This window comes from Pyrgilauda ruficollis, unplaced genomic scaffold (assembly GCF_017590135.1).
Source record: "Pyrgilauda ruficollis isolate IOZ18807 unplaced genomic scaffold, ASM1759013v1 scaffold12, whole genome shotgun sequence".
NCBI lineage: Eukaryota > Metazoa > Chordata > Aves > Passeriformes > Passeridae > Pyrgilauda > Pyrgilauda ruficollis.
The window spans coordinates 13012358-13084163 of NW_024510321.1; the positions used below are offsets into that span (position 1 = coordinate 13012358).

At 45.1% G+C, this 71806-nt stretch overlaps 1 protein-coding gene across 6 annotated transcripts; it reads right to left on the reverse strand.

Moving 5' to 3' along the window:
* Positions 1–12568: 12568 nt before the first annotated feature.
* JCAD (junctional cadherin 5 associated) lies at positions 12569–40559 on the reverse strand. Of its 6 annotated transcripts, none has more exons than XM_041489060.1 (5): positions 36266–36395; positions 35778–35963; positions 27604–27965; positions 17605–21257; positions 12569–13620 (listed from the first exon to the last, which is right to left on the reverse strand). In XM_041489060.1, the coding sequence occupies exons 3-5, from the start codon at positions 27903–27905 to the stop codon at positions 13586–13588; spliced, it is 3990 nt and encodes a 1329-aa protein (XP_041344994.1). In that variant the 5' UTR covers positions 27906–27965; positions 35778–35963; positions 36266–36395; the 3' UTR covers positions 12569–13585. The 6 variants fall into 6 exon arrangements, with proteins under 6 accessions (XP_041344994.1, XP_041345003.1, XP_041344958.1 ...); XM_041489024.1 differs by lacking the exon at positions 12569–13620 and adding an exon at positions 40511–40559 and having other exon boundaries at positions 17495–21257; positions 36266–36388; XM_041489069.1 differs by lacking the exons at positions 35778–35963; positions 36266–36395 and having other exon boundaries at positions 27635–27768.
* Between the last annotated feature and the right edge of the window lie 31247 nt (positions 40560–71806).

The window sequence follows — 71806 nt, forward strand, 5'->3', positions numbered from 1 at the left end:
CCTCCATAGACTTTTTAGCCCTCAAGCTATTTTCCATACAAGTGTGAAATGTCAAATTTGCTGGGTCTGAAACCACAGGACTGGGATGGGGCAAGTCAGTTGTAGTATCAAAGTTAAATGGGATTATGAGTTACATGTTTGTGACTGGAATATAGGATGGTTGGCACAAAAAGAGCTGTGGAGCTCTGGCTGCTAGGGTTTGGCAAGTGGGAAGAAACTGTGCTTAAAGCAATTTTGAAAACAGTGTTTTATTGCTCTGCTTCCATGAAAACTGTCATTGGAATAAACCCCATGCCTTTTGAAATATTCATTAAAAATAAAAGATTCTCCCTTGCCAGAAGAGTCCAGTAGCCTGAAGTATCTAAGTCCAACCTCATAATTTGGGTTTGTACCAGACAGAGAAGATTGTGGCTGCCATGCATTGACTTTTATTCCTTTTTATTAAGATTTCAGGGAATGTTTCTGTCTCTCTTTCTAAAAGAATCCTACTTTGTATTTAAAAAACTGATATTCAGTAGGACTAGGAGAAAGTGTGTCTGTATAGGCTATTAGTTGGTGTAGACTGAAGACTGATTACTGGCATTCCAGTTTAAAAAGAGGAAAGAATTAAAAACACAGGGTTTTGGCCAAAGTGCAAGATGTAAATGAGATCAAGCCAGGTATGACACCAAGGGCAGGGAGGGATGGCTGTGGGAGGGATGGCAAGTAGGATGCTCTTAAGGGGTTTACTGAAGAGTCAAATGTTGGTGATGTTGTTTTGGCTGGAATGAGAGTAAAGGTGTTTTGTTCAGAACCAAGAGCACATGTCAGTGAAGCAGACACAGAAGTTTTCAAAGGTCAGTGGTAGCTGGTGAATGTGGTGACACTGCTGAGTAATTTTGTTCATGTTGTGATCACGTCCTAATCCTGGGAAATCCTCTTAGAGTGAAGTTGCATTCTCCCTGCCTTTGGGGAATCTGCTGAAGCAGAACTCACGTGTCTCAGGGATGCTGAGAGGATAATCTGGTTGATGGCAGTAGATGGACTGGCCACCTAGAAGCAGAACAGCAGGTGCTGTGAGGGTGCCTCTGCAGATCTGACCGGAGCTGCTGCAGTCAGGTACATCATGCCAGGCAGGCCTATCCTAAGGAGAGTTAAAATGGAATGGAAGTGGTTCAGCACAGGCATAATTGGTACCTGGTGTAATTCTTGGGGTGGTTTTGTGCAAGGCCAGGAGACAGACTTCAGTGACACTTGCGGGTCTCTTACAACTCAGGGTATTCTATGATTCTATGACACATGCCTCACAGGTAAACCCAAGGAAGTGTGAGCTCTGTTGAAAGGTTTTCTGAATTTTTTGTCCCTATCCAGGTCTGCCAAACTATGCTTCTAACAGTATGTCACAGCTAGACCAACAAGCTGAAACACCTTATATACCTGGCCTGCCTATCCTCACCTCCCACCAGCTTTTTCTGCCCGTTGTTCAGGCTCCAGTTCAACAGGACTTGGACCCAACAAGTCCCACCTATCCCACCTGCCTGCCACCCTCCCCACCCTATCTCTGAATGCTCCCGGTAAACTTTCCTGCCTCAGCCTGTTTTCATGTCAGCTGTCCCGCAGCCCGTGTCCCCCCGGTGACGGTGTCCGGCCGGGCACGGCCTCTCCCCGCCGCTCCCTGAGGGCCGCGGGCAGCGTCCCCGGCGCCATTTCCGGGCCCGCAGGTGGCGCTGCTGCGCCGGGCCCGCGGCCGGGCTGAGGCGGACGAGCGCTTTTGCCTCAGACGAGAGCACCAATATGAACAAAACAAAAGCGAAATAAGTTTTCATGACGAACAATCTTTGTCGGAAAAGAAACACACACGTAGCCAGGCGCGGTGGCAGCCTTCCCCCTCACAGGAGCGGCGTGTGGCCTCCCGGACGGCACCGCCGGGTGTGGGAAGCACGGGCTTTTCCCCGCGGGTTGTGGCTCAGGGTCGGGACACGCCTGAGGAGGGGTCGGGGCAGCGGCGCATGACACAGGTGGCACGAAGTTAACACAGACACACATCATAGCCATCATGACTTTTGTCTCTGCTAACGTGAGGAGGATGAAAGGTCCCTGAGGAGGACGTGGAGTAAGAGATCTGCTGCTGCCTTCCCAGCAATTTCTGCTGAGGGGCGCCGTGGCACCCGGCTGTCAGAGGGACCGTGCTCAGGGCGAAGGGGACACACAAGCCAACAGCCAGGCTCGGGTGGGTTTGGGTGAGAGACCCGAGCTCAGCTGCAGCCATTCCAAACAAGGAGCTCTCTGAAAGCAGCCTCATTTTTTACTCCCCTGTCTGCACATAATTGAGGTGCTTTTATCCCCACCCCAGCTCTATCTCTTTGCATCACCACCCCACAGCTATTATGAACTTCTTCAGTTATTTATATCAGTTATTTATTCAGTTCAAATTTACTGGCACTGCCTAAAAAAATCCTCAGGGCAGAGTTTTAGGAAATTGGTCAGAAATCTCAGAAACTGAGTCATTTGGGATGGGTTGAACTTTGTTTCTTTTTCTCCAGCTGCCTGCTGTGTGTTTGTCAGATAGGGATTGAACTGAGGAAGGGTCTTGGAGTTCAAACGCCTTCCCTGCTGCAGCGAGGTGGAGCATGGCACAGGATGCAGCTTATCACAGATAGCAGCTGTGCGTATCAGGGGTCTCTGCTTCCCTCTCCCATGCTGTTTGCTCGGCTCCCTGCCTCTCCCGTGCATGCTGTGTGAGAGGCTGGGATAGGGGATGGATTTCAGACCCATTAACAGCTTTCCAGACAGCTAAAGTCAGTGTCATGGGGCACATCCTGCTGATTCAGCAGCAGAGGGCAGTTCCTATCTCAGGGGAAAGGAGAATAAAAAAGAAATAAATCTGCTTTGCCTCAGGAGCCACGAGTTGCTCCTTTCAACTGCGTCTGGGTGAAATGTGGACTTAGATTACAAAACTATACTGCTTCTCTTGCATAGCTAAAGCAGTGTAATTTCTAAGCCATTAACAAAACTGTACAGATAAAAACGCAGTCCCAAGCATTTACCAACCACTGAAATTCATCTGGAATAGACGCTCCATAGAGCTGTGTCCACACCAGGATTTGGTGGTTTGAAAGGTTGAGGGTGAGGGGAATATTCAAGTAGTCAGATCAAAACCATGAATAACTGCTTAAGGGGGTTTGCAAAGATCATTTCTGAAGGTTTGAAATCAATCCACCATTGTTTTGTTATTCCCATTCCTCCCAAATACTCTTTCTAAATCTTAGAAAAATATTATCCCAGGATTATTAATACAATAACGACATAGCCAATAATATTTTGATAATAAAACTGCAGTAATAGGCACAATGTTCTCAATGATCCTCTTATTGCACGGGTTGACAAAATTCCTGAATTTTGTTTTTAACCTCTCTAGGAGAATAAAGGATGATTTTTTACATAAGAAATGTTTCTGTTTAAAATCTGTTCCAGGAACCTGGTGGCCTCTGTTTGACTGTGCTGGATCACCTCCCTGTTGTGCCTGTGACCCTTGGGGGCAGGGAAAAGGGCTCTGTATTTTTGGCACAGTGCTGATATCCTTCAGGGAACCGTTGGCTGAAGTGTCAGAATTGTATGAGCTCTGCATAGGTTAAGGAGGATGTTGCAGGAACACGGAGGTGTGTCTGCACTGAAAGGGAAAAGGAGAGTAACGCAGAAGGCAAAAGGTTTGTGCATACTTTTCAACCCCAGGCACTCAGGAGGAGGCCAAGAAGGGAAGGAAATAAGAAAAGCAGCATATCATGAACTGAAGAAAGCAGTGACATTTTACAGCAGCCGAAGATCCCCTCCACAGTGTTTGTACTCCTTTCATGTGGTGTTATCAGAGCTCTTTGGAAGAGTTTATTATCGTGTTCCCTCAGACAGCAAGCAGACAGCCATCCTGTGACCCACATCCTGAGTTTTACAGCCCTCCTTGTCCTGTGCCATCTGGGGTATTTATAGTGTGACCCACCACTGGGAGAGCAGAGGACTTCCTTTATACTCTAAACATTATGCTACAATAATAACGAGAAAATGGGACAAATGACAAGCTTTCCTGCCCAAAAAATGTCATAACCCCCTGCCACTTCAAATGTCGTGAGCTGGCCAGGTCACCACGCTCATGGCTCTGTGGGTTTCAGGGTACTGGTGTTGTGACTATGCTGAAAGGCTGAAGGCTGTACCTGGGCAGTACGTGGAAGGAATGTCTAAATACGCTGCAGAATAAATCACGTAGGGAAGGGTTAAGAGGAGAAGCTGAAGACCCCTGGTTAGGGCAACATCTGCCCACCCCTTCCTAAGGATTGGCTGTCGATGGCAAAGTGAGCTACAGCTGGCCTGTAAATACACTGCTACAGAGCATAGTGTAGCACCCCAAAGAGATTTTAGAGTTTTTCCCTTTTTTTTTCCCCCCCAGGAATTTGCCTTGATCTTAATTATTGTTACAATAAGTGATCTGCTTTTAAGGGATAAAAGGAAGGAGTTGGCTTCCTTCCTTTCTGCATCATCTCCTGAGGTATCACACTTCTGCAGGCTGGTGCTCGCACCTCACTGCATGAATGGTGCAAAGGGATTCCCCAGGGGGCTGTTTTTCTTTCCCCCAAGAAAAGGACGATTTTGAGAGATAAAATAGCTTTAACTGAACGTGGTAACATACCATTGTTGCCCAGAAAGGTCAAACAAAGGGGCTGTGAGAGGTCAGTGGGAGAGATAAAGAAGATGAGGTGTGTGTAGAGTAAGATAAGAGCTGAGAGTCTTATGTGATTATCAAGGGTCAGGCATGTGTAGGCTAGAGTGGCAAAGGGCGAGTGAGCTTGTGGCTCTCCAATTAGTGCGGGAGAGGGAGTGAAGGGAAGCTGTGCATCTGGGAGGGTTTTTGATTGACTTAGCAAGGAAACTTCTGAGTCAGAGCTGAGCAGACTCTGCTCACCCTTAGCCATGACTACACTTTCCCACTGATGTGCTCTGCAGGCCAGGGTGGGCCTGAGCACGGACAGATTTGTTTGGCAGGAGCACAGACTGTGTTGGCTAGCCCCAGTCCCTATCTGGTAGCAGTGAGCAGAACGTGCCCCCCAAAACATGCCATGAGAGTGCTGGCCAGGTGGCATCCGAGAGCAAAAGTGAGAGGTCTCCCTGCTGGAGGGGGTGGCGTCAGCCTTGATACAGCAGAGAGGGTGGGTAGTAGCACGTGCAGAAAGGTCTCTGCTCTTATGCTTTCATCTTTCCTATGGGGCTGGGTGTGGGTTCCCCAACATATGGCCAGCCCCTTTCTTTGAAATGTTGGGTCTTAATGGAACAGGAGAGTTTGGACCCTGAGGACTTCTGCCTTTTGTAGCTAATAGCAAATGGGCCCATTCTGTTAGGTACGTCTGCAAAAAGTAATGAAAAGGCTTGGGTTGATTCAGGGATCAAAACTAAGGTTAAGAGTAGAAACAAAAACTCCCATACATCAGCAATGGAAAAGAACTGCAAGCATTCTCCTACCAGCAGAAAAAATGTAGGAGAATTGGTTTCTAGACTCAAATTGGGTGAAAAGTGCGATTATGCTGGACTAGAGATTTTTATGCTTCAAGCATGTGGGGAAGGAAAGGGTATAGTGAGATCATGTTGGCTGGATGATGAAGAGGAGAGCAAAACTGCCACAATGATTTCTATCTTCAGCCGCCCCAGATCTGTTGGGTCTTTTGTTCCACAGGTTTGTTGGTGACACGTGAGAGTTACTGGGATGAATCCACTGCTTCTACGCAGCAGTACATGTGAGTGTGACAGTAAGGTCTAACCTGCTTGTGAGCCAGTGACAAAAGACAGAGCTGCACGTTCTAGCCATGAGCAACCTACAGTTTTGCCTGGAAGGGAAAAAAAAATTGTATTAACTTGATAACTTCGCTCTCTTGAAGTCCTATCAGCACAGATACAGAACATGCCATTCTTTACTGCAACACGGCCAAAGTAAACTATCCCAGTGCCATATCAACTTTTGCAAAGGGAGGGGAAAACACTGACATGGAGTGGAAAATGCTCTGGCAGCATAGGTTTGGCCGGAGCACATGGCTGGTTGCCAGGCAGTAAAGGAGGACTCCGCCCCCGCACAGAGGCAGAACACACCCTACAGGTAGCAAACAAACAGAACACAACCTGGAAATGAATGTCTGTGCTGAGACAGTGTGGATGTGGAAAGAAATTCTTTAAAATAATAATAATTAAAAAAAAAAAAATCTGTACTTCATTCTGTAGAGACCAGGTTTGGAAGTAGCAGATCCCTGGAGAACACTGCAGCCTTTTAACACTTCACCAATACATTTATCTTTCTTGAAGGCAGTGCAAACATCAGAGCACATGCTCCGTTTTACCTCATGATAACAACATCAACAACATCACTGAGTAGTGTACTCGTGCAAAATCTTTATTTGGAAAATGTCTTGTCTTGAATAAAAGCACTCCTCTGGTTTACTTTTAAGCCCATAAAAAGTATTTGCATTGTGCAGGAAAAAAAATACAAAGAAAATTCTTAAAACACATTCACCTTCTGATATCATATAAATAGTATTATAATTACTTACATCTATTTCCTCTATTTTTATCCCACTAAATTTGCCTGTGGACTAGTGAGAGAAGAAAACCAAGGCAATGACATAGTATTTGTTTTGGAGAAAGGCCACAGTGTCTCAAAGTCAGTGTGGAGAGTTATCTGTATTTTATAAGGACCAAGACACATGGATACTGATTCACTGTCTAGCACACATATCTCCTTGTTTTCCTTCCAGGTCAGGAATGGCTTTCAGAATGGTTCTGATTATTTTCTCTGCTGATCCAGAGCTCTAAAGAAAGCTGAGATTGTGGCTGTTAAGGGTAGAAAGTTCCTCCTTCATTTTATAATATGTGTGTTATTGTGGTTTCTCTTGGCTGGGAAATTTCATTTCTATTTCTAATCTCAGCCATGTGTCGGTCAATTCTGATTTAAGTTCCCTTCACCCTCTCCCTGCTGTGCAGCTCTGCATGCCATATTGCAAACATATTTTTCAGCATGGGTGGGAGGTAGCACTGTAGTTTGGGCTTTGCTATTGATTTTGGGATTTCCCTTTTTCTTTGTTTGAATTTTTTTTTCTCTGAAAACAGAATTGATGGTAAACAGGTTTAATTTAGTCCACAGGGGAGGGACAGTGAACATTTCCATGCAAATTTGAATAAGAAATCACAATTTTCCAATTTTTCTAATTAATTCGGTGATATATTCATCATCTCATGAAATCTTCAGCTTGAACCTTTTTTTGGATTATGTAGAAGAATAGAAGTCTAAATTTTGTAGACTCCACTTGTAATTAAAACCCACTCCAGTAAATTAGGACTTCAGCACTGTGGCTTATTGCCAGTGGAGGGAAATTAGGGGATTGTTTGATCCTCAACCAAGAAAATACCAATCTCTTCCAAAAGGACAGCTTCACACAAAACATTCAAAAGTCTAACAAGCTGTCAGTTCTCTCCATTCCTTTTAGCACTGTTTTGTCTATCTTCTTTGAGATGAAGGTTCCTGCCAAGTAAAGATTCATTTCTCACGTATATTTGCCTATCAGATTTTGAAGCTGGACAAAAGCACCCACTTAGCAATTGCAAGAACTTTTAAAATTTAAAATGCAAGAACATTTGATTTCTGCATTTCTCCCAATCACTCCACTGTTTATTTTTTTCCTTTGAAAAGAGGCAGTGAAGAACATATCAACATTTTAACCCAAAGAGAAGATCAAGCACTATACAACTAATCTTCAGCTGGCTGTCCATGTGGCAAAGGCAATAGAATAGTGACTCTAGATATTTATATACTAAACAGAAATATATTGCAAAATTCCAATATTTATCCTTAAATAAGCTTTGATAGGACTGATTATTTTCTAAGAGTGAGAGGGTAATTCTGTGACTTTACCAATTTAAGCATTGCTGTCCTTCCTGTCTTCCCGGAGTCATTGGGTGTTTCCGTACAAAGACTTGCTGCCCTCATCAGGAGCTGAGTCAAGGAAACTTGATGGTTTTGATACATGCTGGTGATTTCAATAAAGACAAACCTGTGGTATGAAATACAACGGCCCTTCTTATGCCTGGGGAAGGATTCTTGAGTTAATATCTGATGAGTGATGCTTGGTCAGGTGCACTGTATCACTGGGCATTTCTGTCACCAGAGGTCTCAAGTCATTCAGAGGCATTTCCCTCCTCTGCCTTTCCATTCTCTCTTTTAGCTGTGGTAGTGGTGGCACTTCAAACACTGAAGAGCTCTGCTCAGACCGCACTTTGTCCAGTTCCAGACGACTCTAAGCAAGGAGGATGGCGTGGGGCCCACCAATAGCGATTCTTCAGGGAAACCAGCTTCCCGCTGGCGCTCGGGATCCGCAGGAGGGAGCGCGCTGCCCTCCCCAGATGGGCCGCCCCCGGGCAGAGCCCGCCCGGCCCCCGCTCCCCATCCCAGTCCCGCTCCCCATCCCAGTCCCGCTCCCAGTCCCGCTTCCCATCCCAGTCCCGCTCCCCCTGCCTCTGCCGCACCGGGAGAGGCCGTCCTGCCCCGTCCGCGGGGCTCGGGCCGTTCGGCAGCCCCGGAGTTCACGGGTGGCTTCTCTTCCTCATAGAGGAGATAGGAGCCTGGAATGTCGTGTTCATTTTTATCTCCCTGTCACCAGCCGCTGTTACTAGTACCAGCCCCTCAGGATGTGACTGTCCCTTCTGGATTTCAGCAGGGTAAAGGGAAGGAGATGGCAGGTCCTCTTTAGCCATTCCAGGTCCCGAGTGTCCCCATTAAACATTTTTTCTAAATGTATAGATCAGTCAGGTTTGGGGGGTTTTTTTGCATCAGTTTCTGAGAATGCTCATGAAACCAGTACCTTCCCCCAGCCTCAGCTTCCTCAGCTATAACAGCATAGCAGTAGAACGAGCTGGATACACAGCACATTGTAAAAACATAATTTTCTTCCCCCTAGAATAAAGGCAGAGTTCCTCTCTTCTCACTGTGCTTGCACTGCACGAGGCACTGGAAGCAGCCTGATGCATCCTCCACCTCTGCACCCGCTCAGCCCTGAGCTCCTGCTGTTGCCATTACCAGTGACAGCTGTTGCCAAGACAGTTTCATGTACCCATTGAGACAGGCACTGGCAATCCCCATTTACTGGTTTTTAACCATGCCTGGCATAAAAGGAGCTCTCTGTTGACTGCAAACTGACAAAAGACTTCTGGAAAGGTGGTTCAGCTATGGTACAATACAGTCCATTCCAATAGCTGACCCATGGCATCAACACTATAGAAACACTGAGGCAAAATTGTTCAGAAAACTGTACCCTATGGATTTCTCAGTTGTCTGTATCATAGTATCAAATGAAACTACCAATGTTGCTAGAGGAATACACCATTTCTAAAAGAGTACTCACTGGTCAGTCACATCCTACTGCAAAACAAAGCTTATCCACTTTTTAGGTTTCAATTTTTTGGTTTTGGCCAATAAAACTTTCTCTGCAATATTGTTGCCGCTTTTTCTTCTTATTTTTCCTTTTTTTTTTCTTTCTTCTTTTTTTTTTTTTTTTTAAGATCTTGGAGGTTTATGTGCTTTAGAAAAGTAATTACTTGAAATGACTGATGAAACAGACATATTAGAGAATCAATAAACCTATTCCTATCAGAAAGAAATAAAATGCTCTGAAAACTTCTGTTCCATGTAGACATAAACAGAAGGTAGTAGGAATGCTTATATGGCACAATTTACAGTTCTTCTGCAATCAAGGTTAAATTAAAACTTTCAGTTAATTGCTACACATCTCAGCTTGACCGGTTAGTGGGAAGATGAGAGTTGATCAAGTTCTTTCAGAACTCTTTTTTATGGGCAGGATTCAGGTGGGGAGGCACCAGGGGAAAAACATGTTTTGTAGCTATTTACAAATCCCTGGATGTCCTAGATGGTGATGAAGAGAGGTGAATATAGTAAGAGTGGTAGGAACAGTTTGTCAACAACTATTGCTACACAGCATGTGCAAGAGTTAATAAAATAAATTATACACCACATTTTCTTTTCAAGCAAGCTTTAAATAGTCCATATGTAACAGAATCATGTGTTACAGACAAGAAACTCTTGCTGCCAAAACACAGGATGAGTGTTTTTCCCGATCGTTCTTTCCAAATTACAGACTTAGGAAAAAATATTTCAAGAAATTACAAGATTTTAAAAAATAAAATTATGCTAAAACTCAGAAAAGGCCAATAGAGTAGACTGGTGAAGTACATGAACAAGTCATCAGAAAAATGTTAGTACACAGGTACTTACAAAAAACATACAGGAATGGACATAAAGGCTTTTAAGACACAGATACTTAGCAGGCTAATTCAGGATCAAAGGGCAGAATGCATAGGCTTTATTATAAATTCTGTAATTCATGCATTTGTGTGTGCAGATAAAATATATTTAAAGCCATGTATTTAAATGCCATCAAAAAGACACCGAACTTCTCCCTAGCAACATCTGGTGACTTCAGGGAAGAAGAACCCAGTTTTGCTTACTTTTGTGCACTGGCCTAATCCAGACTCATAATCTGTAAAAGGGAACAAAGTATAAGCAAGCAAGCAGGTATTTTATCTGAGCCACTCGGCAACACTGGGACAAAGATCCAAACCCACTTTTTGGTAATCAGCGTCCCTGGAATGGAATGGCAGCAGCACCAGCCTGGAGAGTTCTCAGTGTGCTTCAGAACGTGGCTCCAAGAAGAACCATCCAAGGGTTGAGTGGGAAAAATTAGAAATTAACCCTGTGGTAAATAGATAGATGGATAGATAGATAGATAGATAGATAGATGGCTTTTTTTCAGAGCAAAATAAGGTAGCACTACTGAGTAAGTGGCAATATGGTGTGTGCATTAAGATATACAAGTGAAATCTGCTTGGGGCACCTTCACTCAGAGGAATAAGTCTTCTTAAAATATAATTATAATTATTATAATAATAATAATAATACTTCTTTATACTTGCCACTTGTTAGCAATTGTTTACATCGTAGAAAAATAGATAGTATTCTGTAACAAGAAATATAGTTACTTTGTTAAAATGGGCTATTTTAAACCAGCTACTATTCTTTCATATAAAGAATTTAGCTACTATTCTTTCATATAAAGAAACAGCAAAACAAAAACAGGTAATACTGAGTGCAAAACAGCCAGTGGTATACTTTGCATTGGTTTGAAACATAGTTGCCAGCTACTATAATTACATGTTCTGTACACTGTACTACAAAAGTCTTCCATCTTTTAGAAGATTTTGGGTTTTGTTTTTTCTTCCTTACAGGTGGCAAGTATGTATTTAATCCAAGTAAATTCAAACTCTGGAAGTCAGAGAGAATTTCATAATCAGTCTTTGCTACCATTCTTTCACATTCCTTCCCCCACACAGTGCAGCAGCACTTTCTACTTATGGCAAAAAATCCCTTAAGTTAAACAAAGTTTAGAATGTAGATACTTAGAAGTTTAGCTTATAGATTCACATTCTTTTAAAAATAATTTCACAAATTTCCCATGTTTACATTTACACCAATGTAACACCTCACTTGATGCATTTCATTATCCTTGCTAAAGACTGAAATAAAGTTCAGATGAAAACTCTTTGCCAGTGGTAGGTATTGTCTTAAACACTACAAAGCCAGATGGTTCCAATGTAGAAGTCATTTTTCTGTGGTCTCCGTAACAGTTTCAGACATGAATAGCTAATTCCTAGTGGCAGTGGTAAAGGCATTATCAGTACACCATGAACATCACAAATGGAGACAATTTCCAAATGTTAAAGAACAAAAACCAAACAAAAAGCACCCAGAAAAAAAATCAGTGAAACATTCTTAGTAGAGCAGAAATTTCTCTATTCTCTTCTTCATTAATCTCACACCTTTTCAACTTTGGTGGGGTCATATGTATCTGAAAAAAAACCAAGAGAACACTATTAATAATGTATTGTGAAATCTATTGAATATTTCCAGCTGTGGAAATGACACATCTTTTCCCTAGTTTTTATTTAAAAAAAGAGAAGCTGATAAAGCTTGCCGCATTAAAGATACATATTGCATTCCTGACCCAGATTCTGTGTTTTTACCAGTATAATTCAGGAACAACTCTGATCAAATGCATGAAGATAGAATTTGGGAAGGCCTTGGGTAGGTAGGAACAAGCACACTGAATGCTAAGTGATTACTTCCAGTTTTCAGGTGCTTTGACAGGAAGAAAAAGACATAAGATTTGCTCCCCCTTGTACTGAACACTAAGGACCAGTAAATGCTTTGAGCATCCTAGCAGGGTGTGTAAGGCTGGCTGAAGGAGTGATTATGCCATGCAGTCATCAGGGTCTTTTCATTTGATTGCAAATCCTTCATTTCAGATTAATTCAACAGAAAATAGGAAAGCACAGCTGCATTGCATCACTATGGTTAGTCTGTCTTGCTTCTGCAAGTCTGCAGAACTGCAGCTCATGTTTCAGCCTTCTGCACTAAAGCACTGGAATGGCTTGCTAACACTCTTCTTCACTTCCAGCCTCCCTCCTGCCAGTCTACTGAGTAAGTGGCAATATGGTGTGTGCATTAAGATATACAAGTGAAATCTGCTTGGGGCACCTTCACTCAGAGGAATAAGTCTTCTTAAAATATAATTATAATTATTATAATAATAATAATAATACTTCTTTATACTTGCCACTTGTTAGCAATTGTTTACATCGTAGAAAAATAGATAGTATTCTGTAACAAGAAATATAGTTACTTTGTTAAAATGGGCTATTTTAAACCAGCTACTATTCTTTCATATAAAGAATTTAGCTACTATTCTTTCATATAAAGAAACAGCAAAACAAAAACAGGTAATACTGAGTGCAAAACAGCCAGTGGTATACTTTGCATTGGTTTGAAACATAGTTGCCAGCTACTATAATTACATGTTCTGTACACTGTACTACAAAAGTCTTCCATCTTTTAGAAGATTTTGGGTTTTGTTTTTTCTTCCTTACAGGTGGCAAGTATGTATTTAATCCAAGTAAATTCAAACTCTGGAAGTCAGAGAGAATTTCATAATCAGTCTTTGCTACCATTCTTTCACATTCCTTCCCCCACACAGTGCAGCAGCACTTTCTACTTATGGCAAAAAATCCCTTAAGTTAAACAAAGTTTAGAATGTAGATACTTAGAAGTTTAGCTTATAGATTCACATTCTTTTAAAAATAATTTCACAAATTTCCCATGTTTACATTTACACCAATGTAACACCTCACTTGATGCATTTCATTATCCTTGCTAAAGACTGAAATAAAGTTCAGATGAAAACTCTTTGCCAGTGGTAGGTATTGTCTTAAACACTACAAAGCCAGATGGTTCCAATGTAGAAGTCATTTTTCTGTGGTCTCCGTAACAGTTTCAGACATGAATAGCTAATTCCTAGTGGCAGTGGTAAAGGCATTATCAGTACACCATGAACATCACAAATGGAGACAATTTCCAAATGTTAAAGAACAAAAACCAAACAAAAAGCACCCAGAAAAAAATCAGTGAAACATTCTTAGTAGAGCAGAAATTTCTCTATTCTCTTCTTCATTAATCTCACACCTTTTCAACTTTGGTGGGGTCATATGTATCTGAAAAAAAACCAAGAGAACACTATTAATAATGTATTGTGAAATCTATTGAATATTTCCAGCTGTGGAAATGACACATCTTTTCCCTAGTTTTTATTTAAAAAAAGAGAAGCTGATAAAGCTTGCCGCATTAAAGATACATATTGCATTCCTGACCCAGATTCTGTGTTTTTACCAGTATAATTCAGGAACAACTCTGATCAAATGCATGAAGATAGAATTTGGGAAGGCCTTGGGTAGGTAGGAACAAGCACACTGAATGCTAAGTGATTACTTCCAGTTTTCAGGTGCTTTGACAGGAAGAAAAAGACATAAGATTTGCTCCCCCTTGTACTGAACACTAAGGACCAGTAAATGCTTTGAGCATCCTAGCAGGGTGTGTAAGGCTGGCTGAAGGAGTGATTATGCCATGCAGTCATCAGGGTCTTTTCATTTGATTGCAAATCCTTCATTTCAGATTAATTCAACAGAAAATAGGAAAGCACAGCTGCATTGCATCACTATGGTTAGTCTGTCTTGCTTCTGCAAGTCTGCAGAACTGCAGCTCATGTTTCAGCCTTCTGCACTAAAGCACTGGAATGGCTTGCTAACACTCTTCTTCACTTCCAGCCTCCCTCCTGCCAGTTCAGAGGACATACCACAGGTTGGTTTTCCTTTTCCCAAGTCCCTGAGGGCACTCTTCTATCAGATTTCTTAATTGGATTTATCCCACTGCTGGCCATGAAGTGAGCAGACATGAGCCTTTTTCTTCACCCTTGTCACTCTGGAACAGGATGGCAACAAAAAGGCTTTGCCCTGTGAGGTCTGCCTGCCCAGAGCCATCATGCAGACACCTGACTTGCCCTTCATGTGCATGGTCATGGCATGTAGGAGCCAGGGCTACCTAGGGAGGAGTCTGCAGGCGCAGAGGGGCCCCGACAAACCGGCACTGCAGCGTGCTGCCGCGTGCTGCTTCTGCTCTTACACAACCTGAGTATCTGTGCTAACCTTAAACGTCCCTCCCGTAGGCTGTACTCCCACTGCACTCACATTTAAACAGCTGAGCATGAAAATATTCCACACACAAATATCACACTTTGGAGTAAAACATTCATCCTCAGGACTTTTGTGTTGATGTGAGTGAATGTCTTCATTCAAACATAAAAAGCATAAAAATCCTCCTGGGAAATTTTTGCTCCTATGTGCAAGTGTCCATCTGCTACATCCACACTCATGTCAAGGGGGAACTGGCTAAGAAAGGACTTCTGGATTTGGCCCCAGTGGGTGGATTTGTGTTGCAGAATCTTTTATCACTTCTCTTGCTCACCCTCCTTGAGCTGCCAGTCCAGCCAAGAAAGGAGTCTGTGCCAGCAACACCTATGATGTCTGCTAAGCCTTTTCTGGTATTTCCAAACAGACACCACATGAATGCAAAAAATCAACAAGAATAAAGTTTTTGAGGGCTAGTGTGCTCTAGGATAATGCTGCATCTTTTTAAGCTTAATGCACTGACGGCATATGAAGATGCCTCTAAAGCAGTAAGATTTTTTTGACCGTAAATATTTTGCCATCTAAACTGTTAGAACCTAAAATTCTCAAGTTTTCTGTGACAGGTTGACCTAAGAATAAAAATGGATTTGCATTTCAGAAACCTGATTTTCTTAAGGCCAGACACATTCACATTAACAGAACTCCCCACAAAATTTCAGGTGCTCACTGTTTCAGGGAGTGGCAAGACAGGGGCGGGGAGGAAGGGAGAAAACCAAGCCACAAGATGTGGAGCCTCTGCATGGCTCAGTATGTTCCCTGAAAGCTTACCCATGCCCTCAGCACCCAAACCAAGGACACAAAAGTGCCAGACTGACAGGCCAGATCACCCTTTTGAGGGGGACAGACATTGGAGTTCTAGCACTGATACAGAAATGCTTATTCAACATTTGGTTAAGCTCATTTAAAATGCTCTCTACAGAAACAAAGCCAGATTAGCAGACTCATGTCTTCAAACAGCAAAGGAGAAAAGACATCCAATGCATTTGGGAACACTTAGAGATGTTCTCCTAATGGCAGTATTTGCATAGTAAGATGAGCTTCTTGCACTCAGTTTTGGCAGGGCTCTTACTCTGAGATGACTGTTCGTCTGCCAAGCTACATTATACATGTGAAAGCCTGTTTCTGCTAAGGGCTGCAGCCTCTGTGACAGGCCCAGTCTGCAATTTTAAGACTAACATCACCCTACCTTGCTCCAAATAGAGTGGCCATTTAAAATGGAATATTTGCTCTTTGAAAGCAACAAATACAATGGTTTTCCAGGGTTAATTCTCATTTGGGCTTTCAATGGTACCAGTGAGCTATTGTGAAAATTAGAGTGAGATTTAAAAGAGGAAGACACATCAGGCCTTTTTACAAACATGAATCTACAGTCCCTCTTAAGGTGAAGCTTTTGGGGCCAGCAACAAATCAGGGTCTCTTTGGATGGGAAGAGGCCAGAAGCCACCTGCCCACCCCATGTGTGTCACCCTGGACATGCACAGCAGGAAGGGACATTCATGCCATCCAAACATGGGGAGGGCTGTTACGGCTGTGAGGGAGCTGCTGCAGTGGGAAAACACTGCAGAATATAAGCCTGGCATTGTCAGCAAGAGGGATAAATTTAGACCTAATTTACTGCAGAATAACTCTCCAATAAAACACACACAATCTGTTTTGATACATCCCTGAAGTCATGTCACCACAACAGTTATTTTCTTCACTCCAGCAGAAACCCCAAGGGAGGAAAGCATATGAAATGCATGTGGGGCAGACTAGACCTGATGGGTACAAGAAAGCTGAATCAGTCTGTTTGAAAAATCCAGTCTGGAGAAATACAGTTCAGAGCAGAAAGAGGCAAAGATGTGGGATACAGAAAAAGACATGGAGAAAAAGGCTTCAAGACTGCAGGAGTCAATACTTAGAACTCATAAAAGCATTTCTTTACAGTTGGATATGCATAAATCCAGTTTAAAGTATACCTCATTTAATTTCAGTCCCTCTGTACTGGAAAACTGTGAATAGATTTTTACCAATAAGGTTAAATGAAAAACCTGTGCAGATTTCAAGGCAAAGTGTCAACTGTAACAGAAAGGATGGAAAAAGGAAGGAGGAGATTAATACTAATTTAACAGCTTTCACACTGTATGTTTGCTCACTCCAATCTATTTAATGGACTAGGCAGGTGGCCTGAGAGATTTATCCCCTTACACAGGTCTAACAGCAATAACTGATTTTCAGTTGTTAAAAAAATGCTAAATGAAAACTGTTTCAGAGAGAGAACTGCTCATGTTACTTTGGGGATGCATATGGACTACACAAGTTTATATGTTTTAGAGAGATCAGAAACACCAAAAAATAGTTTAAAAAAAAAAAAAGGTGTTCACTGAAAAAGTCAACTTTCCATTTGTCCTGGGGTTAATAGTTATTCTCAACATCTGATCTGGAAAATATTCATGAGAGAGAGAGAGAATTTCCAGACCCCAATATGCAGCCATTTCCCAGAGGCTTCATAGAAGAACATCAGATTTTTATTTTTAGTTTCTTCTGAACTATGATATAGTATGTGTCTACTTAAGTATTAGAGAAGGAAAAAAATTGGCATTCAAGAAACAGCTATGATTAAATCACCACATGTTCCCAAACATGGGCATTAGAGTGACTGTCTTTGAACTCCACTGTTTTAGCCTGGCCATTCCCTGAAACAATTAGACAGAGATAAGACCTTAGGGAGCACTCCAGGCCTCTGTGAATGAATTTCTGTATCACAAGTGAGTTTTACAGTAACAATTCCTAAAATGGGACCAGAGAACACTCATCTTTTCCACAAGGAGAGCAAAGTGGGTGGCTCCCAGATGAGGATAGTACCACCTACAGCCTGTTACTATTTGAGCAGCACTACGTGGGCATAAGCAAACTGATCATGCCCATTACATAAGAAACGAGTACCCATCTGGATCTCCCATAACAGGGTCTTACCTAACGAAAAATCTCTGTCGATCTTCTTCTTGTCCATTCCACCTAAACATCCATTTTCACTGAATGAGATAACACGCTTGGAAACAGCCCCTGAGCTTGCCAGTTTGCTTCCTCTCTCCTCTGATACCTTCGACAGCTTCTCCTCATCCACCTCCTCTCCCGAGTCTGCGCTCTTAATGCTCAGACGTCTCATGCGCGACACAGAGTCAACTTCTTTCATTCGCACCAAGCGATCCATGGCAGTCCGGCTGGGTGGAGACGTCAGCTTGCCTTGGAGTGTCTCTATCACTTTTGAGGTGCTCCTCACTCTCCTTTCTGAATGCTGATAAGCAGCTGACTTGCAAACCAAGTTTTGGTCCTCACCTTGGCTGGGGCTCACAGGTTGTTCAAGAACTTGCTCAGTTACCAGGGGTTTAGCACTGGCCTCCTGGTGAGTGGCCTGGGATTCAAAAGGGTATAAAGATCGCCCTCCTGCTCTGACAAAGAGAGCACTCTCTGTCCAGCCACACTTTCGTCTGCCTTCGTAAGAATCTTCCTTTTTTCCTTCTTTGTTACTTACTGTGCTCCCTATCAGTGATGTCTCAAAGTCCTGAGCACCGTTTGAAGGGCTTGCGCCTGGGTGGGGCCCAACATGGTCATCTGGAAGGAGAGACTCCACTGCTATTTCTATACCTAAAATTCTTGCAGCTCTTGCCTGCAATGACTCATTCACAGGGATTTCCACTGCATTTGCATCCGAAGAGTGATTAGAGTTGTTAGCACCAGGTTCTGGGGCCACAGCAAGTCCCACTGACCTCAAATCTGGCTCAGAGCACCTTTGGTTCCTCTTTGTTAGTGACAAGCGAACTACTGACTCCTCCAATACCCTATCATTTGTGGGAGTTGCACCTTTGCTCAGTTTAACAAAGTCTAGGTAATTTTGGTCTTCACTCATCTCCTGCAAGACAGGGTTATTGAAAGGATTACTGTGACATGTACTACTTGGGCTACTGGACAAAACTCTTTTGACAGGGCCCTCATGAATTGGCTGTTTGCTTGTTCTGCCTTTGGCTTCCCCCATCCCCATTTCTGTTATCAGACTTCCATCTGCTGGCCTGACTCCTTCACTGTTCCCTCCTGGCTTTGAGGAGCCTTGAAAGCTACCACATCTTGGCTCACCACCATGCTCTGTCCCCATGCTCCAACTTTCAGACTTACTTTTAACCCTTCCTGACCTAATTACAGGCACCTCTGGCACAACCATTTTTGATTTCCCACCATGTTTTGGCTCCTGGTTTGATTTCTCATTTCTCGACTCCCTCCTCGGCATAAAGGCACCTGCCTGCAGAGGAGCTGCAGCACTTTCCAAATCTTCTTCACTGCTTGTGCTCTCCTCCTGCCCTTGCAGCTCCTTGTTAAAACTTTCTAGCTCACTTATTGCATCCCAGGGACGGCGACTTACAGGTTTCAACAGGAACTGCCCAAATGGTTCTGTACTGTTGCAGGGAGCACCTGGTTCTCCCTTAACTACATCTCCCTTGGAAAGAAGGCCATTTTCCCTCTCTTGGACAGCCCCAGGCTGGCTCTGGTGGGCTTTTGGGGAGGGAGACTGAAGGACTGAGGTGGCAGTCCTAGAAAATGCACTGTTGCTAGACTGGCTGAGGTGAGTCTGGCCCTTCATACTGTAACTGTTCTGCCTGCAACCTCTCTCATCAAAAGGTGACACTGGCTGTTTTGTCCCCACTGTGGATGTTGTACATCCTGGGAGTTTTGGAGATAGTGGTTTGCCACTATCAGGCTTCCCAGGCTTTGTACCATGGAAAAATTCTGGGCTCTCAGGTTCTTCAGAGAAACTTGTCTGTGTCTGCTGGTCTTTGTACTGATCACCTGGCCAGGAGCCAGAATATTTGAGTTCTCTGTGTTTTGTAGGCTGAATAAATCTGAGGTCATTCATTTGTTTGAACTCTTCTGGTCTCCACAGCTCTTGTTTTTGTAACTCATTTTTATTGGTCATGCTTCCTGTAAGCGCTTGTAACTCCAAGTCTGTTGAAGACATACTTAAGAGACTTTGTTCTTGCAAAGCCCCATTGTTATCAAACCTATTCTTATCAGGGCTCTGAGTTATGTTGTTGTTCCTATCTGTATCTGGCAGATTGGATTCTGATTTAACCGGGATGGAGACCAAACAAAATATAGTTTCATTCATTTTTTTCTTTGAACTCTTTTTGCTCTGCATCCCAGTTCCAGGTTCAAACTTTTTCACTTTTGTAACAGTCTCACAGGTGTTGTCCATATGTGAATTTCTTACAGAAAGTTTGCCTTTCGTGTACTCTGTGCTGGCTTCATTACGGGGGCTGTGATTAGTTGCTCTACAATTGTCTCTTTGGTCCGGCAAGGCACAGTTTTCCTGATCTCGGATGGATGGTGCCAACCATCTGTTGCTATGGGTGGAGCTGTCGGAAGTTCTTTCTCCCTTTGCAGAACTGGACAAGTTTGATGCATCCACAAAGGCACTGTTGTACTGTACTTCAAGATTTCTCTCTTGCAAAGCACCAGAACTGGGACTACATGCATTTTCAGTGTGGTTAGAGTTGCCCTGCAGACCTTCCAGTGGTGCAATTTTAATGTGTCGTATCCGAGGATCATCAAAGGGAATATACTGAACGGAACGCAGGTGGTCAGCAGGGCGCCTTGCATGGCTTTGCTTCCCATGAGGAAAATGGTTGTCTTTGCAAGGGTTACCCCCCACTTCAAAAGTATTCATTGCTGGTCGTTGGCAGGGGACAACCCGCTCTGCAGGACCCTGTGGATCACTGCTGGCGCACGTGTTGGTGTTAGGCACTTCACTGGGGGAATGTGGGGTCACGTGTTGGTGAGGTGGGGATTTGTAAGAAGGAGGAGGTACATACACTGGGGGCTCCAAACCAGAGTCTGGAATGCCAGCATCTTGCCTTGGCTCATTGACTTTGGCTAAGTAGGAGATAGGTTCCTCTTTCTGGTAGTGGTCCTGGAAACCCACGGTTTCTGCAGGTGCCCTAGTCTGCCGCTGCAGTTCATAGGATGGAGGCTTGAGAGGTCTCCCATACTTGGGCTTCACCAGGGGAAGGAAATTGCCTCCTGTTCCATGGTGCTTGGCTGGTTCCACACTCAGTCTGTTTGGGGGATAGGAGGGGGTTTTAGTGACGCTGAGCGAGCTGTTACTGTTGGTCAGGGAGGGCATTTCCACGCACCTCATGCTCTCAGGTGAAAGGACCCTTGGCAACGACTGAGATTTCCCCCTGCTGTGGGTGCTGAGCACATTGTCTCCCAAGGTCAGCGAATACAGCTCTTGGAGCAGCTTCTCCCTGTCACCCTCGGACATTTGCCTCCCTACCTTTTTTGGCTGGTTCCAGCTCTCTACTTCCAGACTTTGCCATCTGCAGTCGCTGGACACTTCACAGCTTTCCTGCAAGCCGCTTCTTCTGGCATACCCTGCACCTGTCCCCACCTTCAGCTGATTCTCCTTGGGGTGGCGGGGTGCCCCTGGGGCTGCAGCCAGGCCTTTCATCTCCACACTGGCCTTCTGGGAATAGCCCAGTAGCACACTGAAATCCTGTCCTCGTCTCCTCCAGTAGGTGAGGTCTTTATCAGTCTTGGGCTGGGAAGACCATGCTAAATGAGGCCTGTCATAAACCCTGGAAAAAAAAGCAGTGTCAGAGGCAGTGTGCACAGGTGCCTGTTCTTTCTACCATGGGTAAGGCCATTAGGAGGTCAAATGATGAGTTATGCCAATGGGGTTTTGTGTAATCTATTTGCAACCAGATGACAATTTTAATGAGAGGATTTAAAAGTCAGTCAATTAATACGGGTAAAGGAAGGGAAAGAAGCTCTTCTGACATGTTGTTAGCTATGCAAAGATGTTAGAAAGAGAGACAAATGCACACAGTTACCTGCTGTGCAAACATGCACAACCGCCCTTGATGGACCTTAGAAAATTCCTTGCCCACAGCAGGGTGCTTGGAACTAGATGATCTTGAAGGTCCCTTCCAACCCAGACCAGCCTCTGATTCTAAGATGCCATTCTAAAACCAGAAGTGACTGTCTTAAATTACTTCTGTATCCTGCTAAATCAAAATATATAGATGTCAAGGAGACTACTGTGGTATTCAAGTTTAATAGAATTCCAGGAAGCAGAGGTAGGGAGAACATGTAGGTGTCTATATCATAAGATTTCATAAGATATAGTCTCTAAGAAACATGATTTGCATCCTGGTAAAGTGCTGAAATTAAACATGTCAGTTCCTGAATTGATTCTTGTTCATCCTTCTGAGCGAAAAAATTTCTTCAGGGTGCTTTGGAATAAATGACACATGTCACAACAATGGTGATGTATCAACACAATTCTGAATAAGACGGAACCAATATTTAAAATGTAAAATACTTCAAAAGAAGTATAAAATTCTTAAATAAAAGAATCTATCAATGAAATATGAAAGATGTTAGACGTTGCAGATTAGAAATTCAGAGCACAGATTTACATGAACAGAATAGGTTCATTGTCTGTTCTGAACAGAGTGTAAACTGTTTTATACATTTCTGCAGAACAAAATTGGTACCCTTCTATATAAATAATTAATTTTCTACTTGAATTGCATTCTGCTATTCTTGTACCTAAGGTGTCCAACAATATAACTGCCTTTACACTATGTGGCTGCCACCAGCATAAGACTGGAAAGAAAAATGAAAATTGACAGAAATAGGACAAGTATCTAGATAAAACCCAAGAATTTCTTTCTCCTCCCTCCACCCCAAGGTATATAAACAGTGTCATCTGGCTCTTTTTTACTAAAAACATGATCTATTTAAATGATCTATTTAAATAGGACTTTGTGAAGACATAACACAAGTCAAAATTCAGAATGAAAATTAAGCCATGCAGATCCACAGCAATTTTCTTTTATGTATATTACTTTCATCCTATGACTCTAAAAGCTTAAAAATCACACTGGGATAAGGAGCATCTTGTTCATATTAATTCAATTGGATTAAGATTGAACTTCTGAACAAAATGTTCTGCCTCTGAAGCATGAAATACAGTGTGATTGCTGAACGCCAAGAAGGAACAGACATGTCCATTAATCAATGAAATATAACAGGACACCTCCTATATCAGAAGCTGACTGTAGTAACAACCAACACTTCCATGTGGAAACATACAACTGAACAAATGCTGTTTTCTACCTTTTCATCTCATCCCCATATTGCTGTGGCACCATTTGTATCTGTGTTTACAAAATGAGGTGAGAAACAGGGTCCAGCAAGAGTGAGGAGAAAATTAACAGGTTGCCCTTTCTGATTGATTTTATTCATCATTGTAAAAGGGTCTTACAGAAATTGCAGGAAGTACAGTCGCAGATTCCAAGATCAGAAGAGACCATTAGAATTATTTAGCTTGACATCTTGCTCAGCACAGGCCATCAGACTTCTTTGAGATGATTCCTGCTTAAGTGGTAGCATCTCTTAGAAAAGAACCTAAAAATTCTGATTTTTTTATTTCGTGTGATGTTGCAAAACTTAATTCACCATTAAAAAAAACCCACAAAGTAACCCAAAATCCTTTTCAACAGAAAGAGAGAAAGCCCTCCATTTATTAAAAGCTGTTTAAAAGATTAAATTTATTTTTAAAGGTTAATAACTAGGCTCCAGTAATGAACTTCAGAATATGATACAAACCACCGTATAACCTGTACTATGTCATCATTGCAACAAGACTGTAAAAAAGACATTTAAAAGGAGGCATTTAGAACATTTTAAACCTGATCCTTTCTAAGATCTACTCATAGGACAGACAGTATCTGTCTCTGTAAATCCTGGCTAAGGCACTAGAAGTGGCTACACAGCCAGCCTCTATCAGGGACCCTGTAAACTTCTGAAGATGACACTGTACTGTGCGGTGGGAAGAGGATGCTCCAAGGACCCTCCAGTGCAGCTCCATCCTGAGGTCTCCTCTGCTCTCAGGGATGCAGAGCAGCTCCTGCACCCCTGCATGCAGGCACAGCAGGCAGGCAGCGGGGCAGCACAGCACAAACACACTGCTTGTGGCCACAGCTGCAGCAGAGAGTGCCTCCCTCCTGGACATGTGGCACTTCTGGGTCTTGCAGTCAATGAAGTGGTGAAGAGGAAACTTCCAAGAGCCACTCCAAGCTTAAAATGCTTCACTGCAGCCTCACCAAAGGTGAGGTGGTGCCTATTACCAAAGAGAAGACTTCACAGCCCCTCTGTGCAGCAGCTCATCTCTGACTCTGCCACTACACAATTCTGTGTCTCTCCAGGATGTGCTGGTGCTGATGCACAAAGAAATGCACACCCGGACACAGCAGCTTCCACATGCCTGACAGCTGGGAGGAGGATGGAGCCGAGGATGGAGCAGTCTCATGGGACCAACTGTGGAGATATAAGTTCCAGGGACAGAGTGGTCCCAAGGGATCAGGGAGGCGGGTTTTAACATTATGAACTCTTTTCTAACAGGCCTCCTTCTAATGAGTATCACATTTGCGCTCATAAAGTGCTTTGAATTGATTCGATATAAAGTTAGTTTCATTAAAATGTTTTAAAACCCCAAAAACTATTTCTAAGTTTCTGTGAATTTTAGGCCTTCACAAGAAATGAGGCCATAAGTCTATGCTGCCCTGGCTCTATGACCACATTCCACTGAGCTGTCTTGCTCAGAGCCATGGGTTGAAGCTGCCCTTTTCCCCTGGGGTGACGCTGGACCAGCAGGACCTCACATGATGCAGATAATGGGGCCAAAAGTGAAGCAGCATGGCACAGGCATCGAAGTCCAAACCCTGCAGAATGAGGCCACTGCAGGGCTATGTAGGGAATGTCTGTCCCTGTTGCTGGCTGCCAGCATGCAAGTGGAAGGTGTTGGGGCCTCAGCAGCTCATCCTGCATGGCACTGGCACTGGCACAGACTTTGTGCCCCACAAAGAGCACTGTTAAGAAAGTCAGCAAGGTGGAAAAATTTTCAGAACGCTGTTCTGGACACTGGCAGCTTCTGTTCTATTTTGAGATCCTATCCTCACATACACTCTTCTGAGACCCAGCACTGGAAAACACCAGTATACTTTTCTAATTGTTCCAGCAGGTGATCTCATTAATGATATCTATTTATCACTAAATTTGCTAGCTACTAACAGCTCCTCCCACACAAACAACTAAGCAAAGTGCCTCTTCTCTCCACTTAGAACAGAATCAGAAGGGAGTTCTCCTGTGAAGAGAACTCTCATATATACCCATAGGATCGGCTGTCCCTTTTTTTTTTTTGACTTGTTTCCTCTTCCAAACCTTTACTGTGTGGCCTCCAAATGCTCAGTTAAGCAAGGACAGCCAGGAGAGCCCTCCCACCATCTGCTCCCTCACACCTTGCCTGAAGAACAATAGGATGGAGCCAAACACCACTTCCCCATTCCACTGGGGCATCACTCTCCCCTCATGAGCAGCAGGAGCAGTGGCTATGAAGCCACCACCCTCCTCAACAAGGTTTGATTAGCAGAACAACCTTAACAAGCAGAGACAACAGCATCATCCCCTGCCATCACAAAACACCACAAGTCCTGCAAACCTGCCGGCAAAGGCAGCCACGAGGCTGGCAACATCACCCACTTCCGTAGTGTATGGGAGATGATTAGTTCTACATCAGTGGTGTAAACAAGAGTATGGTGTAGATAATTCCCTGGACAAGGAGCCTAAGCCATGCTCAGAGTTGCTGTGGAGCTGTCGCCATCCCTGCAGGACACCCACAGCCTGTTCAGGCCCTCTCCTGCTCTGTGCTAACTGGGAAAGCAGCACCAAGAAATGGTGGCAGGAAGCCTGTGATGCCCAGAGAGTAACTCGCTGGGTGGTCACTTCTCTTTGGTCCCAAATTGTCCCCAGGTCTCTGCAGTGTGCGGCACTTTCCCAGCCTGGGAACCAGAAGCTGATTTCCCAGAGCTGCCCAGAAACCAACAGTGATATCAAAACGTCTGCTGGAGCTCAGCACAGCCCGCCTGCCGCAGGCCTGAGCACGCCCAGCTGGGCCAGCACAGGTATCTCCCGTCCCCCTTTGGAGCAGCTCACACAACACGGCAGCCTTGTGACTTGGGAGTGGACCTGGAGGGGCTCAGGAGCTGACACGAGGCACTGCAGTGCTGTGGCTTCCCCAGATCCAGCCTGGAGAGCTCCGTCCTCCCTTCCCAGACCAGCCCAGCCACGGCCGTGTCACACTCCACACCAGAGGCACTTCACACTCACAGACATGGCAAGGAAGGGATGATACAAAGGTTTTTCTAGCTGCTAGTCCCTTGTGAGAGCTCCCAGTATGCTCACTGGGAATCACAGTTTGCTGTAACAGTAACAGCAAGAAAATATTTCTATTTTATGGAAGTGTGACAAAGCCATTTCCAGGGTTGTGTTCCCTATGTTATGTGGAAAAGCCACTTTTAAAAACCAGGATTAATATTTAACTATGCTGTAGACTGGCAGGTCCCACCCCTTGCATTTAGAAAGAGATGTTTAAATTGTTAGAGAGCATTATTTGATATTTAGCCAAGACCACCAATTACAGATGTCTCTTCCATATCCAAGATGTGGGGCAGGTGTGTGCCCCATGTGGGGCAAACGCACCCAGAGGAATGGGAAGCAGGGAGGCAGCAGCCCTCCCAAACCCCTGTGCATCCACACAGGCTCTGACAAACAGGGTGCAGGAGCAGCAGTGCTGTGGTACCTTCCAGCCTTGCCCAGCGAGATCATCTTCACAACAGTATTTCTCCACACTAAACTGAGCATCACCTTCAACACCACTGCACGCTCTCTTCCCCTGCTTCAAAACCTTTTTTCCTTTAATTATTTTTCAGTATCTTTCCTCTCTTTTTTGTTGTCCAGTTTACTTCATCCAAAACACACCAGAAAGAATCCTCCCAATTACTCTTTCATCTGTGTTCTGTCCTTCCTTCTCTAGAATGGATGGTTCCACCTGGAGACCTTGACCAGGACTTGCTGTCCTATGACTGCTTTAGAGGGCTCACATCTTTTCCCGCCCATTATCCTAACTGGCAACCAGCAGCCATTCCTGCTCCAGGCAAACAGACTTGTAAGGGGAAAAGATGCGAAGGGAAAGAGCAGACAAGCCCAGGAGTAAGGGACACATGGCTTTGCCACATGTTACTGAAGGTCTTTGTAAGAGGACAAGCTCCCAAGGTGACAGTGTTTTGCCCTGCTTTCAGTTTCAAGCCCACTCGGCAGGAGGAAGGGGCTTTTCCTTGTAAACCATCGTCATACTTGGGCTGGCTTCCAGTCCCGCTCGAGCCCCTTTCCTTTGTTCATCTGCAGCACTCAAATAGCTGCAGAACAATGGCCGAGTGTCGCTGTGTACACTCAGCTCTTCCTGCCCAGCCGGCCCCAGCCCCGCTGTGCACGTACCCGGTGTTGAGCAAACCATAGCTGTACAAGCACGTTTGCTGCAGTGACAACAAGAGCTCCCACTGGCTTGGAGTTGTTTATAAAAGAAGTGCACAGGCACCTTCTCATATTTACTCCACAAGAGCAGCCTTAGGAGAACAGGCAGGTCTTCAATGAATGTAGGATCACGCACCAAGAGCTGCATGTAGCTGAATCCACAGTAAAACCTGGGTGTGTAAGTGGCAGAAGAAGCTGGGTGCAGTTTTAAAACTGAAGAAAAGAATTACCTTTTTCCCCTTTTTTTCCCCCTGTGCTAGAACTAAGCTTTCCTAAGTCCATCAGAAAGGCCTTTCTCATACAGACCACATTAGTAAAACATATTTTCCCACACTCAGCCACTTCCCATTATCCCAGTATTCCCAAAGGCCTTTCTCTAGCAGAAGGTGAATGGATGTGTCACTGGATGTGGACATCCAGTGAACGGAAATGGTTACTAGGATGGGAGCAGGAAAGGATCACAGGAAGAAGGTGTTAAGGGTTAGAGTCACCTGTCGAGACCAAAAGAAAGAGAAAGCAAAGCAATGGCATGATGCTGAAACTTACCCCCCTTCTGAAGTATGAAAAGTGGACAAACCCTGAAGGTCATGGTGGTAACCAGGACCTGCTTGCCTCCCTTGGCTCCCATGGCTGCTTTCAGTGCTGCTTGAGCTGGCTTTCACCAGAGGTTTCTTGCTGTAGGCCCCAGCTCTGGTTTCTGCTTCAATCCCATTCAGTGCTGCTCTCTGAGCAGATCTGTTCCCCGCGATTTCATGCCGGTATCCATCATATTTGTTCTCGTATGAAACAGGGGGATTTTTCGACAATTTGTATCCATGAGATATCAGAAGGTCTTCAACACTGAACATGTTGTGCTGGTTTCACTCACAGCTGTGCCATCAGAAAGCTCTTTCCAGCTGGACCCATCACTACAAAACATAACCAAAAACAATCAGAAGGCCACTTTAGACAAGAAAAGATACCTTTGATCAGCTGGTAGGCTCAGGAAGCTAGAAGTCTCATCTCCTCTACTCAGTTTTTCATCCTCTTAATAAAATAGATGAAGTAAAGTGCATGCAGATGCTGATGAATCATGTGCTGTCCTTCCCTAGACAATACACCTCCCTGCACTCAGCCAAGCAGCAGATGCTGTGCTGCTGCTGCTGACTCAGTCCCTTTCACTCAAGAATTCACTGGTGATTGGAGCTTTCAGGTTTCACTAATTCGACCTCAAAATAAAAACTTTGCACTGGAGGTAAGCCTACAACTTGAGCAGGCATTTCCTTACATAACTATTTTTCTCCAGTCATGGAGAGGTGTGCTCTGTATTATGTTTTAAGTTGCTGCAGGAGAAGGGGGTGGATTACAGAGCAATAAGCCTCTCCCTACAGCTCTGCATATTCCAATTAAAAAAAAATGTTCACATGAACAAGGACAAAATATGCATAAGAACAAAAATGAATTATGCAACCACATGAGAAACCCAGGTAATATCATGCAATACCCCAGCTAAACAGATTACTTTTTACAGATTACTTTCTTTTCTCCCTGCATTGGTCTGCTGCAATCCTCAGCTAAAATAACAAAACCTAAGATTTCAAGTATGCTGTTTTTACAGCACACTTCCATTGTGTAACATGACTGTAAACAACACGTGATGCCCCCGTGTATTGTACCTCAAGGATCTGCAAGATACAGGATGGTCAAGATTTTTCTTCCCCAGTGACAGCCCTCAATTCTGCACTGACTAGAGCAAAGATCCAGCAAACTGAATTAGTTGGCTGAAAACAGTCTCTATTGTCTATACCACTCTCACAGCTTATAATGGCAATTATAGAACACCCATTCTTCCAGAGTTTTAAAATGTGTGGAAGGTAATGTTCTGTTCTGAAGGCTGTACAAAACAATGGACCCATCCTGATACATTCCTCCCCATTTGAACTGTGTTAACAAAAGGAAGAAATTTTTAAAAGGTGGATAAAAAGGTAAAACACACAGAGATAGATTTATGTAAAATATAACGACAAAATTATTTTCCCTGTGTGAAGAGTTCATTTAACACATCTAGTGAATACTTGTGTCCTTAGTAGCAGCAGGTCCACCTGAGGATCATGAGCCCTGCACTGGCAGCTGCTTAAAAGGAGACTGTCTCTGCAAAAATCATAACACAAAAGTGCATTTTATACACTGTCCCTAATGCTCTTCCTGGGCATGAAGAAAGGGAGAAGTGTGTTCACTACTGCTCACAAGGATTTACTTGAAATGGAGCAGCTACTGAGATGGCTGTTGCATGTTTATTCGTACTAAATCTCTCAGGCTACATATACACAGAAGTGGATGGGTTGGCGTGCTATATAAACCAGTTTCTGTGCTGCAGCACTCCAAGTGTTATGGCTACTTTTTGCCTATCCGTGCCCCATCCATTTTCTGTCCCACCTTGACTCCTGGATGCTGTGCCAGCTGAGGAGCCAGTCTGGCCAGCTGCTCCGGGCCAGCCTGGTGTGCAGCTCCAGGCACCCAGGAACCCTCCAGCCATTGCCCACAGTGGCCATGGCACTCGCCCAAGGAAAGCTCACCGTGTAGAAGAACAGGCACAGTTGTAATGCAGAGCCACAACTTAACCTGGAACACTGCAAAAGTGGCTTTCCACCCTAAGAGCCTCCTGAACACCTAAACCGGTTTGTCCTTAGAGCTTAATGAATCTCCTCCCTTTTCACACTTGCAACACTACATACCCTTTAAAAACAGAGAAATAAAGCTCTGTGCTGAAGATATTAGCCCCTGCTAGAACAGAACTCCAGATTCCCAGTAAGAGCTCAGAGTAGATGAGCCAGCAGTAAGTACAAGCAGGCAGAAAGCAGGGAGGAGTGGGACCCTTCCCTCATGGAAGGAACGGAAGGCTTTGAGGGTTATTTTTGAATGCTGACCTAAAAAGCTGATTTTCCATCCACCCCCTGCCTGGACTGCGCAAGGAGCCAGGTACGAGCCGAGCAGAGGGAACAGCTGGCTGCTAGAGCTGTTCAGCTTCTAACAGGAGGAAGATCCAATGTGACTACCATAAACAGCAGAAAGCCCATCGAAGCGCTCACAGGTGCAAGGAAGAAATGTGCTTTTCCTGCTGTTAGAGGGCTGGTTTGGAGAGGAGTTTAACCCCCTCTCTGCCACCCACTGCAGCCGTCAGAGAGGCAAAGGTGTGTGGGCGAGAAACCTCCAGCCCATGGGGTTTACTCTGATCCTTCTTTTGGCACCAGTGGTGAGGAGCAACAAGTGAAAGTGTGCCATGAGGAACTGGTATGACTGTCTCTTCTTGCTCTGCAAACTCACCATGTGTGAAAGGGGAAACCCCATGGTGTTATGTGTGGGGGGGAGGCCCATCTGGGAGAAGGATGCTATCACCATGCCCATCACAACAGCACAATGGAAACAACCAAGGGGGAGAATCCTGCTCCGTGCTCATGGCACAAGCTCCAAGGAGCCAGTAACAGTGGTGGCAGGTGGCCACTAGTTGGGACATTGCCAGGACACAGCCTCAAAGGGCTGTGCAGAAGTCATGGGGAAGTAGCATCTCCTGCACTGGACCTGATCAGGGACAGGGAAGCCAGAAGTCCTGCCTGATCAAAGCTTGCAGGACATCAACCATGTCAGCACCCATCATCTGCAAGGATGCTGGCCAGCTTTCTGAATCTGGCTAGAGTTCTGGGACACTCACCCCACCCTCCCTTAGATAAATAAACCCAAAAAAATAAAATCAAAGTAATTGGATTGGCAGGAGTAACAAAACCATTGCTGCAGCATTCCATGTAAATAATCTGTCAGTCTGGACCACAGAGTAAAGGCTGTGCAGAGCTTCTAATTTGAGGGAAGATCAACAACGCTGCAAAACAGTTTGTTTTTCCAGCCCTCATTTGTTTTGTTTGCCAATGACATCAGTGCTTTCTGATAGGGTTTGCTTCCTGAGGATGCCTGCTATCTTGCCAGTGTTTCCGACTTGTCCCCGGCAGCCGGTACAACTCTGCAATACGTTGGAAACAGGGGCCAAGCCTTTCTCTGGAAACTTCTCAACAGCACTCTCAGATGCAAAGAAACAAGTGTGAATGGCGGAAATCAGCATCAGCCCCCATGTAGACAGACACAATGGAGACCCACAGCCTGGGCAAGCAGAACACAATGGGATCACCAGATGGAAACGTCATCAGAGCGCCTCACCTTGGGGTGCTCATTCCATGAGCACGGATCTCACCTCCGGCCTGAGAAAAGCCCAATGCACTCCTGAAAAACACCCTGAAGAAATTTGGTGCTAGTTTCCTCTGAGCTGCTTCTGGAACTCATTCTCAGTGGGGGAAACACATTGTTTTCTATTTATGATCTGCTTTTGTCTGTAGCTGTTTTCAGTGGCAGGGGTTCCCAAGCCTTGCTATTTCGGGGGGGTACCACCTCCATCTGTATGATGATCAGTACCAGTGGTGATGAATGCCAACACCCGCAGCAATGGCAGAAGCAGGTTTTACCTCTTGCTCTGAAATGGCTTGCATGGCATTGAATGCTCCCTTCATGGTGCTCTGAGCAGCCCTTTGGCAGGCTCCTTCCTTTAGCCCAAGTTCCCCAGAGTGCCCTGGCACAGCAGCCTCATATTGGGTGGGAGACCAGAAGTGACAGAGGATTTGGTCCTGGCTGCCCTCTGTAACATCTCTCCTGCCCTCCACTACTTGAAACGTAGGGGAAGGTGGGAAGGTGGTAACCCTTCAACTGGCTGAATACAACCCCTGAAGTCCTTCTTGAGCATGATTTGCCCTCCCACCTCAGCAGAACTATTTATAACAATAATATAAATGATTTTGTACAACTTTCAAGAAAACAAAACATTGAAGGAACATGATTCATACTGCAAAATGAAGCATACAGCATTAAGAATTGCCAAAATCAAGGACACACAATTTGCTGCAGTCTCTAATTACATGACTTGAGGCTACTGAATTCTGCAGGACTCTGGTCTCGATTGGTGTGCAGCCTAGGTGATGGCAATTCTTCCTGGGCTGTCTCTACAGCAGCTATTCAAACACTGCTCTGAAGATATAGCTACTAACAGGCATCTGAATTACAAAGAGTATTATCTAGATGGGTCACACATTAAACTAGCTTATCTTCACTCACGTCTGGGTGACATTATTCCCATTTCATATCAGACATGTGCCAGACAGAATATTTATGCAGACAGACTAAAGTGAAACAACCCTCTCCACTCTAGGCACCCAGTCTGAAGTGCTTACAACCTGATTTTTTTTTGAAGGACTCAGCTTTAAAAGTGAATTAGGTACATTCAAAGCAACTGCTGCAAGAACCTAGTGCTTCTGCACATGAACCTAAAGGGATGAGCCAAAAAAATTGGTTGCAGTAATTTTTGTACTGTGCTTTCCTCCATCCCTCTGTCCATCTAATTCAATACCAACACTTTTGTCCAGGAAGTCCCATATCCCCCCATCCCTGTTAACTCCTCACCACCATGTACCCCAGTGCTTTCATTTCCCTCTTCCATACTCACCAATCCTTCTTGCTGTCTTCCCCCTCTCCTCCAGGATCCCTTCTCTGCCCTCCTGTCTCCTGGTCCCACCAGCTGAGTAACTCTTCCCACACAGCCCACCACTGTGGCAGTCAGCACGTCCTTCCTCCCTCACAGCTTCAGGCCAGTCCTCAGTTTGCATCCATCACCCCAATTTCTTCCTTCCCCTCCTGATGAACATCAACTGTCCTGCCTACACTTCCAGCAGAAGAACCTCTGCACCTGCTCTCTGCTCCCAGATTTGAGACCCCATCTCACCTATACCTGGAAGAAGCAGGAGCTGTCATTACAGGGATGATCCCACTCCAGCAGCACAGCCCTGGGCCGGGGCTACACAGGCATGCTCTGCTGGCACATCCCTTGGAGCAGCGAGGGCACAAGCACAGGGCTGGGTCACCAGCAGGCAGCACCAGAGGCTGGGATGTGCTGATGGATGGGGAGAAAAGTCTTCAGAAAATGGAGTCACTCAAAACAGAGATGAGTCTCAAGAACACGCACAGATGTCTCCAAGCCTTGTCACCATAGATCCTGTTCTTGAACATGATGGCACCGCAGCTCTTAATCAAAAAAGCTGAAAGATTTATTTGCTTTCCCCTTTCTAATGCGGGGAAAACAACATTCCTTCTCTCCTCCCCTCTAGTTTTTCTTGGAAATGGTTGAATTGGTTTAGCTGACAATATTAAAATAAACCTAGCCTGAGAGAGAGACACAACCTGAAAGTCTCAGATCAAGTGATAAAAGCCTGACAGACTAGAGCAATGGAAAACAGGTTCTTACGGTTGTTTCAATACTGGATGGTGCTACTTGCTCTGTCTAAATATAACCCTGAGCTATATCCCGGGAGAATATCTAAGGCTTTGGACATTCTAATTGGTCCTGTTTTCTCACTCTGGCTTTGCATGTGTGCATATAAAACAGCCTATCAAAAGCACAATAAACAAGGTTTTTACCTTGCTAATTTCATATTTTGCAGGACAATAAAGTCAGATGGGACTGTAACCAGCAGGCTGCAGTGGTGCTGTGCATGCAGCCACCCCAGAATGCCATGCCCCTACCCTCTGCTACAGAAACAGCCAGCACCGCATCCACTGACTTGCAGAGACATGCTCCATCGGGAAAGATAAAATTAATGTGTTTGAAGAGCCTTCAACAATAATGTTCACTATGATCAAATGTTAGCTATTTAATGCAAAGATACTCTAGAACACAGGAGAAAGAGATTGGAGAACATTAATGCAAGTTGGATGTATCCAGCTCGGTGGGGCTTAATTAAGCATAGGCTAGGAGTAAGGATGGAGTAGGGAACTAGTCAGGGCTGCCTCCTAGCCATGAGTAAACACCTTCTAGAAATTCTCAAAGGATGAATGAAGGGCAAACATATTATCTAACTTCAAACAGAAGGGGGAAGGAGACAGATCTGAGGTATCATAGACCAAACAGCCTTGCTTTGATATCAAATCAGACAAATTATTATTCAATTCCCTTGTAAATACTTATAACAAGTGTTGATTTATCATGGAGCAGGAGGGAGCAATGTGCGATCCAAGATGAATTTCCATCTCCCTGCTTGCCGCCTTGCACTGCAGCTGCATCCACTCCCACAAGATAAAGCCATGAGAAAACAGAAAATACAGACTTGTCAAGAACAAATTAAGCCTAATCTATTTAATTTTTTTCTTTGACGGAGCTGGGAGCGTAGTGACTAGGGAGGAAAAAACAGCACAAGTCACACGTTGGAATGAGGAAAGCCTTGATGAATGCATGTGATAGTCTTATATGCAAACCAGGCGAATACAATTGAGGTATAATTTACTGTGGGCAGGCATACAAATGCTTCAAATCTGTGCTCAAGGAACAGTAGCAAGTCCAATGGCAACCTGAAAAGACACATAAGGGCTGTGCCTGGGGTCTTGTTCTACTCATTATTTCCATTAATGACTTGTAAATTAGGAGGAAGATTACAATTACAAATCTCTAGGGAATGCTGTGAGCATTTTCAGGGATTAAAATTAGAATAAAATCTTAATAAATCAAAGACTCAGTCTGAAATGAATGATTGAGATTCAATACAGGCAGGTGTAAAAAAACATGTTGAAGAAGAAGGATGTCATGCAAAACAAAAAGGAGCAGTACAGCAAAAGAGTCTCTGGGGCTATAGTCACAAAGAGGGATGACATGATTTGACTCAATGATCTTAGAGAGCTTTTCCAAGTTTAACAATTCTATGGTTTCATGACAAGAGCAGTGCAGGGCTTGGTAGACACAGGTGAGTAAGCTTGAAGATATATCAAGAGGAGCATCACACATCAGGCTCTTTACTCCTCTCAGCCCTATATCCAGTTTGTGTCCTACCTCAAGCAAGATGCGCACAGGAATGATAAAAAAATTAGCCAAGTGTGACCCCTAGAGAAGAGGGTACAAGAAGTGGGCTTGTTTAGTTGGAAGGAAAGTGTGGAGGAATGGGGGTGAGAGAATGAGAGACGATAACAAGTTTTAAATATGTCAGGCTGCTAAAAGGCTGCGATAATCTTGTCCTACTCCCTGCAGAAGTGGATAACCAAAGGGACTGACTTAGGAAGCAGCAAGGGTGATTTAGATTAGATATTAAAAGGAACTGTCTAGCCATAATGATAGTTATTGACTGTTTATGCTAGCAGGCTGTGAATCAATACAGGTTTTCAAGAACAGACTCAATGAATATCTATCAGAAGTGGTGCAGATGAAGCAATCCTGCCTCAGAAACAAGGGATTTGGGATGGAAACTAAACTCTGTAATATTCTTCCTCTACCTTTCCCCCAAAAAATGTCTTGTTGGCATGCTCCACACATTTCAAAACTCTTTCCCACAAATCTCTCAGTGCTACAAATAGCCACCTCACCTCAAATACAACGTGACCTTCCCCTCTATCCCCAGCCACCTGCTACAACTCTCCTTGCACCCTCCTTTCCTGACATCTCTGCATTGCAGGGAAGAGTGAGGGGGCTGCTGAGGGAGAGCAGGTCTGACACAGGGGTAGGAAAAGAAACTTTGCTTCTCCTCCAGGGATGGGAGGGACAGGGAGGCTGAGACACAAAACGCACACCACGGGTTGAAGGCTCCCGAGCAGAGAAGAGGCAGCAGATGAGCAGAGGGACCAGAATGGGGTCCTGCCCAAAGGACTCTGATCACACCATGGATACCCACCAGGCAAAGCTTCAATAAACTTCCCATTGCAGCCAGTGCTGTACTGAAGGCTTCAAAGCTGCTAGTGCTACATGCATAATCATCTCTGCAGACTACATGAGAGCAAGACGTGCCAAAGTCTTTGCTGAAGATAAGCCAACTTTATGTTGGTTCTCGTGTCTTCCCAGGCCAGTCCCTCCCATTCACCTCAAAGAAATTAAAAAGAAATATGTGAATTTTTGTGTTCAACTCTCATTACCTGCGGGCAGGAGAGTTCACATTTTTTCTCTAACACAGAGGTTCACAGACAGTGAAAATTACAGCTCACATCCTCTTTGCATTCTTTGAGCAAAAAGACCTCACTGAAATCCTGGAGGAACTGTGCCAGAGAACAAATTAATGATACAATGTGTCTCCAATAAAATTAGGAAGTGGGAAGGATGAGAGGAACAAGTCTTGAAGAGTTTATTTAACTCTCAGAAGGTAGTTATTCCTGTCTTGTATCTCACCGGTGCAGATGCCTCTGCAAACCCACCACGGCATGAGAGAGAGTGCACAGCATCTCCTGGGGCAGATCTTGACGAGTGACGGCTGCTCTTCAGGTGCTGCTTTTTGTTAGGAGGTTTCAGACTCTGCTTTCTCACATTCACCAAGAAAAAATGGTACAGAAAGAGATTATTTTTTTAAGTAATGTGGGTGTTTGAGTATTGGGTTCACACAGTGCTGAAAAACATGTCTGACTATGCATGGGTGGGAGTTGGTATCTGAAATAGGTTTGATTTTTAAATTTGCCATGGACCAATCCAGGCCTGACTGAGCACTGATAGGCTGAGGCTCTTCAGCATCCAAAGAGATGTAAACACATAACAGGGAGAGAGGATATGTCCAAGCATGCACAGATACCACTGTTTGTATTAGCTGGTTTTCAAAATGTCAACAGCTGGCTTTCACTGATGATAGACCAGCACATTAGTCCACTGAAATTGGCCCAGATTTTTTTCAGAGAAGGAGCAATTGTTAAAGAGCACTCACTGATGCTCTGTGCTCCAGATATAACCAGTCCTTACACCCATTGGCAGCATATGGTGTATTTCCTCAAATGACAGCTTTTGTCTGTCACAACAGGAGAGCAAAATAGTACATTTATTACACGAAGTGTAATTAGTCAACTCTTTGCCTCCCAAAAAGGAACTGCAGAAGAGAATGTTTTTTAGGACTCAGATTAATGTTTCCATGCTGTTTACAGTTTTGTATGGAGCAGTTCACACTGACAGAACAAAGCACAGGGAATCACATTTGTTGCTCACATCTTAAATCAAGATATTATGGGCTAATCATCCCACCTAAAATACCTATGGGCAAAGTCCTAATAAGATACTCCCACATCAGAACTTCATGAATAAGCATTATTTTTTGTATTTTTTAATAGAAAAAACTCTCCATCTGTACAAGACAAAAGAAAAAAAAAAAGGAAAAAAGGATCTCAATAACTGTATTAAATCTGTCAAAGCAAAAATTTTTAATAAGGGATCTATCACATGGCTGAACTTCTTTGAGGTGACAGTGACATGACTTATAGAGCCTGGGCTCCGTGATCAAAAGGATTACACACATTAGCATCCTACTAATCACAGCAGGACAGGCCGGCCCATCAGGCCAGGACTCACGGAGGAGGGATCCATAAACAAACACTTTTCTCCTGCTCACAAATGTGGCTGGGAGCAAAAGCATTCCAAGGTTGGTGTGGTCCTCTTCTTTCAAAGAGATAAGGATTGTGTCTTCTGGAGTAAATAAATTCTCAGTACAGTCTTACACATCTGTTTGTTTACTCATTTTCGGACACCACCATCCTCTCCTGTGTGTTACACCCCTTATATTACCCTTGTACATATAATCAAATGCCCTCTCTTCCGGACTGACCCTCTGCTTCTTCCTGTATTACAGACGCCTTTGATCTTTCTTTCTTGGATCTGTGTGTCCTGACTGGTAGTCTCAGCAGGATTTCCCCCTGACCCCTCGCTCCACCAGAAAATAAATGTCAAAATAGCGTTTTCATGCACTAGCATAGAAAAAAACTAGACAGATGCTTGAGAAGGCTACACACAATCAATGTTGTGCTGCTGAAGAACTGTGTGTGCTGGGCAGGCCTGCCCACCAGTAAGGTAAGCCCAGGCTGGTGAAGGGTGACCCGCTTCCTGAGCACAGATAAGCCCCCTGACCAACAAGGTGAGCAGTCATCATCACAAGGGGAAGATGGACCATCCTGAAATTTCAGAAACAGCTGTTCATTTTTCTCCCCTTCATCACGCTCTTAGTGACTTGCAGGGTGCTATGAACATTTTCAAAAAGCAGAACCCAGCCTTTAACGTTTTTTTTTCAACTATCTCAGATTTTTTCCCTTGCCCCACCATTTGAGACAGTCCAAGTTATGGCTGACAAATTCCATTAATATCCTAACTTTAATACTCTTGGGCAAAGAGGCTCCTCCTGCGGCTTTTCATTCGCTGCAGGCACTGCCAGCACCAGAAGAACTGAGGGTTATTTCTAGGTAAATGTGAAAAGATGCCATCAGTTCACACAGAGACCTTAACAATCACATCAGGACTGCTGAAAGGCTGACCAACCCCTTCCTTCACTGCTGGAACTGGTGAGTAAGTTTCCCCAGCAAGCCCAAGCCCACTTGCCCTTGCAACAAAGCACAATAACAAGATTGCAGAAAGCAAGATAACCCTTCCACTCAAGGATTAGAAAACAACATCTGTTAAAAAACAAATAAACTGGTGTAATGGCTTCAGCAAGAGACCCAGAGGATTTTAGAGATGTAGCTTGTAGCTTGGTCAACACATTGTGAACGGCAAATTACAAGAGAACAATTGTTTCATACCAAGCTCTCCCACCCCTGAACTCCCTCAAGGTTAATTAGGATGGCCTCTGGCCAAATTAATTAGAGGAGAAGATTTGGGCAGGACTTTGCTATGCACTAGTAACTAGTTCCAAGGTGACCAAGAAGTTCAGAAATGCCTCACCTTCCAAGCAGAGCTTGCTTGGCAAAAAACAAGCTCACATGTGCCATGTCATTCTTCTGACAATCAGGAGAAACACTTAAAAGTCATGTTCCCCTAACTAACAGCTAACGTAGAAGAACTTTCTGCATCCTTCCCACTGAACAATATGCCCTTGTTTATTTTCTGTGTGCTTTTTAGGTCATAAGAGGCCAGTGAAGTTATGCATCTAAAGAACAATATAGTACTGTAATATGCCAGCTGATACACACAGCCTGGCAGACCCTGAAAGATCCGTCTTTTCCAAGAGCTGGCAAATACATGTTGCAGCATGGAGAAATACTTAACATCACCATAGGAAGGGAGGATGCAGAGGGGCCCAGCCTTTGAAATGACAGACCAAATTGGTATTTTAGTTGGTATTCTAATGTGCCCTGATGGCACAGCTTAGAGATGATCCTGCCTTGAGGGGCACAGCCATGCCTAGCTTCTCTACCCCACGGCAGCAGTCTGCCTCAACTTCCTCCTGCTCCTGCAGCTCAAAGCATCCTTGGAAAAGGGGATAGCTGGCAGGACCACACTTTTTACTCCAAGTGGTACCATCGTGAGTGGTAGAACTGCACAGCATAGTAGGGTAGGGCAGATCTAGCCTCTGTGATTACAAACCAAGTGCTGGCACAAATTAAGGCTCTGCAAGTGACTGCATCTCTGATCCGTAGAGCCCTTCTCTGTCATTAATCTGATATTGTTTAGTTTGAAGCCGGAAGGTTGCTATTTTCCATGTGTCTGTTACCCACAAAAAGCAACAGCCATTCTGGGCAGAATCGGAACTTCTGAAGTAACAATGAGAAACTGCTTCAGCTCACGCAAAGAAGTGCAGCTGAATACTTTTCAGCAGGACACAATTCTCATTGTCACTAGCCAAGATTTAATGTCTTGACTCTGTGAATCAGACTGACTACTTAGAACAGTTACATCGTGTGTTCACTTAAAGACATGGGCTGGAGTAACTTAATGTGTAGAGCCCATGCCAATAAAAAGCCATTATTCTCAACTCTTGACCCAAAAAAAGAAAAGAAAAAAAAAAGGAAAAAAAAGGGAAAAGAACCCAAACAACCACCCATCCTTAATAGATGCAAGAGTCCTTTGGCATAGATCCAGTGACAGACTAAGGCCATGATTTGCAATTCTGAGGCAATTATGAAATAACAGCACAGATCTCCTTCTGACAGAACAGCTGGGGTTTTGTCTCCTTTGCAACAGGACACGGTGTAAAACAACCACCAGAAAGTAAAATAACCCAAACAGCAATTTAACTACTGTGTAAATATCGGAGTACAGATAAACACCAAGAGCGACGGCACTTGGTGTTTCAGACCCTGGCGGCACATCCTCTCGGGTCGCTGGGAGCCGGCGCGGAGCCGCAGCCGGAGCGCCGGTCCCGGGCGCAGGGGACCACAGCGCCCGGCGGTGAATGAAGGGGAGCGGCTCCAGCGAGCGGCACCCACCAACTTCCCTGGGACCTGGGCTCAGGGAGAGCTCCCGGAGGGATGCCGGCAGAGAGCCCCGCCAGAGACGGCGGTCACGGGGGGGAGAGATGAACGAGCAGGTGCAAAGGATGGGAAGCCGAGGGATGTGCCCCCCACTGCCGCGAACCGGCGTCCGCTCCGGTACACCTCCGAGCACAGCCGTCCTTCCCCTCCCCGCCTCCTCCAGCCGCCCGCCGCCCCGGCCCCGGCCCGCCGCACTCACCGCTCCGGGCGGCCGCGCAGCACCCGCGGCTGGCGGCTCGGGCCGCCGCCGTCGGGGAACGGCTGAACGGGCCGTGCTGCTCTGCTCCGGGCCGCTCCGGGCGTGGCTGGGCCGGCCCTGCTGCTGGCCACGCCGCTGTCCCCGCAGCAGCCCGGCCCGGCCCAGCCCAGCGCGGCCCGGCCCGGCCGCGGCGGCCCCGCGGGCGCTGCGGGAGGCGGTGTGTTCGCTCCGGAAAGTTGAACGGGCAGCCCCTGCCCTCCCTCTCTCTCACAGATGAGCACAACTCATGGCTCAGCTGAGATGAACGATGTCAACTTTCTCAGCACAGGGAAAATCTGCAGAAGGGAAGAAGGTCTATCGAGGATGGAGAGGGACACCAGCCGACCTTTCCAAAACTTGCTGTTCCTGCTGGCACCTGGCCATGCCCCCAAAGGCCTTGTCTTCTACATGGTTTTCAAACGTTTTTAAAGCATTGTTGGTTGCCTGATTCCCCACCTTTCCCCTACCTATGATCTATTCAGCCTCTAGAAACAGGTGAATAATTTGCAAATCTCTTTTGGTTTAATGACACTCTCAAAAAGAAAAGTATGTTTGTGAATCATTTACTTTAGTAATTGGTTGGGCCCATCAACTGCTTGCCCTGTCTTAATTGACTTTTACCCCAGGCTGTCAAAGCGCTTTTTACACATGTTCATAAATTGAGTCCTATTCAATATGTGCTCTACTTAATAGTGAGAAAACAAGGGCAGTAAAGTTACATGACGAGTCCAAGGTCACGGCAGAAGTCTGCAGGAGAGCCCAGAACTGAATACAGGTTTCCTGGTGCCCCGGTTTCCCAGGGCTCTGGGAGTAATTGTCATTGACCTGCTTTTCTGTGGACATCTTTTGTCTTCCAGCAGCGCTGTTGACACATGATGCAGCCACCAAAGACAATGCCACCAGCAGCAGGGGGACCTTCAGCAAGACCCCTTGCACCCTGTCCCTGCAGGGTACCTGTGAAGTTCTTTGTTGCTTTGCTGGTTGGGAAACCCCTGTATTTTCCTGCGGTGAAGTCTTGTAGCTGACACAGTAGTCTGTCAGTAGAAGGTTTAAGTTTTGTCACAGAGCAGCTTCATGTGGGTGTGACAATAGCAAGGGTTTCCATCAATAGCAAGGAAGCCGTGCTGCTACAACTTGCAGTTTATTATTTAAATATCTTGACTCTTGACAGGAAAATTGGGAGTTCTGGGTTTTTTAAATAGTTGTCTCCTCTGTGTTGTCAGAAAAAAAATTCCAGAATTATTTTCTCGTCTGCATGGCTGCAGCTCTGAGCTGTTTGTTCTCCTTGGTTGTAGAATACAGTCCTGTTTAAATCCCTTCTTCCCAAGACAAAAGCCTTTGCTCTGGCTGGGTAGTCATGGTGTGCCACTTGGAGCAGGTCCTTGTTCCTGGAGCTCATAACTCTCTATCGGGAAAGCTGCTTTGGCCCTGTATTTAGGGAATGGGAAGAGGTGGGGAGGGAGGGAACAGGCTGGACCATTCCATTGGACCATTTGAAATGGGACCATTTACCGAAAGATGTCAGAGTGAAGGGACATCCTTTGTCTTCATGATGTCACAGCCTGTAGAGATCATGATAAAAGCACAGAGGACAGCGCATCTCAGACCTGCCTCTCTGCACCTGGGGCTAATTTGTGCTACATCTCTTCCGAGAACATTTTGTGAGCTGAAAAGGGAGGTGCAGTCCTTGGAAGAAGGCACTCCTGCAGATTTGTCTGGAGTCCTGCAGTCACTGAAGATTTCCCCCAAGTAAAGTCAAAGGACCTTGAAGTTAGAAAAAAAAAAAACAGAGGAAAAGATCCTAAAAAAAGAAAACCATGCCCATGCTGCTAGGTCTTCTGTTGCAGAGAAAAAACTGAAAACGTGAGCTGAACATAGCTCCACAGTCAGACACCAGAAAGCAAACATGATTTTTGGGACAATAGAAAGGATGCCTTAGGCTGGATTCACAATTAACAACAAATGATGGCTGGCAGCCCCAATTAATGTCCAAGGGGGATTGCCCAGAGGGTTGGTGTAACACGTTAGTCTGTGATTTGGGAAGTCTGAGGGCTGAGCTTCTCAGCATCAGTGCAGCTGTCAGGGCCTCCCTTTGCTCCTGCAGCACCTTGCCCCTCTGCCTGTTAGAGAACTAGTTCTTTGGGCAGATGTTGCTTCTTGTTGTGCCTTTGCCCGGTGCTCAGATCAGCAGGGTTGTGGTCTCACAGTGCAGACTGTGACTGCCAGAAGGGCAAAGATGAAGGAAAGCAGAGGAGGCCAGAAAGCAATTCTGCCTTTTGATGGTCAATGTGCAAACTGATGGAGTGTGCTCCCTGCAACGTCCTCCAGTCTCCGCAGTCCTGCAGCTGCCTGAGGAGATCTCCTCTCCTGGCTCTTTCCAGAGAAGTGGACCACAGTCAGACATTCTTGAGTTTAGAGCTTCATCCTTAAAAGGCTAAAATAACTAAATGTGGCTGAGAGAGAAGCATACAAATGGAGTTTGCAGAAGAGAAAAGAGCACTAAAGCCACTCACTGTCCTGCCATGTAGGACTCCTGAGGTGGGTAAAAATCAGTGTGATGGGGCAGGGTGACTCAATGGGGCAACAGAGGAGAGAACCATTATTGTCCCACTGCAAGCAGAAGGGCAAAGAAAACATGGATAAAAAGCTGTGTGTGCAAAGTTGGGTATCTGGACAGGAGCACAGTGGGGCTGCATGAACCCAGCAAGCAGTAGAGCATCCCTGTGTCACAGCAGGCAGCTCAGATCAGGATCCTGTGGGACATGGTAGAGCAGGTCTGCGTGCCTGGGCAAGCAGGGAACCAGGACTTGGCTCCTCAGGAGATGAAGAGCAGCGCCTGCAAGTCTGGCCTGCAAGTGGCCATTATGGACAGAAATTGTGGAAAACAGAAACACACAAACATGAGCAAGACAGGCCAGATGGGGGAAATACAGATGAATTAATTTAGAGGGAAGGGAAAAGGAAAAACACAGAGACATGCTGCACACCAGCCAACTCTTCAGCAACAGCACTGCAGCGTGTCATCACTGTGCCAAGTGAATGGGAAGTTGTGCTCTGCTCACTGCAAGTTATTGCTGCTTTATGCCTTTATAATTCTCCCTGGCCTCAAAACCTCCCTGACTGGGAGGTTTTATGTTTATGTTTTATGTCCCATCAGCAGTGTTGCTGCTCAGGATCAGAACTTTCCTGCCATTCCTACAGAACTTGTCGTGGGCTTGGAGTCTCGTTTCTGGAGGTGATCATTCATCAGTGCTTTTTACAGTGAAATCAAGCATACTTTTTCATAATTTGGTGGGGTTTGAAGTGATTAGATGCATTAATTTCTCCCCAAAAGACTGTAACAGGTTTTGTCTTAGATCCAGTTGCTGGGAAAATATTTAGGAACACATGCTGAAATCACCACATACCTGAAGTTTACCATAACTAACTAGTCACAGATGTGCTATTAAATCCCTGGTTATTTTTTCCTCTTGTCCATCCTATATGGCATGTTACAGCCATAAGATATTAAACGTAGAACAGCTGCTAGTCAAAACCAAAATAGCTATTACCTTTTTGCAAGAAAAAAATTCACATTGCCCATCTCGACAGTAATCACTTGTTTATACAATTGGCGCCTCTTTTTAGTTTGGAACAGAGAAACTTCAGATATTTTATTGCTACATCAAGGAAAACACTAAGCATTGCTGTGGAAAAGGGAGGTTTTCATTTGCCAGTTCTCTAGTGCTTCTTTAGCTATACTTTGACTTGGTATTCAGGTCCTTTTCTTGAACTGCTTTATTGCTTCCTAGGCATCCCAAAAGAGCAGAAGGGGTGGGTGTGTATTGAATAGAGGGAAATAGTTCATGGTGCCAGGTGGTGACCATTCTGCAAAGATGATTTAGTTCACAGCAATTGCTGTCTGTGCAAGGCGTTGGGCCACAGGCTGCTGGGGAGCAGAAATAGCACACTGGTGGAGAGTATTTTCCTTTAAGTGCAAGGACTAAGATATCAGGTCTGTCAGATGTACCTTGAAGTCCTAAAGTATGACACCCGAAAGTGTGCTGGAGGGAGGAAAAAAATGGGGGCAAAAAGCTAAAAATAACAGACTAGTTAACACGGAGGAAGCGTACACCCATATCGTGTGAGTTCCTGAACATTGTGAAGACTGACGAAAAGGCTGAGGGGTGTGGCACACAAATTACCCTGCAGAATTTAGCTGGTTTACATTTGGGAAAATTAGGTAGTGCTTCCAAAACTTTTGAAGTGCTAAATATTGTTAAAACAATCCTTACAGCTCTTTCATTCAAGGACTTGGCTCAGGGTACTCAGAAAATAACTAATGAGTTTCTCATCATAACACCCAAGAGAAATGGGAAGTTATCACAGTAATTGCCCTGTCACCCAGCTGAGGAACAGAACAGTTAAGCCTTGTTTTTCAGGGGTGTTTCTTGACCAAAATATTTGTACAGTCATTCAGCTGAAAAGCTCTTGAGAAGGATTAGAAGCTCCAGCTGGCCTCTCAGCAAGGTGTTGAGGGGAGGAAGAGTAGGGGAAGATAAAAGGAGAGAAGTTATGCAGTAGCAAGGCATGTTGGTGTTGGATCTATCCTACTTTTCTTAGTTTAAAATTTGCATGCTTTCTACTTCAGAGAAGACTAATTCCTACATTCACTTAATAATGTACTATAGATTTGACAGTATATATTCATTATGTACCAGGGTACAGAGTGGTACAGTACAGATGTTATGGCAGCTCCATCCATCTCCATGAAGCTACACATGGAGGCTTAGCTGTGACTGCCACATTGGCTTTCCTGCAAGAGATGTGAGCTTCACTTGATAAGGAGAGAAGACCTACAGACACTGGGAAGTGAGACGTGCAGCTGGGAAAAGGTCTTTTTCCAAGTACACATTTTTGCTTGATTTCTGTAAGAAGAAGAAATTAGTAGGAGCTGTGGATCTCATTAACATCATTGTGCAGACTAGAGCATGAGGAAAACGGACTTCAAATAAGCTGAAAGAAGAGCAGCCTTTGGTCAGAACTCATGAGCTACCACAATGTGTTGATGATGCCTGTGGAAATGCCCACCTCACATTAAGTTGTGAGTGCTCAGCAGCCACCAGGTCATGTCCAGTGTAAGTCTAGTCAAGCAGTGGGTTCCACCCTGTCCTCCCATCAAACATCTGGCTACAGCTCAGCACCATCCTGCTGTGACTCCAGATTCACTGTGTCAAGTTCAGATACTGACCTGTTGGGGTTACAGTGAAGACAGAAAATAAACTGAGATTGCCCACAGGCTTTAGCTAAAAATTCTTTGCCTTTTTCATTAAATAAATTTCAAATTTACTTGAGGGAAAAAGAAAAGTATCAACTTCATTTTCAAAACAGCTGCAATGATATTCTTACTAATACAGATAGTTTAACTTGCAAATACATAATGGGTGCTGAGCAGGTCTTTATTTGGGAGAAGAGACTCTGAAATAGTGGAGAACCTAGGGGAGGAGAAGCACAAGGGCCAGAGTGATAAAGGTATGTGAAGTAATGTAGAAACCAGAGAGGTCTTTTGGGAATGTGTCCTCCCTTTCCTGAACATATATGTATAAACAATAAGCTGGAAAATGGCAAATACAATACAGATAAAATCATTCTTATTTATCTACACTGATATGTCTAGGCTATTAAGAGGCAACTGAAAACCTGGGGTTTATTAGAAACAAAAGAAAATATAAACTGATGGCAGAAGAACCTATAGCTACAGCAGTAAATATCAAGAAATAGTCTGGAAAGGTTTTAGTCTTCAAAACTTTGGTCAGACTGTAATTATTAGGAAGATAAAGGAAAGCTGCCTTGGAGCAGGTTACTCCCTTCTCCCAAGCCCAGTCACTGCCATACAGAGAGACTCAGAGGTGCTGAGGCACCTGAGCTGGCAAGGGCACACAGCAGGAGGGGCAGCTGGATCAGTGGCCCTGGGCTGTGGGCCTGCCCTTGCCATGATATTCCTCTTGCTTGCCTCCAGGAGGCTGGAGATAAATGCTGTGAGTGGCTTCCTTCCCCCAGCACTTGCCATGCTTTGGGTACCAGTCATGGTGGAGCCTCTGCAGCGAGCCCTTCCCTGGGGAGTGCAGATTCCCCCGGGAGAGGAGAGCATCCTTGAAACTGTGTTTTAGTACACAATAAAAACTCTCTTTTTATAAATGCTTTGTGTCATACTTCCCATTAGGTCCATAAGGACTGAATTAATAGCTATTTGAACGATTTCAGCTTTTAGCTGTGGTAAAATAAGTTTTCAAATCTTAAGTTTCAAAAGGCAGCACTGCCCTTCCTGAAATACTGCCTCCCTCCAGTGGATCTACGTGAGCTGGTTTTGTGAGATCAAGGGGAGAAAGCTATTTACAGTAGGTTGTTTGGGTTTTTTAAATAAAAGAATTTTTGCACAGTAGCAAGGGCAGAGAGTGAAGAAAGGCTTGTTTGTAATGGGAGCACTGAAAAAGTTCAACAAGAGTTTGCAAGACCCCTTCATGTCAGCGCATTCCCACAGAGAGCCTCTCCCAAAAAAGCTGAAATTACAGTCTTCCTCGGTTAAAGAAAAAAAATAGGAGAATGGCTTGTAATTTTTGAACCAGGAAAGCTATGTTTATCTTCCAAGACACAGCCCCTTGAAGACGTGACTGTCATGCAGGGTTAAAGAGCAGAAAGCCCACAGACGGACAGACGGGCCTTGGCCGCTCAACACCCGCACCAGGCATCTGCCTCCTGGGGCGAGGGGATGCTCCTGTTATCTGCCTGATACAGAGCAGTGTCGCGCCTTCCCGTATCCAAACACATCTTGACACTGGAGATTGCACAGATCCCAGGGCTCTGGAGGGAGGCCAGGGACGTGCTCCCACCCCGAGCAGCTCACCGCCACGGGAGCGGAGAGGCGGCGCGGGAATCCTTATCAGGGAACAGCGACGTGCCACGGCCCTCTCGGATGGGCTGTGGGGTCAAAGGATTATGACTAAATCCATTCTTCATAGGAAAATCTTTTCCAAATGCCTGGCTATGCTATGAAATCACACAGGGAGTGTCCTGTTATCTGTGGGGGTGGAACAGACCCACCTCTGCTTCATGCGGAAAACCAGAAAAAGAAAAATACAGCAGTGCAGAGCATCCTTGCTGTACAGAGTCAGCCTTCCAAGCTGCTTCCCTTCCTTTCTACCTGCTTGTAGACAGGTTTAACACAGTGAGTGGGGATATGTTTCAGCCCCACAGCAATGAACTTGCCCTGTGCAGGTATATTTTAGTATTGAATTTAACTCTTACTTGCATTCTTATTCTTTTACACGCACTTCTGCAGATTCTGTCATCCCCATTTCTTATATACTCTCCATTGGAATTGCTTTTTGAAGAGATAGGAAAGGAGATACTTTTTTGGAAAAGTACTGGTACCAAGAACTTATCTGAGCAGCTTTATGGAAACACAGTTTTGCTTGACAACATTTAAGTTACAGCAACTGTGCAAAGAATTGCAGCACCAGAATGTCAGCATGTACCAGGCTTCATTTTGATTTTAAAGTCATTGAAATCTATTCATTATGTTGTTCAAGTTTATACTGATATTACAAAAAAAAAATCTTTCTTGTAAGGCAGAGAAATGCAAACTCTTACCAGAAGACTTTCCTAATCAAGCTGTGAATTGAAGCTGTGAATTGTTCTATTTCCTTCCTTCCTTCCTTCCTTCCTTCCTTCCTTCCTTCCTTCCTTCCATCCTTCCTTCCTTCCTTCCCCAGAGAGAAAATGGAACTAAGCACCAAAATAATAGAAGATTATTTTTAGCAAAGCCTCATTCAGATTAATCAAAAGGCATTCCATGTGCATTTTACTAGGTGGGTTTGTTCTGTTACCTTATGCACAATTTATGCAGCCCCCAATCACTGAAGGACTTCCAGACTCATCTGTGGAAATTACACTTCTACCTCACCATATTTTCTGTACTTCAGATGAGAAACAGACACCACTGAAGCCTTATTTATCATATCCTTTCCATCCCTGGATCAAGCTTCACCCCTGCCATTTGGGCATATTGCAGCACTGTGATAGAGAAGCATCATGCAGGCATCCCTTAGAGGAGACAGGCTGTTTAAAGACCAGGGAGCTATGGGACATTTACACCACACGCACTTTTTAATTGCATTGCCACTGTGCCCAAACCCAGCCACCCCCTCAGGCAAGTCCCTGCTGTGGGGGTCCCATATTCCCCTGTCTAGGTGTGAGACCTCACAAGTTCTGCCTTCACCTGACAAAGATCTGAACCTGGAAGGAGATCCTTTGTTCAAGCTCTGGAGCGCTCTGGGAGAAAAGCAGCCAGCAGCCTCTGAATAAGCGGCTGTTTGAAAGGAGATTAAACCCTCCCCTCCATGTGCCACTTACAGCCAGGCAGCCTACATCAGAGAAGTCAAGCTGCATCCACTCCAAGGGGAAAGTTAAAATAGAACTGAATCTTCTTACTTCAGCTCCATCTTTTGTTGTGCCCTGCAGGCAGCGTTCACCTGAACGTGTTCCCTCCAAAGTCAGAGTATACTTGCCTAACATGAAAAATGGCACACACAGCCCTATCTTTTTTATTCCCATCAGCCTCTGTTGTCCTTCTATTGAGCATGAACTTACTGGTCATGAGCAGCACCACTAACCACGTAGTAACAATGTTACTTACATATTTCAGAAGGGAAGCTGAAGAGTGAGTTGCAAAAGTTGTTGGGCCCTTACAAGTGGCCACTGCATATTTGAAAATAGAGACAAACAAATCTCTGCAGAACTAACAATACCTTTAAGATGCTGTTCTCTACCTGCCAGGATCCACCTTCCCCTCTAACAAAGTCAGATGTATGGATAGTGGGACCTGCACGCCCATTTCAACACCAAGTCAGTGGTTCCAGCCTGGATGGATTTCTGGACTGCACTGGGCTTAAGGTTTTGCAGTGAAGGAAGTTCTGCTGAGGTGTGTTTCCTTGTACAAGTGAAGGAAACAGCTTGGGGCAATGACACCATAACCCAGTACAGCTGTTTCTGCAGCCATCATTTGTTCGCATTCCAGGATGCATTGAAATAGCACTTGGAGCATTTCTGTTGCTGCTTATCCTCTGACTGGGCTGTTGTTAATGCAACACTCACTCAATGAAGTGTTTGGGATGAAGTCCAAAAAAGCACTTAGGTGCCTAAATCCAAGACAGTGATTCACAGCTGCCTAAGGACTTAGGTTCCCCCCTTTGTATACCCCTTCCCTGAACCTCTTTAAAAACCTGGACTTCTGCAGAAGGTTGACTCTAGGTGCTAAATCTTGACTGGGCTTGGCCACCAGAGCCTGTCTGCTCTGTCTGTGCTGTCCAGCCCTGCAGATGAGGTGGCTGTGTTTGGGATACTCAGACACTCTGTGGATGTGCCAGAGCTCAAATTCAGCAGCCACAGCTGCTCTTGCTCAAACTGTGGCTAATGTTGGTTTTTCAAGCTGTTATAGCCACTGTGGGGCTCTTTGCAGCCAGAGGGTCATGAAGAGAAGAGCACAAGGGTGATTTTATGCTGATGAGGGAGGAGGCAGCCACTAGGCTGGCTTGAGTATGTTTCCCCCATGTAACACTCTCCTCCTCCCACTCTCTAACTCCACAGTAGAGGTGATCAAGATACCTTTCACAGAAAATAGGGATTTCTCCTCCACTGTTCTTGCTACTGGTGGCCTAAAAGGGAATGGTGGAGTCAGGTCTGGCATCTGCTGCTTGTGTGGAGTCTGGATGGGTCATGGGATGCCAGGGCTCAAATCCACTCATACTGTCACCTATCAATAGAAATCTATACAAGAATAGCTTAAAGGCATTCCTAACAAGCTACAAAATTCCTCCAATAACCAACTTCTCTATTACATTGCAGAGTATATCTGTCCATGTGCCTCTTTTCTCAAGACAGAGCTCAAAATAGTTGCAGAAAACTGGTTATCAAACTGCAGTGACTTACAGGCAGTGAGCTCTTCTATTACAGCTTATTCACCTTGCTCTTGAAAAAGCCATTTACTTCCAAGAAAGCTCTGAGTAGATGACAAACTGAGGCACAGTTCCCAGTGCTGGGAACTGGTTATTTGGGATGGCAGCATCCCTTGCTGCACTATGTTTGGGTGCTCTGACATCTTGACAGCATTCACATGCCTTGCCATGAGACCATTACGCTTTGCCAGGTTTCTCCTCTTGTCTGATAAAGCAGTTAGGGCTCTGTGTGACAGACACTTGCACTTTTCAAATATAAATCTCAGGTAGAGCTCTACATGCACAGGCTGTTTTCCTCATTAAGCCCTTCAGTTACTGTTCTTTACCTAAATCCAAGCTGGGCTGTAAAAGGCTTAATCGATGCAACACATTCACCCCTGATGATGTCAGGGAGCCACTATACCCATCTAACAGATGAGCTGATCTGCTAGCCAGTAAATTTGGGATGACAAGAAAAGTTTATCATGTTAAACCAGATGCCATCAGCACCCTTCAGTTCTGCAAAAATGCTCTAGTTCTTCAAAAAGCTATTACTGAGATGTGTAAGGAAAACATGAGATCTGAGCCACTTCCTGCTCCAGCCTTCTGCAGTTGGCACCTCTTCCCACAATCAGGAGAATGTGGAAGCATGTTTCTGAAAAGATTTCAAGGATGAGATTTGGTGTCTTCTCTGCCTACATGTGTCCTCAGCAGGAAAACCGCAGAGCAGCAGAAGAGGGAAGATGAGAGCTACTGTGGGACAGAAAATGAATCTCCTGTAGATCTGTCCATCCATGTGTGTCTGTCTGGGCCCCATCCTCTGGCCCTGCTGTGATCCGTATTTCAAAGGGGCCATGATTCCTTCTCAAGTTACTGCTGCTGGCAGAACAGCAGAGCTGGCAAGCAAGCTTTCAGGAATGTCTTCATCCTTCTTGATCCATATGAAATAGGTCCAAGTAGTAATATTTTTGGAGAGCCAGATACAGATTTTGCAAAGGTTGGGAGCAGCAAAGCACGCTATTAATAAAACAGTCACACTGCTCTTGGTTTTGGTCCTATTGTGATAATTATAAGCAGAAGTTTTCTTTTGTCTGGTCAAAGATTCTGCTGCTTCAACTTTAGAGCTGTCAGAGAGAGCTGAGCAAGAGGGCTTTGTTCAATGGATGGCATTATCTGCTTCAGCAAGTGCCATCATTCTGCTTTGGTAAGATCAGTGGAAGAATAGAGGAGCTTGTCTGAGGACCCACTCTCCCATCCACAATTAACAGTACTGTAGCTCAGAGTAGCCCACCAATGGTGGCTTAGAGGAAAAACAGTTTTGGGGTTTTTTTAAATATATATATAAGCATATCCATCATTGTATACAATGATGAAAGTTATAACTAGTTTAATTGTAATTTTTTTTTTAAATTAATTCTGACTTATTTTAACGGGGCACCTTCAACAGGGAGAAAAAAAGGACATACTCTCAAAATGCTGGTAATTAGATACAAAGAAGAAGCTGCTCATAATTGTCTTTTTTTATGCTCAGCCAAACATGAAAAAAGTGCCTTCTGGCAGCATGAACCTGCCCAGGAGTGGGGATTTTGTTCTGATAGTCAATAATTTTCCTTCACATTTTCAACTGCTAAGTCTCAACAGCTACCATTAAGAATCAAAGTCTTGATGCTCCAGAGGCCAGAGCACCCACCATTTCACCTCATTTGTAATTTAACAGCTTTTTCATTTACACTATGATGTCTCTTTAAAGGAAATCCCAGTGGAATTAACCAGTACTCAATATCAGGTGCAGGAGGAAAATGTGCAGTGGAGCATATTTATGCTAGAGACAGACTTTTGTGCCTGGGTACGCTGCAGTGGATATTGCTGAAAAGGGCAGCTTTTCTGCAAAGTTCTGTTATATCCCCTCAGCAGGAAACAATTATCTGTAATACCAATTTCCCGCAGAATTTTGCAAATCTTTCCCTACAGGGATTTCACCTTTCTTTGTTTCCCCTGCACAGCACAGAAAGTCTGACTGCAGTGATACAAAATCAGATCTGACTCATTTTTATTTTCAGCCTCTGGCAGCTGAAGAGAATAATCTCATTTTTGACTAGGAGGAGATGAGCAAACAGGGTAAGGGCTGGTGATCTGAATCCCCAGAGGACCTCCAGCAGGGCCTTCCCACTGTGTCCATTTTGTGGTGAGATGCCCAAAAGGAGGGGCAGAGGATGCAGTGGGGTGGTCCCTGCTCTAGGGGCACCCATGCCTTGGAAGGAGAAGGGGTCCAAATCCAGGCATGCCAGGGCCCCAAAACATCTGTGGGAAGGGGCACTGTCATAACCAGTGTGTGCCTGGAGACGCCCCTTGCAACACCTGCTGTCATCCCATGTTGTCTGAAGACCATGAAATCCCCATGGCAGAGCCTGTGGCTGCCTTGAACCACTTTTCTTTCAGCTGCAGCATAGAGGTGTAGAGAGGAGGATTACAGCCATGGTAACCAGGAGTCACATTTTCAGCAGTTTTCTGCATTTTTTTTTGTCTTTGCCTTTGTCCCCTCTTCTTAAGCAAGATATCTCCCTGCACAGCTTCCTGACAGTGTGGGCACAGCCCTGCCTGTGCAAGCAGTCCTAGAAGCAACCCACGGCACATGGGAGGAGTCTGCCTTTTTCTTCCACCCTGGAAAGAAGCTCTGAGCTCAGTGTGGGGGTGCTCAGATTCCATACTGGGCAGGACATGCCAGGGGAAGAGGATGTGTGGGGTTCACTGGGGAGGTGGGCATACAGAGCAGGAACACTCCTCAAGCAGTTCAGCATCTTTAGAGCTACTGTATAGAAAGGTTTCCTTGCATAATCCACTTTGTTCCACCTCTGCGGACATTTTTAGAGGGCCTTGCCTGTGTGGTTAGGGATGCAGGTACGCTGAACAGGGACAGCCCGTTTTCCTGTCCCCAGAGTCTGGAATCCCAGCAGCAGTGGGGCCTGGCCCACTGACTGACAGGGACAAGTAACAAGTTGGATTATCTAGCTGCATTTCCCACCAAGAGGAGGCTTGTGCTGTCAGACCATCTGCACAGGCGGCGTGTGGCTCTGCTATAGCCAGAGGTGTTCCAAGGCCATGAAGCCCCCGTGGGTTTGGGACACGTGAGGAGCTGGCTCTGTCCCGCACCAGCTGCCCCTTGGCCAGGCGAGCACAGGCTGCTGGCAGGGCAGGGGGGCTCAAGGCAGCGGCTGAGGCAGCACCAAAGGCCAGACCCTGCAGGAAACCAATCTGACAGGCTCCCAGAAGCCACTCCATCACTGTTTGTCCCTCTTCATCCCCAGCTGTTTATTAACTCCAGCTCAGCTGACCTGACATTCAGGTAAGCCAAATCTGATTTTCCGGCTGAGGGAGCCCTCAGATCTTCACCGTTTCCAAACAGATTTCATCAAGGAAAGCAGCATGCCCAGCTTCTAGCTAGAGGAAACTCAGACCTTTGCAAAGCTCTGGCTGAGAACCTGGGAGAAGGAGCACAGGAGCAGCCCTGGATACAGCACATGGCTGAGGGTCTGACCTGGGATGTCCCATCAGGTCCCGTGGGTGGCCCAGGGTGCAGCTCCTCCCCTGCACGGCAGGCACAGGGGGATGGTCACCCCTCTCCAAAATGCAGAATGCACCAGTGATGGTGGTGTTGAGGTCCTGGGGCTGCTCTGGTGAACAGGTTCAGTAAGGAAGGAAAGGCAGGAGTGGCCGAGCCTTTGGGGGTACAAGAGAGATGGACAAACAAGGTGAAGAGACCCCTAAAATACGAAGAATACCCTTTAATATTTTTTGAATTGTTATGCACCTGGTACTAAAGATGGACAAATGACATTCAAATTTCTTAAGGTATTTTGTTTTTCAAAAACTGTAGACCTAAATTACAACTGTCTTTTAAAAATACACTGCAAAATACTTGTTCAAAAGCAACTTTTTTTGTGCAACAAGTGACTTAAAGAAAAACAGTGATGAAATTCTAGTTCTGGAAATAAAATTTTTCAGTCGCAAAAGTCTGAGTAGCTCTGCTCTCCACTGCAGATGCTTTCAGACCTGCTCAAAGAATGTGCATGTGCATATGGAGCTGTGATTTGCCATTCTTTGTGATGTCTTTGTTGTTGGCCTTGAAGCTGCAGGAGAGCTGCTTTGTTTCCACAGTAGAAGTGAGTACAGAGTAGGCTGCCATTGTCCAAGAAGTGTGAGTACTTCTGTGGAGACACACAAAACCCACAGCACAGAAATTTAAAGCCATGGAGCAATTCTGCAGAGCTGTTAATATAATCTGATATTCAGCTCTCATCATCCATTTTTATTCATGGTCTTTTTACTTGTTAGACCTCAATCTTTAATTTAAAAAAATTCCTTTCCCCTCCTGAGATCTCAGATGAATGGGGCGAAAATGTCATTTGCATGACAATCAAGGTCTCCTTCAAGGAAAGAGTAGGATCTGGATAAATTAGCTACAACTTGGCAAGAGTGGGAATATCCATCAAAAGTTTGTCTTCTTAATTCCAGAGTCCAGGTGATCACAGCTTTTTGTAGAAGCCAGGAGAGCAACAGCCAAGTGAAAATGCCCCAGCTTGCTCTTCTTGCCCTCACTCTTGCTGGTCTGTAAGAGGTGTTGGTGGCACCAGATCTTGGCATCTTTGTAAAGGATTTCTATTTTTCAGTTTCAGGGTTCAGTTGCTGTTTGAATTGGAACATTTTTCATTCAGTTGTAGCAAAGTTGCGACGTTCCGTGATGTGCTGCAACATTTACAAAAACCAACAACAGTCCAGGCCCTTTGCTGACTCAGAACACTCCTGGCTATTTCCGAGTGCCATGGGAGAAGCAGGGATCAGAGCCTTCCTCCACAGCACATCCTTGAGGAGGATGTCATTGCTGAATTGGGTTTTCTGCTGGGCGTGCTCTGACTGACAGCCGAGCCAACCCAGCCTATGACAGCTTTGTAATAGTGGAAGCTTATCTGCCAGCAGTGCCAATAAAAATAAATCACCTACTTGCCTTATGCTCTGAGTAGATGAAAACAGAGTCATCAATGGTCTTGTGTACTTCTACACTAACTCAACGCCCACAGCATTCCTTTTCTAAAATCAAATTGCAGGATTTAAGAAGGCTACTATGTGCTGGAGTACAGAGCCGAGGTTCAGTGGGTATGAATTATGAGGTTACAATACATTCGTTGTTTGTTTAAATACTGTTTTTTCAAATTAGGTTTGCATGTATGAGTGTAATGTTCTCATTGACTAGAGCAATGCACAATAGACCACCCACAACTTGGGAGGGTGCCACGAGTTTGTCCCTCTGTGGGCAGACATCACTTAGTTTTTCATCCCCATTCTGTCTATATATCTTCAGCCTGGCCTTACTTGTTCCTTCTAGATGAGCTGGAAGTATATGTGGAGCACATAATTTTCTGTGGTGACCTCATATACAGCAAAAAGATGATTTTGAATTGAAAGTCCTCAAAACCTGTAGAGTTGAGACCTGTACCACTGATCCAAAATTCAGCTTTAGCATTTCCCACTCATTCAGTGTGGGAGTAAATCAAAATTTATTCCTCTGAAGTCAGAGATTTACATAACTTTAAGGCAGGGATGAGTGAGCATATCTCATCTGTCAAGGGGGAGCCACAAGAAGGTTAATTTTTTTTATGATATACTGAGGTTTCAGCTGCTTTGCTGTAGTTTTGTCATCGTCCCTATTACCAGTCCTCCTACATTCATAAAAAAGTAAGAGAGCAGGCAGCCAAATACTATGCACTGTGTGGAGGAATCGCTTCCTCTCATGTTGCACTGAGATAAAATTACATAACTCAAAGCCACCAAGGGCACAACCCCTGGTTGTATTTCCATCTGGAATATATGTCCTTGCCCCTTCCCCCAGCACTTGCAGGGGAGATGCTTGGACAGGTTGTTATTTATGTCGGCACAAACTGGTGGTACCAGGCACGTCTCTGTGGCGGTGGAGGGAAGCATTAGCTCCAGCATCATTGTGAAGCATATGTATGTGATGAGATAACAGACATCTGGCAGTGAGCTACTGGAGCTCCATAACTCCCTTGGCTTGTAGTTTTATGCAGAAAATCTACCTCCAGCACAGCATATGACTGTATAGGCTTGAGTACCAAATTAAAGATTGTGCTGGTCCTTACAAAGCACAGAGCTGTGTGGTGCTGCTTTCGGATCCCCAGCTTGGCCCTTGTGCCCAGATGCCCCCGAGGACACTGTGGCCTGAAGAGAGAGACAGGGAACCCTTAGGTGTCTCAGGACTTGCTTGTAAATCTCTAGGGTTTGCTTTGCTGCTTCACATCCCAGGATTTTAGCTGGGCCAAGCAGTCCAGCATCTGCCCTTGGGCTGTGTATCCCAGCTGATACCCTGCACGTGATGTGTGCTGCCTACATGAGTTTCCCCCAGGAGAGCCCACAGCCACAGCCCAGACACTCCACACCACAGCCCCTCACACATCACTGCCAGCACCTCACTGTCCAGGACGGGCCCACCACGTTTTGGGCATGAGCAGATGTGAATGCCACATTTCCCACTTCTGGGACATGTGCAATGAGTGTTCAGGTCCCTGCTCCAGGTGCAGGCTGAGCGCTGCATCCAACTATTGTTTAGGATATGCAGCCTAAACCCCTGTGTTATTAACTCAAGGTTAACATATAGTTATTCTTATTCCAAATCATGATACTACAAACACCATTAATATTCACCACCAGTGAGAAGCCTGAGAGAGGCAAACCTGCTGTGAAACATACAGCACGTTCAATTCTGTGATGGGTCATTGCCAGCACAAAGTCCCTTGGGATGGGTGCCGGATGAAATTCAACTCTCTCTTGCACTGCTCTACAGCTAAACTGACTTCAGTTTGCATCCCCATGGCTTTATGTGGTAAATTGGTGGGATATTTGATCTCCAGTACCAAGAATAGGAATGAAGTGTCTGATTCCAGTGCATGATATTCTGCAAATATCTATTTGAGTAGCTAGGTCTGAGTAAAAGAAAAGAAATCAAACAGAGGGATATGGAAAAATCTTTTTATGCCTATAAAAGGATCACTTCAAAACCACAGGATTTTGTATAGGAACCTTTTTCCTTAAATAGTAGAAACAGTCACTGGGTGCATTCCATCAGTGTAAAAAATGGAGGTTAGAAAAGAGCTGCTGTGTACAATAGCAGTTTCCTCTCCTTCCATCTCTTCCTTTCCTCCCCCCACCACACATGACCTTGTCTTATCCCCTGAAACTGTGCTTGTAAAACACATGAAAACAGTATACTTACTATATATATATACACATAGATATAATCAAACCCATGCCCATATACATATATGTATGTGCTGTGTAGTTGAAGATGAACTGCATGGTAGGATTATTTTGCATTCTTCATGAAACACCTTTCCCACAAAGATGAACAAAACTTGGCAGTCAATCTTGCTGGCTGTCTAAAACACCAGCTCAGGCTCCTCCTGCAGGTTCCCACCTGCAGCCTCCTCCTGCTACCAGCAGCCAGAGCCAGGACTATGAAAGCCAGAGCTCTTTGGCCTTGGGCCAAATCCTGCCAGGCAAAACCCTGCTGACATCACGGGGATTAGATGGGTGGCTAATCAGGACAGTGGGATTTGTGTCAGTCTTTCACTCAGGATGCAATGCTGGGTCCCCCTGTGGTCAGTGGGGGTGGTCTGGGGCTGTGAAGGTCCTTGGTGTCCTCGGGGGTGAGCAGCTGTGGGGTGGCACTGGGCTTGGGGGTATCCCGTGTGTGCTGCCATGGGAAGGAGCAGGAATGTGGAATGGCTCTCCCAGGGCACAAGACTCCAGCGCCGCTTGGAACAAGGGTCCTTCCCCTGCCTTTTCCATCTCGGGGGTCCCAGGCTATGAGAGGACAGGAGGGGAGAGAAGATTTCTGTGACTCTGGGATTCATTGGCCCCTTTGTCTCAGAGTGGGTTGGGGAAAGGAGTCAAAACATTTCCATCTCAAAACTGGAGACAGGCTCAGTAGAGAGTGAAACCTTTTTGGAGGGATTTGTGAAAAACCAGGGTAGTGTCTTTAGTAAGTACTCTATAAGAAGGGTCTTGTGTTCACATTAATGTGATGAAAATTTCATGCAAAGGGTCCCCAGGGACTCAGGCTGGCTCCAGTCCATCATTCCATCCCATGCCTAGGTGAATCCTTACAGATGTCTGTATAACCTGTTCTGAAAAACCTTTAATAACAGAACCTCCACAGTCTCCTGAGACTAAGTATTTCAGTGTTTTACTACTCTTACTATTAAAAACATTCCTTAAATCTGTATTAAGTCTTTCTTAACTCCCTCCCAGCCAGACCCAGTACACACCCTGACTGAAATTTTAGCATGTGGCTGATATCTGCAGCAGGGACAGAGACCAGTTTATTAATTTTCTTGTTGATCAGCCCTTTATGTGCTTGAAAGCATTTTTTTCTCAGATTTCTGTTCTTCAATCAAACCCAGTTTCTTTTGCCCACCTTCCTGCACATACCCATATACACCCTTTTGAGGAATCTCCTTCCATAAGAAAACTCTTTAGGTGAAGTCTCACACTAGCAAGGGGAGCTGAACTGAGGGAAGAGAGATGTCTTACAGGCTGTGTTTCTATCTGTGTAGTTTACAGTGATGTTTGGGGTTTTGTTTGCAAGAGTATGACGTTACAGGTACCCATTAGGGCAGCCCCTGACCCATCACAAGCCGTGGGCCTTTGGGGCTGAGCAGCAGCCCACACACAGTGCCAGCCTCTCGGGGAGCCTGGGGAAAGCTGAGCACTCATCCCCCCAACTGCATCTTTGGGGTTCTCAATCCCTATTTCCAATTGTCATTCCAGCAACCTACAATCAGCACAACACCTGCCATAGCTGCAACAAGCACCTTACTAATTTTCACATTGCCTAAGCTGTCACTGAGAATGTTGGTTAGTTCTGTTGTTAGTTCTGGGAGACCCCCACAGTCCCATTCTAGGCACTCCCTTAGTCAGCAGGAAGTATTGACACCTTTCACATACAACTTTTTAGCGGTTTCACCCTTCCCACAACAGTTTCACTCGAAATTCTCATTTCTGCTAATTTCTGCTACTTGCTTGTGAAAGGGCTGACACTGTCATGGTTGCTAGAAACCAGGAGGGAAGTGTGCTGTGGTGAGAGTGCACATCCTTACTCCCTCTCCGTGTACTGATCTAGAAAACACCTCCTGAACATTTTTTAATGTGACCTGGCAGCACACCAGAGTAAATGGCATGTTCTTTTTCCAGTGCTTTGGCCCAAAGTGTGTTTCAGAGGCTTAAAAGAATAGCCAGTCAATTAAATGTGATAAACGAGGCCATTTGTCACCAGCGTTTTTGCTTTTCTTTAAAGTATAAAACGAGATAATGAGCAGGGCTTGAAGAAATCCTTTGTGGAGTTGCAAGCCAAGGTCACATGATATACAGAACGGATTTTCTGCCTCTCCCATCATGAGAATGCGATCTGACAATACTCCCCCTCATGACACAGAAATCAGAGACAATGTTAAGAGAGAGGGGAAAAAATCACTAATGGTTGAAAAAACAGTGACATGTTGCAATGAAGATAGGAAAAGAAATGCACTTATTTAAGGGCAAATTTACCCCCACTGCAAACTTCCTGCTGTAGGTGCTGGTCAATAGGAGCACTAGCACAGAGGCAGCTGCACAGTACCTTCATCTTGCAGCAAAGCCTCGAGCAGCAGCGTTACCAACACATCACCTCCTCAGATGACAGCAGGGGATGTACCCAGGGCTGGCAGAGCTTGGTGGAACAGATGGATCACCCACAGCCCCAGCAGAGGGAAAGGGACAGAGCTGAGCTGGGCTGTGGGACTGTGGGGTCCTGCAGAGTGTGAGTGAGTCCCAGGGCTTGGGGCTCCAGGTGTGGGAGGGCACTCCCCCTGTAATGCCCACAGGTACATGCAGCACACAGGGACACCCCGCTCAGTGACAACCACGTAAGCAATGCCACACAGCTATGTGTGGCACACAGCCCACAGGAGTGGTGACTCTTTGGCAGTGTCTGCATTAGTGCAGGTTCGTATTCGTGGCTGGAGGCTAGAGCTGGATATGAACCCAGAGCTGGAGTGTCTCCAGCTCTCTTTTGAAAAATAACACCTTTCTTCCTGGCAGGTTACCAGAATGTTTCCTTATGCATGCTGTTCTTTTCTATCATGTGTGTCTAGGAATTAGGAAACATTTACTCCAATGTGTGAAACCTCCCTGCACCTGTGGGGCAGGAACGTATTGACTGTATTGACAGCATTCCATGCTGCCCTGTATGCCACCAGGTCAGTGTTACCTCTGCACCCCTTTCCCATCTCCCATCCACATGCACCCACTTGTGTAAGAAATTACACTTTTGTTGTTTTTTCTTTTTCTTAAGCTGTTTTCTAAATCAATTGTAAATTTATACTGAATATATTGAGGCAGGAGTGCCAGTAAGTATGGTTGTGCACAAACAGGAATGGATATTTGAGGAGCTGAGAACCACTGACAGTTGGTCTCTACAACCTATGTTTTATTTATGTCTGCACTGTGCTGTGTTGGCAGCATTTGATTTAGCTCTGGGATGAAACCCCTGAGTTTTTGCAAACATGGACAACCTCACACATGCCTCTGACATTAAATAAGTGATATGCACAGTGCAATGAAACATATATTTTAAGAAAACTACCCAGATGCACCAGCAATGGGAGGTGTTGAAGTATCTCAAAAGACTAAGAATTAAAATCTTTTTTGAGAAAATGCAGGCCAGGAGGTGCCAGTCAGGCACCAAACAAGTAAATGCCAAACACACAGCTGAGTCACTGATTCAGCACCAGGCTGGACTCAAGTCCATGAGTTTTCATCTGATAATGGACTGTGTGCCTGGCCTTTGGCAGGGGGCTGTGTGCATGAGTGCCCTCCTCAGCACCCCGGTGACCCAAGAGCAGCAGCCTAGAGCCAGCTTCTCCCAGCTGGAGCTTTCCTACATCGTAGTGGCTGCCACAGTTGGGCTCAGTGATCTTTGGGGGTCCTTTCCAACTCAGGATATTCTATGATTCTATGATTCACATGAGTGAGGTCTGTGCCTGCGGGGATTTTTCAGATGAGTTTCAAGTGACATGACTGGATCCTGTGCTGTATTAAACTGCTGGTAAGAGCAGTTTGTCTGTCTCTATCCCCACTAGAAGCAGGCTCAGCCCCAACTCATGTGTTGCCCTGGCTGTAGCTTGCTGAAAGGGTGGGATAATCCTGCTGAAGCCCTTGGTGGGCTGCCCGTTTCCTCTCCTTCCAACTCGCTTGCTTCCAAAACAAATTCCTGTTACAAAAATTCAGGTCCTTTCAACTCCACATTCCTGCATATAACACAATCCCTTTGAAAAGGAGGTGAACTGGTAAAACTCAGTGAACTTGAAAGGAAAAAGATCCCAAATAATTGTTGGAAATGATTGGAAACAAATATCTCATGGAACAACATGTTTCCGATAGCAGCAGATAGCCATGGTCTGTTTGCAAAAGCACGGAGACTTACCATGGGCAGGCGGTGGAGCTGTGGGAGTCAGTGCCAGCACCATTCCCCTCCTGACAGCCAAAGCTCCTGGGATGGCTGCCTGCAAGAAGAGGTGGTTGTGTGAAGGTGCTGCCACCAACAGTGAGAGAAATCCCCCCTGCAATCTCCAGCTACGGCCCAAGGAACGAACCCTCAACCCCTTCTGCAGCAGAGACTTTTTGGCATCCATTTAATTTGTTTGGGTTTAAAGAGGAGGACATGGAGAAGGAGGGGGAGGGTCTGACTCCCACAAGTTCAAATTTACTGCTTCAGGAAGATAGTTTCTTTGCAAAATCTTTCCACATTCTTCTTCCTGATGCTCAATCTCTACAGAAGGTTGAGCATCTTTAAAACTGCATAAGCTTCCCTTAGGGAGGCTTGTTTTCAGATCCCTTCTCAGCCCAATTTGGAGCAGGGACATCAAAGGCAAGGCAAATATGGTCCCCTGTTAACTTGGATCCATTTGGAGCTGGTCTGGGCAGTTCCAGCTTGCCATGATGTTCGCAGTCTTTCGAAATATTTACTTATCTGACCGACAAGAGAGTTATTTAATAAGTTATGATGTCTGCAGTTTTGTATAAACAATTTACAGTGCTGTGATTGATGCTGGATGCTGTTTGGAGAGAGGCAAGATGGACTGTATATATTGGGCTTCAGTTTGGAGAGTTCAGGCTCAGGACTGGGCAGTATTCTGCCTAATAAATAACAGTAGTTAAACATTGGGACTCTTGCTGCTTCAGTGCTCACAAAGCCACACAAACAGGGCTGAATTAAACCATTGCAGACACTGGCCATGCAAACATCTGAGACCTTTGCCTGGAACAGTGGTCACAGTTCCTGGTTCTGCTTTTGCCCCATGCCTAGGTTGTCCTCAACCCTCCAGCACTCACTGGGCAGAAGGAAACAGCTGGTTTTGTGGGTAGGACAGCCAGAACAGATGTGGAGCATCACACTTCAAGCTGCTTCTCCAGATCTAGGAGGCTGAAAGTTGGGAAGTGAGTATCACCATGTCCAGGAGGCAGCTCCAGTCCTTGCAAGAGTAAAGTGAAATAAGTGGGCTTGCTTCTTTTGGCACAGCTTCAGGTGATGCTAGCTGGTTGGTTTCCTCAGTCTTGCATTTTTCAGGGTCTCCCAGGGGCTTCCAGGACAAGATGAGATTCCTGCTGCAGTCCTTTGGGTCACATTTCCAAAGTCCCTTTTCTGGGAGAATGCCTTCCATTACAGGTGTGTATGATCATGAGCAAATTGGTGAAAGGGGCATTCCCATCTCCAGTGGAGAGACACAGGAGTGTGATTGCTGTGTGCTAGGCGTGTGTGCAGCTCAGCTGGTCAGACACGGCTATGGGCAAGCAAGAGCCCTCATGAGACACCACAGCACAAGAGAGAGGGCACAGGCTGACGTCAAACTGAGAGGAACTCAGAGGCTTTCATTCAGTTCAAACTAAAAACAAGTTGTTTCAGTTCTGAACCATCAAATGTTTCGTTTCTGGAGTTAAGCAACCTGGACATGTCTGAAACAACAGTTTCAGGACCATGCAGTTCCCTAAAATTTTCTGTAATTTGACTTTTGACCTGATTGTGGACAAAGGCGTGATTCTCAGAAGATCCCCTGAAGTGGAACCGCCAGGCCCAGTGGCTATGCAAGAACTGAAGGGCAAAAGTTTGGAAGGAGAGGAAAAAAACCCCTTTCTAGCTACCAAGTAGCTGTTCATATTGACTGGTTCAGGCAAAAAAATTTCAAAACCCCTTTATTCTGGAAATCCTATTTCAGACACATTCACTGTCAAAGGTCGACTCCAGGTGCTGTGAGGAAATAATGGCAGGAAACTAAAAGGAGGAAATTAACCCTAAAACTGACACAAGATGTCTGGGTGGTTGAGAGCTGGATAAAGGCTCTATGCACCCATGGAGGGAAAAATGTGCTTCCTCTGAACAGAGACAAGTAGAGAAGTATTGATTTGAAATTATTGAACTATGGTACTTCATCCCTGTTGCTGATCATGGCCTTGCCTAATGGAGAGAAAAGTACAAGGAGGTCTTTCCCAGTCAGACTGGAAAAAGGAAAGGATGTCTGAGGCACACGTTCCACATATTGCATTCACCATGGGAGGAAAGTAATGCTCAATACCCTCCTGATGTTCAAAACTGTTTCTGCAATCATCTTCAGCTGAGAAAAGGCTGATTGATCTCCCAGCTTCACCTCTGGTGTTAGCACTAAAAAGGCTGTATCTTTTTATTCAGTCTGTGGAAATCTGCACTCAGAATAAGAAGGATCTCAAGCAAAATGCAGCCTGCTTCTTCCTCCCAAGGGACCGTCCAATGACATATTGCACTTAGCAAAACAAGTGAAGGTTTTGGGGGGACCTAAGCAGCAGCAGGCTGATGGCACCACTCTTTGTCTCCTTGGAGATATGTCTTGATGTAATTAACGATAAAGAACCGGGGCAAAAATAAAAAATGATTCAGAGAAGCTTTGGTATTTCTCCCCAGTTCAGCTCTATGATTAAACCCACACAGAGCCTCAAATGAGGAGATGAGCCTCAATTACAGCTAAGGAGCAGCATAATGAATTTTCTTCTTTGCACTTACTTTAGCTGGTGAGTAACTCGATTACCACCCCTATCCATGCTGACTATGAAAATTTAGCCAATAACTGATTCATCAAGATGCTGGAAGAATGTAGAATTAGACATGCAGAAGAAGCGCTGGAGCTCTTCTCCACTTCAACACTGCTAATCTAATGCAAAATTTTTAACAGGTAATTTTTTTACTACCTACACTTCTGTGTAAGTCCACCTTTAACAAAAGTTAAATACAAAAAAATGGCCTGTTAAATGAAGAGTTTGAATCCTCTTTTACACATAATAAAAATATTTTTATTTGGGATAGTGAGTCCTTAGATTTGCAGACTCCAGCCTAATAGTAGAGTGCATGTTGTGTGGTTTATGTATTTTTACAGTCTTTTGCTCAGAAATTCCCAGAACTGCAGGTTATGAAGTTGTAATTTAAATACTATTGAAAAATACCAGCAGCCTCAGCTTCCTCATGCTCCCCAGCAGTTGTGAGCTGCATAGGGTTGGCATTGCTGTGTTTCCAGCCTCAGCCATGTTGTGTGGGTACCAGTAGGAAAAGATGGCTCTCAGTACAGTTTTCCTGCATCCAGGAAAGGAGCCTGTTCCTGGAAGTTACAGGATTTTTGGGCTCCTGGGGCAAAATCAATATGACTTCTGAAACTCTGCTCTGCCACACTGTGAGCGGCTGGAAAAATTTGAGGGCTGGGTCCATGAGTCCCGTGGAGCAGGAATGGCTTTCAGAGCTGTAGGATCTTCAGCCCTGGTAGAAGGAGGTGCTGGCCCACACCACTGTGCTCAGGCAGAAAACCAGTTTAATTAAAAATTTTTAAATAGTGTTTGGGGTTAATTTTCTACAGCAATTTACAAAGAACTCAGGGGATGCTGTTGTTTAAATAAATATTTAAGCAAGATCCCTCTCAATTCAAACACAATGAACTGCATGTGAAAAGCAGCACCATTTGATTACACATATGCAAGAGGCCAAAACAATCAATTATGAGCAGAGGTGTCAGGGGTAAATAACATCATTTTGATTGATTCTGTTTTTCTGAGGGAAGTTATTGACAAGGGAATTTCTGCCTCATGCCAGTGTGTAGCAGGGGTGCAAACCCTGGCAGTGCTAGCCAGTGGATGCACAGAGCAAGAGAGCCACTCTGCAAGCCTCAGTGGCATTTTGCCTGACGAGGTGGCTGGGGATGGAAGTGCAAGGTTTATCTCCACAGGCTGCTGCTACCAACATGCAGCAGCAGGAGCGTGGGCCGAGGAGAAGGGGAAAAGGTGGGAATGGCTGGCTGTGCGTGACCCCTCCCATGTGCTGGCCCGTCTCTGATGGACACACAGACACAGCCATGGTGGCAGAAGGCTGCACATTGCAATGTGGGTTTGCTTTACAGCTCTTTTTGATTTGTTTGAGGGTCAGGGATGGCAACCTGGGTGAGAGTTTATTGTGCTCGGTGGCTGGAGCTACCTTCTGTTGTGGGATCCAAGGAGCCGCTGTCTGCTCTCCAGGAAGACAATGCAAAGGGCATAAACACCCATCTGGTAGTAGCAGAAAAGAAGATAAAATAAGTTCACTGCTGAGGGGCAAAACATCTAAATAAAAGTGAAAAGATGCTAAAAGGCCATAAGGAGTTAAAGGCTCTCAGTGAGTTTGAGATTGTTAGGAACCTTTGTGCGTCATAAGTCTCATATGTAGACTTGGGTTATGGGATTCACAAGGGTCTTATAAATGAATTGATACAAAAAGGATGTGAAGGAATCACAACATTTGTCTCACTGTGGGAAACCTGAATTTGTGTCTGGGTAGGGGTTTCCCAAATTTCATCAGTGCAAATGGCTGAAATGCTCATCTTCCTCACCCTGTGCTAGCCTCCTTCTTTTGAGAAAGGTAAGACCTTTCTGCCTTATCAGAAATGAGTATTTCTTTCCTGATGACCGTGTGTTCACTCCCCTTCTGCATCTGAGTTGAAAGGCAATAGAGCACATAACAAGTCACTTTTCCAAAGTGTCCCTGAAATTGGAGGATTCTGTAAAGGTCACACAGCCCAAGTGACACGTGTTTCATGGATGCATTTAAAGACTTGGCAGATGCCCTGTACCGAGCAGGATTTGATTCATACAGGAGAGCACTGGATTACCAAGGCGGTCACTACAAGAGTATTCAGAAAGGGCTATGCCTTGATAGAACACAAAATCTGTACATCCATTTTTAAGCAGATTTTTTTGTGTTTCACCCTAACACACATCACTGCACAGCAGAATAAAATGAAGACATATTTACATTTGAAATGTAATTGCAGGAAAGTAGCAACCTTCTCTCAGGTCTTGGATCAACTTGATTGTCAAAAGCCACAGGATCTGAAGACCTCAATCTTACTCTACAATTACATTCAGAAAGCCAAGATTCTGGCATGGATCAGGACAGAAGACTTGGCTCACACAATCTGTAGAAACATCAGGGTATGCAAAGTAGGTAAAAACTAATAATTTGGGGAAAAAAATAGCATTAATTTCTGAGACAAAACAATTCATGATTCATAACTAATTAGAAACAAATGAGTAATAGGATTACACAAAAGACCCATTTTGTTCATTGAGGAACCACAGAATTAATTGCATGTACTTTAGTTTCCAGCAGAGGCAAAGTCCCAAGGCACAGTGTTGTGATTGTTGAACTAGTCATGTTGTACATACTGGTTTAATTCAGACCAAAACTGTAGGAAGAGCATGGGATTCTCTGAGTGGAGTCTGAGCCCCAAGTAGGTCAAACAATTAATCAAGCAGTGAAGGTTTTGGGTTAGCACTCATGAGGTGACCTGACTCTTGCCCTGGGCTGTGTGCAGTGCAAGGAGCTGGGGTGGCAGATGAGAAGGCAGCAGCTCTTTTAGATCTGTGCACAAACCTTATGCACAGACCTGACTGCTCCATTCAAGGTGCTGCTCCCTACTTGATCATCTCATCAAAGCTGTAAGAGCAGCATCCTCCTGGATTTATTTACTTTGTGACAGCTTCCACAAGGATATTCCCAGTAAGTATCTCTGGTCCTTCAACTGTCAGTCTCCACTCCATACTTACTCAGCATCAAACTTTAGGGATGTCCATTTTCTACCTTGACCCTTGGAGCAGAAGCTCATAAGTATCCACCAGTTCTTTTCCTTTTCTGTTTCAGTTCTCCTGCAAATCCCTGCTTAAAACTCCTGGTTGTGACATCCTTGACTACTGCAAGGCTGTTAGTGTGCAGCAATCACTGCCTGCAGCACTGGCCAACAATGTCTCACAGCTCCTTAGGGCTCCTTCCCCCATCCACAGCTGGCTGTAGGCAGCTCTGATCTTCTCACACTGTTCTCACAGTTCCTGACCTTCTGTTCTTTGTTTCTGCACAGTCTCACAGAGCTGGGTCCTGAGTGTGCATAGGGCTCCCAGGAGCTGATGAAGATGACGAAACTTCACTGCCTGTCTCTGTGGAAGGAGGGGCTGTCCAGGTTGCTCCATAGTCTATAGTCATAAAAGAAGTGAAGAAAACCACTTTTCCCTGCCGCTCCAGCAGGAGTGGAAACAAGCAGGCTGCAGCTCCCTACCTTTGGATGTGGAAATCACGTCACAATGAGCACTGAGATTTTGCCATCTGTCTCCAATGTTGCATATGCATTGCATACAAAAATAGGCTGTAAGAATATTGCTATGACTGAAAAATCCATGAGGCAAGAGATGCCAGAATTAGGCCTCTTTTGTGCTATGTGTTATGGTACAATTGTTAATTAGATGAACACGCAATAATTTGCCAGAGGTCTCAGCTTTATCCCATAGAACTGGATAAACTTTTTTCACTGGAAATATTCTGTAGAATTTTGGTTTTTTCCCTTACAGTTCAGTGCAGTTCTAGGTTTTATTTTCTTCCCAACTTCTCCTCAATAAAAATGACTGTTTTTCCCAAAACTTGGAACTACAATGACACATTTCCCTGTAGTACCTGGGTTCTTCTAGTACTTCTGTCAAGGGTGGTGGTTCTTCAGCCATTTGAATAAAATGGAAACAGAGACAGGCTTGTAAACAACAGTTTGACTGCACCAGGCACTATTTTATCAGGATCTTGGTCATTCATCCCAGCTGTCCCCAGAGGGTGACCAACAGACATGGGGCTGTGCAGGAGTGCTCATCATCAGGCATACTGGACATTCTGGAGGCAGAGCTCCCACCAGCTCCCATCCCAGCACTGGACATCAGGAACAGGGTCTTATGTCCACAGTGGCTGCAGACTGGGGAGACCCTCAGCAAGACCTGGCACAGGAGACCCTGCAGGGAGAGTGGGACTGAAGCCAGTTCTGAGGTAGCACTCATATTCTCAAAAAGGGACCAAGGAGGGGACAGCTGAGGGTTCATATCAAACTCTGGCATGCCTGGACTATCCCTATGGCTCACACCTTGACACACAGCTTCCTGACCTTCTCCCAAGCCCCTGCCTCCTCATTTATGCCAGGTACTTCTCAAACCATTTCCATGCAACCCTCCAGCTCTAGCATCCGAGTACCAGGTCTTTGCTTAGCCCAGCATTGCCTGGGTCCCTGTCTGCCACCAGGCTGTGACAGGAAAGAATCAAAGTGTTGTTCCCTGCCTGCCTTTCCACTGACCATCAACTCTGCTCTGAGCAGCATTAACACAAAGAGCCCATCTTCATTCTGCTCCTCGAGCTGGGATGACTCTTGGATTGCAGAGAGAGGACCCGGGTCCCTGTCATGCTGTGTGGAAGAACAAGGATCTGCAGGAACTTGGTAGCACTGACTGTTTGCACAGGAGCATTGGGGTCAGCACTGGGAGCTGCTGGGATGCTGGGCTGAGCTCACTCATGTGGGAAAGAATCTCTGCAGATTTTGACTGCTCAGCCTTAGCACGTCCCTAAGAAGTTGCTATTTTCTCCCTTCAAAGGCTATCACTAAGCCAAATTGGAGGAGATTTACAAAGTTTTTAAAAAAAAAAATCACATTCCTAACAGAAAGCTGCCAAATTTCAGATCTCAACTCCAGAGCACAGAGGGATAAGAACTATCCAAAAAAAAAGGATCACCAGATTCCCCCCTCCTGTTTCTTCCTTTCTTTCTTTTCCAGTTGGACAACAATTCCTTTTTTCCCTATGCTCATTCTTGGAATGGACAAAACTGGCTGGACAGTTTTGGCTGAAATTTTCCAGAAAAGAACTTATCCCAAGGCAGACAGTCAAGTTGGAAGAGCTCAGCCTAAACTTTCCAAGTCTGACAAAGTTACAAGCAACAGTGAAGGCGGTCCTGTAGCAGGACAGAGATGAGTAACCTTTATCACAGGAGCTGCACACAATCCCACCTCTGACGCACTCCGAATTATAATAGCTGATGATGCTGCTCCATTCAGGTGCATCTGATCACGATTCAGAAATGTCACCAGGAAAAAAGCTTTAAGTCAGTCATCCCACTGAGCCTTCCCACACCCCTTCCTACTCGACCAGCTCTTTCCATCTAACAACTGATCATACAGGAAAACACAGCTCCCTCGCCCCCAGTATTTGCGAGCTGTGTATGTGAGCTTCGGCTCCTCGGATAGAGGCAGCTGATGCTAAAATGGGATTGCTCTCTGAACTAATGTATTCAAAATTAATAAAAGAAATAAAACAACACGCTCCTCTGGCATGTTCCCATGCATATTTTCCATAAAAGTTAATTTTTCCACAAGAACAACTTGTGAGTTTGAGGGGGTTTTGCACTGAATCTTGATACAGAGCTTAGAATTCTTGGCACTGCTTAGGACGTTAAAATGACATCAGCTCCACTTTCTATATTGGAATTTTATAGTTCCTGCCTGACCGCATTTCTTTGTTTTGCACATGTTCTCTCTCCTCTGAGCTGCCTCTCTGCCACGGTGTGCTCAGAGAATCAGGAAAAGCTGCGTGTTTGTATTCCTCGTAGCCCTGCTTGTCCCTCCCTGAGCCGGGCACCCAAGTGATAAAGCTGCATTTCTCCCCCAGGACAAATGGCTCAAGGGATGAGGGCACCTTTTCCAGTCAAAAAGCTTCCCCACAGCGTGGCAGCTCCGTGCTGAGAGGACCTGGCATGTCCCCTTTCCTCTGGCTGAGCAGGAGTGCAGAGTATGCTGCCGTGGGGAGTGACACGGCTGTGGGACAGTGGGGACCGGGGAGTCAGTGACTGCACACAGGACAATGTGAAACCAGCCTGTCTTGCTCAGGGAAGGGAAAAAGAGTGGAAAGCAGAGGAAAGTGAGCATCTCTGTCGGCAAAACAAGGCTTTCTCCAGTACTGGAAAGGTAGCACCTGGAGCAGCACTTGTTCGTGCTACCTCGATGGAAGGAGAGAGTAAGCACCCCACAAGGCAATCATACTGTCCCGTGCCTTGGGGCAGGGAGGGGCAGCATTATTTTAAATTAAGCAAAAATGTGAGTAACGGTGTTTGCATATTGCCCCCAGCAGTGCCACCCTCTGCGTTTGAACATCGAGGTGCAGGAGCACTGATGTGGTACTCAGGATCCCCTGTGCAAAACAGCACAGGGCTGGGAGAGTTAACAGACCCTGGCACTGGGAGTACAGTTCCGCGGGCATTAGCACAGACATCATGCTTGTTTCCTGGATTTCAAATAAAATTAGGATTCAAGGAAAGATGATGCTTTCCTACATCCCCTGTGACTTGGAAAGCAGTAGAAAGCAAAGAAAGGCAGTTAATTATCTGGCACGCCGCATCCAAACATTCCTGAAAGCACTGAAGGGTTCCGCCGTTCCTGTAAGAGTCACGCTGGAGCAGCAATAGCATGTACTCTGTAAACAGACTCAGTGCCATCCTCCAGCACAGCCTCAGCCTCCCAGACGGGATTACAGCAGCTGGACAAACCCAGGAGGGACCATACCTGGCAGTTAGCAAAATGCCAGTTCTGCCGTAGTCTGGCTAGATGACAGCAGTACCCAGGCTTGCTATTTCCTGCATGCTCAGCGTCTCTGATGTGTGATGGAGAATCGCTGCTCCTTGCTTCTCTGTGCAAGATTTGTCATTTAATTCATTCACTGTCGTGTGGAAATAGCCAGAAGACCAGACTAACATTTCAAGATTCTGAAGCCATTTGCCAAACACGTCTTGCTCTATAACAGCAGCATTTTTACAATTGCTTTTGCAACAGCCTTTTTGCAATCATGT

Bases quoted from the DNA above. Each gene is read 5' to 3' on its own strand.
- JCAD (XM_041489043.1), bottom strand. From the start codon at position 27,905: ATGTTCAGTGTTGAAGACCTTCTGATATCTCATGGATACAAATTGTCG. The intron at 21,258-27,603 runs GTAAGTTTCAGC...TTTTTTTTCCAG, and splicing joins TTTCATACTTCAGAAGGGGG to GGTTTATGACAGGCCTCATT.